This window comes from Micrasema longulum, unplaced genomic scaffold (genome assembly GCF_059751315.1).
Source record: "Micrasema longulum isolate JH-2025_06_02 unplaced genomic scaffold, ASM5975131v1 h1tg003036l, whole genome shotgun sequence".
Taxonomy (NCBI): domain Eukaryota; kingdom Metazoa; phylum Arthropoda; class Insecta; order Trichoptera; family Brachycentridae; genus Micrasema; species Micrasema longulum.
The window spans coordinates 1-72,089 of record NW_028280143.1 but is presented as its reverse complement, the minus strand read 5'-3'; the positions used below and the strand labels follow the sequence as shown (position 1 = coordinate 72,089).

Below are 72,089 nucleotides of genomic sequence, written 5' to 3'. Positions count from 1 at the left end.
GTTTTGTTATTTTGATCTCAACAAGAATCGAACCCGGAACACCCCTACACAGCCTTGACAGTTGAACTTTTATAATAGGTCGACCGTCTTATTCTTTCTTGTTTGAGGCGCAACTTTGATGGATATCGAAGTTACGCTATGTATGGCAGGTGGACAATAGAAAAACAGAATTGTTGAACTTTTTTGCACCTTATTATTGATAATGCGTCCATCCTCAGTTATGTGAACTCACAAGTATTTAAAGCTGTCAACTTTCTCAATCCTCTGCCCATTATTAGAGGTTGATCAGGGTCAGCACAGGATTTGTTGCACATAATCTGAGTCTTTTTTGAAAAAACATTTCAGAGAAGATAATATAGAAGTCTAGGCATCTACATGGCTTATGAACTGTCATTGGCTGGTTTAAGTGGACACTTTACTCACTGTATAACATTGACCATTCTGCCCATATTTGAACATCTATATCCCTTCAGTTCTTTCACCTGTTGATATTTGTAAAGTTAAAGAGCTGAAACCTTTATTTATGCGGGTGAGATTCGTGTAATTGAATTATTTCACCTACATACTAGGCAACGTCTGAAAATTGTATTTTTTAAATTTCTATACTTCTTCGTGGACCGGGTGGATTTATCAATATTATTTTGAGTTTGTCCAAATTTTTGTAGTCAAGGACTGAATTCAATTCCCTGGAAAGCTGTTTATATTAACATATAACAGAAACGAAGAACATGTCAGAGAAAGTAATATAGAAGTCAAGGTATCTACAGGGCTTATGACCTGTCATTGACTGGTTTAAGTGGCCATTTTACACACTGTGTAACATTCACCATTCTGCCCATATTTGAACACCTATATCCCTTCAATTCTTCTGACACTACTCTACTTGCCAATAATGAAAATGACATAAGCGAACTTCTCTGCTTACTATAAAATATTAACAATAATTTTAGCCTTGAAATCAACAGGAAAAATGCCAAAATGATAATAATTGACCGGAGAAATGAGAATAGACCGGAAAAAACTCAAATTGGAAATTGTGCGGTCGTTAATGAATATCTGGGCTTAATGATACGAACAAAGAAATGAGGGTGCGTTGCTGAAATCGAGAGACGAAATGCCATGGCTCGCTCTGCGATGGAGAAATTGAAAAAAGTTTGGCAACCACGCAGTATCACCAAGTCTACCAAAATTAAAACGGTCAAAACCCTAATTTTTACTATGTTCTTGTACGACGCATAATTTGGACCCTAAAAGAAAGAGAACGAAGAAAGAAGGACGCTTTTTTAATGTGGCACTGGCGTAGAATGCTGCGGACATTATGAATAGCCCATAGGACAAATGGCTTTATAATCCGAGTATCAAACAGCGTCTTTCTTCCACTGTACAGATCCGTGTTTTCAGGTACTTCGGCCACGTTACGAGACGAAGAGACAGTATCGAAAGGTTAGTGGTACAAGAACGAGTAGAGGAAACTCGATCTCGCGGAAGAAGTCCTACCACATGGAAAGACTTGGTAACAGAAGCGACTGGCGTCCCTCTTCAGGAGGCTCCCAGAAGCGCTGCAGATCGAAGCGGATGGAGGCGGATCGTAACGACGTGCTTCCCTTCTGCCAATGTGACCACGACTGCTCTGCCAAGAGCAAACGACTAAGAATAAGAAGCATTTTTCACGCCCATAAGACTTATACATTAATGTAAATAATATAAAACATGAGTAGGTAAATAAACAACGTAATTTTGAAAAAACAGAAAAAAGTACAGTATTAACTATGTGATTTGATAATTTCTAAACACAAAGGAACTTCTTTTTTTTTCCTTTTCAACTCATAGCTGGGGACAATTTAACTTCGATTCTGTCTTTTGGCGATTATTATTTTATTTTAAACCTATTTTTTAACATTTCTATGAAATTTTTTTAGGAAAGAAGAGCCATGGAATTGTTTTCCGTCAATATTAAGGCTGAACCGGAAACAATACATCTAGAAGGAGATATTCTTCATACTGGGAAAGGGGTACTATGTTCCCACAAAAGCAAAAAACCAGGTGTTCTTTCCGTGAAGGCTGAACCGGGAACTTGTGATGTTAATGGACATATTGTCTGTACTGTGGAAGAGACGCCATGTCTCCACATAAGCGATGATCCAGATGTTGCTACCGTGAAGACTGAACCGGAGACTGGCGATGTAAAAGAAGATATTTTCAATACTGAAGAAGGGGCGCCATGTTCCCACAGAAATGAGAAACCAGGTGTTCCTTCCGTGAAGGCTGAACCGGGGACTTACAATGTAAAAGGAGATATCGTCTTTACTGGAGAAGGGATGCCAACTCTCCACAGAGGCGCGGATTCAAGTGTTGCTGCCGTGAAGGCCGAACCGGGGACTGGCGATGTAAAAAGATATGTTAGTACTAAAGAAGGGGCGCCATATCCCCACAGAAGCGAGGAGTCTAGTGTTGCTACCGTGAAGGCTGAACCGGTGACCAGTACTGACCAGCCTTGGGAAACCAGTGATATAATGATGTACGCTGAGGTGGATATTGTTTATCCTGACATCAAACAACAGTGTTTGGATTTAGAAATAGCCTCAAGTAAGTAATCTTCCTTCCACATTATCTACTCTGAGATTTTGCAAAATTAAACATTTCGCAAGTTCCATGTCAATACGACATAACATAAACAACCACATTTCTTCAACTCTTCCATCTGTTGACTTTTGTGAAGTAAAGGTTTTAGCTTTTTGGTGGATGTTCAAACATGGCCAGAATGGTGAATGTTTCACAGTGTGTAAAGTGGCCACTTAAACCAGCCAATGACAGGTCATAAGCCCTGTAAATGCTAGACTTTCACATTCGTTTCTCAAAAATGTTTTCCCTCTATTGCAACAAATGACAGGTCATAAGCCCTGTAAATGCTAGACTTTCACATTCGTTTCTCAAAAATGTTTTCCCTCTACTGCAAAAAATGCAGATCTATATAATCCAGCCTGTCGGCTACACATTGTTATTTTATTAGCATACGAGCATATATTATATTGTACCTAAACTTGCAGCTATTTTATTTTATTTTCAGCTTTCTTTCTATCGTCTTATACAAATAAATCTTCTGCTTGGTTTTTCCGCTTTTACCCGCTTTGGGAGAGTATAACTAGCTTTATTATGGCGTTTTTTGCTTTAGAATCCCATCTGACAATTCGTATTTTTTCCCTCGCAATGATTTTTCTCGAAGCACCGGTGATTTATTATAATTTTGAACACCTGTAAGGGTTATTAAGCAACATCATGTTATGTCTTTCTGGTTTGTATATTTATAGTATCCGTTTCAATGTTGATATTGTCTCTGACCCCATTTATAAATGTTATTTTATTGTTTCAGGTTTAAGAACACGTCAGAAAGATTTAAACAGTTCAAAAACTCACAAGTTGACTCATACTGGTGAAAAACGATTCTCATGCTCAGAGTGCAAATATAAATGTTCACAAAAAAGTACTTTAAAAACTCACAAGTTGACTCATACTGGTGAAAAACCATTCTCGTGCTCAGAGTGCAAATTTAAATGTTCACAAAGAAGTACTTTAAAAACTCACATGTTGACTCATACTGGTGAAAAACCATTCTCATGCTCAGAGTGCAAGTTTAAATGTACAATGAAAGGTAATCTTAAATCACACCTGTTGACTCATACTGGTGAGAAATCTTTCTCATGCTCAGAGTGCCAATATAAATGCTCACGGAGTGATAATTTAAAAACTCACATCTTGACGCATAGTGGAGAAAAACTATTTTCATGCACAAAGTGCAAATTTAAATGTTCACAGAAAAACTATCTAAAATCACACCTGTTTACTCATACTGGTGAGAAACGATTCTCATGCACAGAATGCAACTTTACATGTTCACGAAGAAATTATCTTGAATTACACCTGTTTACTCATGCTGGGGAGAAACCACTCTAATGCTTTGAATGAATCAAGACGTGATACTTTAAAAAATCACCTGTTGCCTCATTCTGGTGAGGAACCACACTTATGCTTTTGCTATGAGATGGAAAACTTTATAGAAAAGGAAATATGCAGGTTAAGGAATGGCATAGAGTATTTGATCTACTAAATTTTTCGTCAAACTCAAAATATTGTTCACAAAGAAGTTTTCTAAAATTTATTTAAATATTCTCCTTCTCCGATTGTGAATATGCCTTGTAAAAGTTAAAATCTATATATATAAAAGGCAATGTTCGTATGCGTGTCCCCGACAGACTTAAAAACTACTGGACCGATTTACTTGCGGTTTTTTTGCATGAGCATTTTATAGTTCTTAATATCTTTAATTGAATAAGTAGAAAAAAGTTAGGAACCTAATTAATTTATTCCTTCATCGCCAGGGTTGCATTCGATGAGAACGCATGTACCAAAAAGTTAGGACGATGCTATTTTTTAGTGTAGAATGTTTACAAACAACATTTGTTTTTTGTGGATCCCAATCAGACTCATTCCTTAAATTCCGTATAATTTCTGCACATTTTTTTGTTTTGTTGAATTAACAAAACCGCATTCGTTTTTTAAACAGTTTTATACATCATTTGACGCTTAATCATCTGTGTGGCCATTACACGAAACAAAGTGTGGTCGTATTAAAAAAATTAAAATCCCCAAATTAACCACTCAAGGGGGTAAAGAAGATTCAGCATACCACCAATAGTGGGATTTTTGTATTTACTAGTAGTATTTATTTTTGGATAGCATTATCTTATATCATATGTACTCATATTATTTCAATAAAAAATATAATTTTAAAAAATATATCTTAGGAAGTTCTTGGTCATTCTCCCTCTCTTTTCTTCGGCAATTTCTTTTGTTCACACACACACCCTGTTTCACTCTTTTTCTGCATTCATTGCATACATTTTTTAATTTAGCATACTTACCAGATTTTGGTTACTGAGCATTAAAATATATTTTTTTAAATTAGGATTAGTCTGTCGTTCAAGATAAGAAATGTAGTTTTTTTTAACCTATAATACCATTTGGTACTACTTTACACTTTTTTTTACAAGAAATATATCGTCTTCCCTAACTTGTAAAACTCCTAAGTTCACAAATAGTAAAAAAATCTAGTTTGGCGTTTTCTGTTTGGACTTCTAATAGATATGTGTATGAAACTCGTATATTCGTAGTGTTCCATTATTGAAAAAAAGTAATCTAAAAAAAACTTCGCTACAATCGGGTTGTGGTCCTGTGGCTAGTGTCTCGGACTCACGGACCAAAGGTCCGTGGTTCGAATCCCGCTCTACCCCAACTCGATTCCATTTTCTAATAGTGAGTTATTTACAACTCGTTGAAAATGGCCCTCAGAATTAAATATTTGGTAAATCATAAGAACACAAATATTTCTTTTTCTAAAAAAAAAAAAAAAAATATTATAGTAAATACACAACTAAAGTAAAAACTATTTTTACTCCCCCTTGAACAGAAATAAGTTTGAGAATTACGAGTTTTACTAGTTAGGCCAATATTTCAATTCCCGTTTTCAGCTTGTTGTAAATATAAATTATTATGAAAGTAAAACTTTGTTATCAGTGTTACACAATTTTATTATTTTACAAGAACACAACTATAGTTTCGGGAGAGCACTCCTCCCATCGACGGGTGATATAAAACTATCATTTATAATGAAGTGTTACGAAGTGAATGCCGATTCAATTAAAAATATTATGTTGTAAATATTCTTATTTTTTTAAAGTTTTATTTATTTGAAAAAATAAATAACATACATAATTGTATTTTTATTCCCGCAAAGCCGAAGCTTGTCTGCGGAATACATTACACTTTTTTATTTTATTTATAAAAGGTAAATATATAGTTGAATAATATAATATATTTATGCGCACACCTACGAGTAAGTTTTTGACTATTTTAAAAAATGTATTTAGGTTTTTTTCTCACGATTTTCAACATGTATTAAATTAGACAATTTTGGTACAACACTCCCCATTGTTCTATCTCCATAGTAGTTCTTCTGCAGTCGCGTGCACAGAGTTTTCAACTAGGGTAGGCAGTAGAAAAAAAGTACGTTTTATATAGTATAAGTACCTAATCAATCTTACCAAACAGTTTCCTTCACTAGTCACATTAGTTTGAATCGCTATGCCGAAGGTAGTTAATATTGAAATTACCTAAACTACATCAAATATTCAAATAAATGCTAAATTTATATAATATATTTCTTATTTTTAATATAATTTATATAACATATTACTACGAAATCCTTTTTTTAAATATTTTTATATTTTCATTTATTACGGCTGCTACACTCGAAATTAAATAATTTTGGGCTCTATTTGATATTCTCGTAAATGCACTACTAGGTTATTGCAAGTGATTTTCCAAGATACCGACATATTTAGCTAGCAAATCAATAAGTTCCAAAAAATTATCTTTTTTATTCTTTTTTTAAAATAAACGCGAAACAAAAATACTCTCGATTGTATAATTATAACAGAAACCAATTTGAGGTTATTTATTCGACACAACTGTCTTTTATTAAATAATAATCGAAAAAAACGATAGATGTCAGTAACGTATTCGTTTGTTCTTTTTAAAACAATGTACCTACCAACGTTCGAAAAGCACTGCCTACTAGCTTACACATACACGCGTAATTACAACTAAAACCCACACATACACATTTCGTTACCGCATCGCGTTATGTTCCTTTGGAAGAAAAAGGCATTTGTAGTTCGTGCTTCTCCCGACCCAGGCCGATAGCGGCGCGCTGATCGGTACAATATATTACTTTAACCGAATTATCTCTGGCGCGTTTTTCAAATTTTAAAAATAGTTACTAATATTTTTGATATAATTTTTTGCTATTATTTTAATGAAATTCTAGTAGGGTAGGCACTGCTTGTGTGCCTTTATGGAACGCGCGCCACTGTTCTTCTGTCGTGGCACCGTCAGCTGATGTGCCGATACTTGTCGGGTCACAATCTGGTGGGTTACTTTGGATTTAAAACTGCAATCGAGGAAATGATCTGTCACTATCTTATACGTGACACTGTTTGTTAATCGGTCAAATAACTCACTTTTAGAAAAGAGGAATCAGTGGTACAGTAAAGTTCGAATCTCAGACATCTGATCCGTGAGTCCGCGACTCTAGCCATGGGACCACGGCCCGATTCATTTGTCATGTTTTTACATATTCTGGGTTTTTCAGAATAATATTCCGTCTTTCAATCTTTTGGTTCACGCCCGCAATTAAGAGAAACCTGCATTTTAATTTAAATAAATCCATTAAATATTTAGGTGGCCACAGTGGTGTAGTAGTTAAGACGCTTGACTCGCGCACAGAACATTCCGGGTTTGATTTTCGGTAAGAAGACAAAAACTAGGTGTGATTTTATTCAATTGTATTGTAATTGGGTCTCCTGGCCTGCCGCGGTGCAAAAATTAAATAAACTTATAATATAAAATATATGTTTGAAGCAATTACTTTGTGGTTATCCATTATAATTAAATAAATATTGAAAAACTTTGTTTTTAACCAATTAAATTTTTTTTGTACCGACCGGCATCGGATCATAATTCTGAAACATTTAACTAAATGGATGAATTTTTTAAAAATTGATTTATTTTATCTTAAAATAGTACACGAATAATTTAATTTCCTTATATAAACTTAAATCTAGTTATCTCTTAATTTTACATTAATAAATAAGACATTTTAATAACTTATACAATACATATTACAACAGAGATGAAGATCATTTTAGAGAAGATAATATAGAAGTCTAGGCATCTACACGGCTATTGTGTAAAGTGGCCACTTAAACCAGCCAATGACAGGTCATAAGCCCTGTACTTCTATATTACTTTCTCTAAAATATTCTTCATCTCTGTTATAATATGTTAATGTTAACAGCTCCCCAGGGAGTTGAATCCAGTCCTTGTCTATAAAAATTTGGACAAACTTAAAATATTGTTGTTGTACAATACACTTTTTAAAAACTAATTTATTTGGCATATAAATATTTTATAACTTGGTTATATTAAAAAAAAATCCTTCTATTATTTCTCCTGGTATTTCTTCATATAAATATGCAACTCGTTTTGTTTTTGTTTAGTTTTGTGATTTTGCCTTTTTACGTATGGCATCCACTTGCAGATTTTTTGCAGAAATCTTGTGCTTAACTGAGCGGAGCTTCTCAGACTATCATCGAACACACTCGAACTATTGTGAATTAAGAAAACATTTTTTGTTAACTATTGTGAATAATTTTACGTAATTTCACAGTTACAACTTTCTCACCAATGTGAGTTAATGAATGAATAATTAAGTCACGTTTTTTGGAAAAGGTGTTTTCACAATCGGAGCAGGAGAATATTATTTTGTTGCCAGTATGAGTCAACTTGTGAGTTTTTAAGGTATCTCGACGTGAACATTTATATTGGCAATCAGAGCATGAGAATGGTTTCTTACCACTATGAGTTAACAAGTGTGATTTCAAATTCCTTTTGAAGAAACATTTATATTTGCATTCTGAGCATGATAATGGTTTCTCATTACTATGAGTAATTATGTGTGATTTTAAATTACTTTTTTTTAAACATGTATATGTGCACTCCGAGCACGAGAATGGTTTCACACCAGAATGAGTCAACATATGTGAGTTTAAAATACTTCTTTGGAGACATTTATATTGGCAGACTGAGCATGAGAATGGTTTCTCACCACTATGAGTAAACATGTGATTTTTCAAATTTCTTTTATTAATAGATTTATATTGGCATTCTGAGCATGAGAATGGTTTCTCACTAGTATGAGTCAACATATGTGTTTTCAAGTCACTTGTATTTGTACATTTATATTGACAATCTGAGCAAGAGAATGGTTTTTCACCAGTGTGAATACACATGTGTAATTTCAAACGCGTTTTTTGCGAACATTTATACTGGCACTCTGAGCATGAGAAAGGTTTTTCACCAGTGTGGGTCAACATGTGTGATTTCAAACGCGAGTTTTGTGAACACCTATACTGGCACTCTGAGCATGAGAATGGTTTCTCACCAGTATGAGTGAGCATATGTGATTTTAAATGACCTATCTGTGAACATTTATACTGGCATTTTGAGCACAAGAACAGTTTCTCACCAGTATGAGTTAACATGTGTGCCTTCAAATTACATTTACGTAAAGATTTATACTGGCAGTCTGAGCATGAGAATGGTTTTTCAATAGTTTGAGTCAACTCGTCAGTTTTTAAAAGGTAAAAGTCTTTCGGCCTTGATTGTAAACCTGAAACAACAACAGAAAATATGAAAAAATACGTCGAATGCAAATTTTAAATCAACAAAAGCACATGATCTTAACGACATTGAACCTCAATTATGCCTCAGCGTCATTGAAAATATGGACCATCAGATAGAGGTATGCCACAGAAGCCGTGGCGAGCATTTGGCCGATATTTTGTCTCACACATAATTGTGATAAATCTTTTTATCATAATAAAAAAAATTAAGATAATTATCTGAAAACCGTTTGTTTTATTTACAATTAACATCGTGCGTTATGGTTGGACCACCCTTTAGATAGCAAAACGGTGAGACGGTAAGAACGTTTATTGTCGCAGTCATATAGGTGAGTCATAAGTCATGACCGCGAACCTCTTAAAAACCCACGGCTATTACGTACACAAACTTCTATTGTTGTAATATTTCCGAAACACGTCATGAATAATACAACTCTGCTCAACTCAATTATGTGTAAGCAATTTTATAATAGGATTAAATGTCTTCTGCGTACCATCATCCGTGGTCTACAGACGTAATTTCAGAGCAGATAATATGTAACGAAGTTTTACTTACTTAAGGCAATTTCATTGTTACGAGACGAATCCAAACATTCTTGTTTGATGTCAGGATAATCAATTTCCATCTTAGTGAAAAGGATTATATCACTGGTTACCCTAGGCCGGCCAGAGCTGGTCCCCGGTTCAACCTTTACAGTAGCAACGTCTGGCTCCTCTTTTCTGTGGGAACATGACACCTCATCTTCAGTGTTAAGAATATATTCTTTTACATTGCCAGTCCCCGGTTCAGTCTTAACGGTAGCAACACCTGGCTCCTCGCTCCCGAGGAGACGAAGCGTCCCTTCCCCAGTAAAGACAATATCTCCTTTTACATCACAAGTCCCCAGCTCAGCCTTCACGGAAAGGACACCTGGTTTTACACTTCTGCGGGAACATAGTACCCCTTCTCTAGTATGGAGAATATCTCCTTTTATATCGCCAGTCCCAGGTTCAGTCTTAACGGTAGCAACACTAGGGTCCTCGCTTCTATGGGGATATGGCACCCGTTCCCCAGTATGGAGAATATCTCCTTCTACATCACAAAGTCCCGGTTCAGCCGTAATATTCACTGAAGCTATTTCCATCGTTTTTTTTTCGACTAATACAAAGTAAATAATATTTGTATTATCTGAAAGAAAATATCCTGTAAATTATACAAAATATGTTGAAAATTAAACAATAAATGCCAAAAGACAAAACCAAAGTTTTGATGTGTTTAGAAATTATCTGATTACATAATACCGTCAGGTTTCTGGAACAAGTTGGTAAATAACATTTTACTAGTTATAAGATATTGCATTTCCAAAGTTAAACGCTCACCCCAAATCAATGATTCAATTAAAACCGCAAGATAAATCAGCAATTTTTTTTACCAAGAACTTCAGAACTTTTTCACCATCAGCAAACAAAAAACAATTGATATTTAAATCACACATTTTTGCTCCTATTTTTAAACCTTTCAGTTCAATCATACAAATATTGGTATATACGTTAAACGGTGACACCACATAACCCAGTTTTACTCTTAAGGGAATGTCAAACCAATGGATCATACACATACACACGTTGTGTTATCCTTATACAGAGAAGCATTAGCCCATTTCATTTTGCCATTCACTACATTCCCCGATAAACCTTCCATGATTTATTTTTGTCAACTTTACAAAACGCATTTTGCTGATCGACAATGCGCCGAAAAGCTTTTGGTTTTTTTATTTTTTATTTCTGTCCTGTTTCGTAATAATATATATGAATGAAATAGTGATTGTCATCAATGGAATACTCAACAAAGCCTTTGGTCTCGGGCGATGGTTTGTGGGAATATATTTACTCGTTATACCTATACGAGACCCTAAACTGGCTCCTGGAAGACTGAGTCACCTTCTCAGTTCTCAGTGGAGTAATTCGCATTCAGCGCGTCCACGTCGCGGGGGTGGGCACCTTTCACTTCAGTAGACCGAAGTGTTTTGGTGACTCAGTTTGAGTGAGGACGTAGTATTGCGGGGTAGAACGCGATCCCTTTGCCCAGGGCTATGGCGGAGATGAAGTACATCAGTACGGCGGAACAGGCGGAAGAAGCGCAAATCTTCATCATCCGGACATAATTCGGGCTATGGGCTGTTGGAAGACAGCGGCGTCAGGCAGGGCGTTGTGTTGAGAATGGCAGCGGAGGAACAATAATCAACAGTGGCATCCTAAGCCCCAGTTAGCAATGGGGGTTACTGTCTCGGTGTCAGGTAGCAACCGGCCGTAAAACAGAAACCAAACAACAAATCTCTTAGTCCGACGTGTAGACTGGGGACTAGGAGGGCTGATTCTAAATAAATGGGACATACAGCCAGGAGGAAGAAGAATGGATAAACCAACGAAAAATTGGGCTTAAGTATAGCCTGTGAGCTCGCCAATACATGACAGATGACAGTAAACATAACCATAGAAAAACACAACAGTTCAACATAGAAATACAACGTGAATGCAGCAATGCTTGAAATACATGTCAATAATATTCTATTAATAAATAATATTATTTGGTCATACGGAACTTTACAGCACACATTAGTTAAATTACTACTAGCATTTTATCGGCTGGGAGGTGGAAAAGCCAAAAAAAGTACTAAGAAGAACTATTAGCATAATTTGCATTTTGCCACGGGTCGATTACGATTTTTCATAGGTTTTAAATGTTTTGATCGACAAAATAAGAACGACGCTTTGCTTAATTAAATTAAAGACGTTGCGAAAACAAAAGTGCTCGCTAGGTATTAGTTTGAGCACACAAAATGCGTAATTTATTTAACGTAATAGATTTGCGAGCGATTTTTTGCACGTTTTATTTTCATGGTATAAAGGTTAAATACAAAAACTAAAACGCTAACAACAGTGGTTATCGTAAACTATGAAATAATAATTAATTTCAATATTTTGCGAGTCCATTAAGTATATCTCGTTTAAAATTCGTGCGCTAATGACACGCTTTACTGTGATTGGTGACTATACTGCCAAGCATATTGGCCAACATTACAGTAGTGAATTGGCAAAAATAAAAAGTACCTACCTTATTCTTTTCATTAGTAGACTACCAGTCTTTAAATAAATGTAATTTCATATTTAAACGCATGACAATATTTTTTTGTTGATTGTTACGAGAAATTATTGAAGATTGTTGTATTCATTACAAGAAATTTGTAAAATAAAATTCACATTTTTGAAATTCGTTCTTAGGTGTGATCGGGTGTGGTTGGTCACATTGTTTTCCAAATGTCAGTTTGACCACCACAACACTAGTTAACATTTACAATAGACAAGAAGTTACTGAATTTAATGACCATAAATTGTGCAGAGTACGTTTCAAAGATAATCATTGAATTATAAACTATTTAATTATTTCATTCAAAAGGTTTGATATGAGAACTATTAAAATAGGTTTGGTTGCTGGAGCGCTGTATTTTTAAAAGTTTGTTGTGTATCTGAAAAAAGCTAAAATAATTATGTTTTTGTTGATGATGTCAGCAGACGATTCAAAAAGTGACACGACATTTTTTATGAGAAATTCATGGCGTAGCCGAAATACTGCAATAATTCGAGAATGTTTGTTGAGTGACGTGAGCAGGCGCTACCCAGGGGCGACTTTGTGACGTACGAAATTATTTAAAAAGAAATTCATGGCGTAGCCGAAATATTGTAATAAAAACGAGGATGTTTTTGTTAAGTGACGTTAGCAGGCGCTACCCAGGGGTGACTTTGTGACGTACGAAATTATTTAAAAAGAAATTCATGGCGTAGCCGAAATATTGTAATAAAAACGAGGATATTTTTGTTAAGTGACGTTAGCAGGCGCTACCCAGGGGAGAGTTTGTGACGTGAGAAATTATTTAATAAGAAATTCATGGCGTAGCCGAGATACAAATTTGCGTGGTGTTTCGAAATTTAACAGTGTTGGTAGCTGCCGAGTTTTTTTTTTGTATATCTGTAATTTTCCTATTTTAAAATGAAAATAAAATTATCAGTATTTTTTATTTTTAATCGCTACCCGTTTTTTACATTTGTGTTATTTTTGCATTTTAATTAATATTGTTATTATAAAGCATATTATGATTTATTCTAATTTACTGTACTGTTTTTATTACAATAAATAAAAATGCGTATTTCGCGATGTATTTTTTCCGTAATAGACAATCTATTAAAATAATACTCATCAAATTTCAATTGTCTGTTGCTTTGATTTCCAATCTTCTTTTTTTTCGATGGTTAAAACTCTAGGAAATTCAAAGACAATATTTTTTTTACTGTCATGTATTGGCGAGCTCACACGCTATACATAGCCCAAAAATTGTATAATGAATGTAATCGACCTATGGCAAAATACACTTAATGATAAAAAAAATAGCGGCCGGATACATCTTAACCTACAAGACGTGTCCGGAAAGCCAAATAATATAATTTATTAGTGGTCAAGGAAGAAGAAGACGGTCGATCTATACAAATTCAACTGTCATGGTTGTGTATGGGGTTACCTGTCATCTGTCATATCGAGCGGGGAACCTCTATTTAGGAGTGTTCCTAGTGTTGTAGTGTTAAAATAAAAAATGTATCGTTCTACTTTACATACTGGAATTGTCACTTACTGTTGTTTGTAAAAACATAGTTTAATCGTCAAATTACATTGTAATTTATATCTTTTATATCCTCGGTATGTCTCGTGCGCCGCTTTGTGCTTGACACTTGACAGGAGAACCACAGATAAATACTGCACGTAGATATTGCCGTAGATCAGGATCGTAGAAAAACCAAAGAGTAAAAATTTAAGGCGGGACCTACCTGAGTAATATATAGTTGCATTTAATAGCCATATAATATGAAACCTTTATTTATGATAAGTTTTCGCATTTAATATGTGGTTCTCCCGGTTCTCCTGGGTACGTATTCTGATGGAAAGTTAAAATTTATCTTCAATTTTATCTACAAAGTAAAATTAAGTTTTCAGCATAAAAAATAGAGTACTTATGTCTACATTTTTTTTTCTAAACATGTTCAATTACCGGTTTCCAACGAAGATACTTTCGTACAAATATACACACTGTCGTACATAAATATCGATATTATTTTTACAGTATATACCAGTATGTACCGATGAAGATAGCCGTTCATAATCGCGACTCTGGGGTGCTATCGACTGGTATTCTGAATAACTCTCGCGGCACGAAAAAATAGTTTTTCTCGTGTATTTTGTACGTAAATACACAAAATAATACGGCTGCAAAGGCGTTTATAATACCAGCCCTGTCAAGCATTTAAGCAGCGCGCGCAGCATATCGAGAATTTAAAATATATTGAAATATTTATGATTCGTAGAGCACTTTAATCATTTTCGAACTTCAAACTCTTATAAATATGTTATTTATCTATAGGCAAATTGAAATGAATAAATTTTAAATAAGACAATATGATGTGTGAGCGAGAAAAAAATAAAAACACGATTATTAAAATCAACCTTCTGAGTGGGGTCGCTATAGTACATCATTATTTCACTCGTTTATTTTGGAGACTGTCCAATTAAGAAAAAAATACATACGTTTTTTTAAATCTAATTTCTCTTCACATTCTCTTTGAATTATAAATCAAATATAAAATATTATGGTGATTAAAAAATATGTAATATAATATAAATATCTTAATAAATAAATAAAGAGGACATAATAACCATGTTTTCTCATCCCATTAAATTATCGGTTAATTAATAATGTGTATTGTGTTAACAAATTTGTTCTATAGATGACATTTTTATCGGATCAAAAAAATAAATTATTATTTCCATTATGTTTTTTTGGCACAAATTGATTTTTCTCTTTCTTGCGCACTTAAAAAATTTTTTTGATGTTATTTTGTCAAATTTTATTATTATCATAATATATTATATCCTCTCATACCAGAATTTTTGCTGATTGGGAATTTTTTGTACAAATAAAATGTTATGTAATATGTCGAGTAAAATTATATATTTTATCATAAAGAAATAAATAATCTTTATTCTTAGCTAAATATTAAATACATTCAGCGTTATGGGTTACGGTTTCATAAATTATATTACCGTTGTATCCAACACCCCCTCTCACAATACATTCGTTTTTTCATCTTACAATACATTATCATGATGTATTATAATCGGTAGGAACTTGTCGAAAACGTGAGTGCATGTTTGTGGCTTTATTTTTCAATTTTCGATATTCTCTATGGTTTTATTCGTTAACCCACTGGGGTGACAGTCCCTATTGCGAAGTGTTTTACCCCCCTTGTGTTGGTAGTCATGGAGTTTTACCCCCCTTGTGTTGGTAGTAATGGAATTGGTAGTATCGCATCGCTATTTCGAGTAAGCGCTACGCACTTGCTACGTACGAGCGCTGATGTCGCATCATGACGTCACACAGTTAGAAAAAGCAAATGGCGCATGTGTGAAAAACGGTTTAAATTTAAAACCTGTGTTAATCTTAAATCTACGGCGTGCGTGTCCTGTTTTCGTTATTTTTTCGGTTTGTGTCAGTCTTCTCACCTTTTCTCTTCTATTAAAAGCAAAAAGCGCGTGTGAAAAATGGTTTAAATTTAAAACGTGTGTTAACCTTAAATCTACGGCGTGCGTGTGTCTTCTCACCTTTTCTCTTCTATTTTTCTCGCCTGTGATAATTATAACAATGTCAAAAAAGTGTTGTATGCTTTCTTGCCATGTATCCGGGGACATCGTCAAACTATATCGCTTTGCCAAAATTAGACACATCACATAGTAGAATTCGCTATGCATTTCGCGTATGTCAAAGACATTTTCAGGCAAAGTTCATTGAGGGAAACTGTAGGCTACTTCCTGAAGCAGCACCGGCTTTATTTACTGAAGAACATATAGCCAAGGAAGCAAAAATAAAAATTTTAAATACCACAAAACTGCGCTAATTTTGTCCCTTGCTTTGTTGAAAAACTCTCCCAAGGGTTACATACTCGTGCAGAAAATTTTTGCATCGCCTTCAAGACGAACCTTAAATAGACTATTTGGAGGATTGAGTTTCCGAACAGGAATAAATGCAAACACAAGAGCATTTTTAAAAAATATTAATTAATAATTTCGCTGTCACCATAACTATCTTTTGGTGTGAAAAATGAAGGACTCCAAAGGCTTCTCGATTTTGGAATTGAGAAAAAGCCAGGTTTGTTTTTAAAAAAAAAATTAGTATTGCAAACAAATTATTTAGTTCCATTTGTAATGTCATAATTTTGAGAATATATATTTTTTTCTTATTTCAGATTTGCGGACCATGCCCTGGTTTTTATGATAAGGGAGATTTTTTATGATATTGCTTACTATTTCTGTGAAGGGACAACTCCTGCCATTCAGTTAAATGTATTCGGGAAGTGTACGCTGCTGTTTCAGACACTGGTTTTATTATTAAGGCCAGTATATGTGACCAAGGTGCAACGAATGTTGGAGCACTTAAATATTTAAGAGAAGAAACACGAAGAATGTATTTGATTAATGGGAAAGATTATGGTAATAATTATTTTTAATATTTTATTAATAAAAACCTTTGCATTTATACGTCAATCATGAAATTAATATTAGTTAGAAAACAAGGTTCTGGTATTCAAAATTACCCATCATCAAATGTTAACATAAACTTGCAAAGGTTTGTATTTACACCTAATGATGGGTGATGAATTCTGAATACCCAAGACTTGTGTACTAACTAATATTAAACTCGTATGTGGTGTATAAATACAAAGTGTTTTTTATTTAAAATTAATTCTACAAATTAATTTCTAAAACGGTAGATAGAATTATTTTTATTTCCTTAGTTTATAAATGCAAAATTACATTCAGATTTTCTTTACAAATATTTTAAATAATACTACTTCAGTTTTATATTATGTTTAATGTTTTATTGAAATTTGTTTGCAGATGAAACATTTTTTGAAATATGTAGTCATAAGGTTTTTATAATTTATGACCTCCCCCATTTGATAAAGGGGTTAAAAAATAATTTTCTCAATAAAAATACATCAACGGAGGCTAAAATTTCAAGTTGTAATGATTTAATTTTTGTGTATGAACGGGACGCAAGGATTGGAGATGTGAGGTTATTGAAATCAATACACGATGCACACATTATACCTGATAAAATCCGAAAAATGAAAGTAAGCAACTGAGTGTTCAATGAAAGGACGGTTGCTGCTCTTCGTTTTGCTGCAGAATTTAGTATGTATCTAAATGTGCCGGATGAGATCAAAATATGAATTAAAAATATTTAGTCTTTAATAAATACTTGTTTTTTTCTATTTCAGAGTCATCACCCAAAAAATTAAGTTTGTTAGCCACCAGTGATGTCGTCTTATTCTTCGACAAACTCTCCGACAGTACAAATGGTGCTACCAACTTTTCCAAGGGTAAAATGAGATACATTACTACACCGCAGTCTACACACCATGCATTTTGGATTGATGCTATTAACAAATTGAAGAAAATGAAATTTGAATTCAGGAAGAGAGACGATTGTACCATCTCTAAAAAACTATATTTTGACCATCAAAGGTGTTCAAGGGCTCTGGGCAGACTTGCATCAGGCTGGTAATAAAAAACTAGTTCTGCGACGTCTCAACCAAGATCCATTGGAAAACTTTTTTGGTACAATAAGAATGTACAATGGAAAGAATGTGAATCCAACATGCAGAGACTTTGTCAACACTTTTAAGTCTGCACTTATTAGTAATTTTTTGTCGTCACACTCTCCGACACTTAACTGTGAAGACGATAGAGGGCGCATGATACTAAACCTGAAAGAGTTTTTAAGTTTCTCTCGTGATGGTCCCACATTACTTTCAGAACCTGAGCTCAATAATGAATCTAGGATGTCATTATCTAGTTTGTTAATAGCAGAATGCAATAGCATTACTGTGCATGATGTATCTATTTTACGCTCTCAACAGGAGAGAAGTAAAGTTGGAGCCCATGGATATTCTGCTGGTTGGATTTGTCGTAGATTGTTAAGTGACAATATTTGTGAGGCCTGCAAACAATCCCTTACTCAGTCAGAAGCTTCAATTCATCACAAATATGTATTGTTGAGAGAGAGAACTGGTTATTATTTAAAATAGCATATAATAGCCTTCTGAATTTATTTACAAGGTGGATTGAAATTATTAATGGGTATTTAAATAATCCAAATAATCTTATTCAATCAAATATCCATAAAAACTTGCAGTATATAATAGAGGAAAATTTAAATTTTGAGTGGTTATAAATGTAATAAAAGTAAAATTTGTAAAGCTGATTTTTAAATTACAACTATTCAATTAGACACAGGAAATAAATAAAATATTGTCAGGGAAATATGATTCTATTTAGAATGTAAGTAATTTTAGAAGTAATTTTACTTGATTCGAATCTAAATGTTTTACAAAAATTGGCTGTTGTAAAAAGCAAAAAATATTAATCATTAATTTGTATTTTAAAATCATTAATTTGTATTTAAGTAACTGTTATTTATTTACTCTTGCATATAAATACAGATGGTTTTTATCACATATTTTTAAATAAACAATTCTTATTGACCTATTTATTTATTTATTGTTGCAAAATGAATATGTTATGTATTTGTATAGCTAAAATACAGTATTTCTTTTAAATATGGACCTTTATTGTTCACATCATTATTGCAAATTAAATATGTTATGTCTTTTTTTAGCTAACATACAGTATTTCTTTTAAATATGGACTTCACTTTATTTGTTCAGTACACAAAATATGACATTTTTGCTTTTAATGTGCAATAAGTAGATATTATTTAATAAGTAGCATTAAGCTGTTGCAATTATATTCTGAGATAAGAGCTATTCTAGCATTTTTAAATTTTTCTGTAATCATAACTTCCAGAAAGAAATTTTGATGTGAAAAGGGGCTAATTATTTCGAAAGTTTTTGTATTATATAAAGTTGATGTATTCTGAACTGGGAGTATGTGCACATTCCGTTATACTAGGATCCCTATTGATTTTCTGATCCCACTTGGAGCAAGATCCCACGGTATTGGTTGATATAGATTTTTATCCACATCTGTCAACAGTCATATATCTTTTAACAAGATATTATTATGGTATCAATAAAATAAATAGTCCAGAGATCGATTCTCAAAGTGTATTCCTTGTTCATTGATAGGAATAAGTCTAGTGTTCTCCTTAAAAATATTGTTTTTGTTGGTTACAATATTTTTGCGATTATGTCTCGATAATACAATACACTAAATACAAAATATAACAACCGTTTACAAGTGAACAATACAACACTGTTCTTTCCCAGGATCCAAGTGGAATTATTGTATTGTCCCAGAATATTGTCTTTTGTGGTTGATGCTGTTTATTAGACAATATTTTCATATCTTTTATATTGTACTCCTGTAAATGGAACTTTAAGCTATGCATTAAAACATGCAGGATCCCGCTAATACGAGGATTTCACTGGATTGAATTTTTTTCATTCTGCAAAAACCTAGATTGAAAATCAGCTGCAGGGTTGGAAGCCCTAATCTGAACCACGACACATTATTTTTCTTTTATGCGTTTTAAAGTTGTATCAAATTTAATTTAAATGTAATGTTTTATTCTGAATAAAGACTAAAATATATACATTAAAACTATAAACATGTTATATAAGTATATATATATAGAATTCAAATAAGTTTAGCTCTTCAGAAAGTATTGTATTCCAATGTTATCTTTTTTTGTTGCATAAATCTGTATTATATCAACTTAAATATATCCATATATGTATTGAAGCGTTCAATTGGCATGTTTTTCTTTCCAGAACTTAAAATAAAAATTGTCATGTTTAAGTATGTGTTCCATGTTGGCGTTTTTTTATTCAACTTAACACTGAATCAAAGTTAACAACGTAAACTAAATTATTAAAAAAATCATGTTCCATATAAAGTGTCTTTTTTTTCATCTCCTCTGTCTTCAAAGCCTCTTTACCATTAATGATCAGTGTTAGGGCAAGTTTGCTTTATAAAAGTTTGTTGTTAAATGTGGTGAATTCACTTTTAAATCACAAAAAAGGAAACTAAGATTTTTTATTAAATTTTATGGGTTGGCAATCAATTCCCAAAACTCATTATTTTCGAAATGCAGAATCATTAATGATAGAGAAGCTTTAATTCCTTCATAATATAAACTTGTAGTTTGATCAGTAGTAATAATTAAAAATCCGTGGTAAAAGTAACAATTTGGAAAAAAAGTGAATACTTCTGATTTTTAACTATTACTCATGATCAAGCTATGAGCTGTAAAAACTTTTAGGGAAAGTTTTGAATTTCCCGCGGATTTTTTTTTCGATGGATATAAGCGCCAACGTGAAATAGCGCAAATACAAAATTTGACCAATAGGAATGTGTTATTATACCTAAACGTCAATTAGTTGTTACGGCGCCGTAGTACTAAGTGGCAGATCTGAACTAGTAATAGTTCTACATTATCTCTGCGTTAACCGCGAGGCGCGAAACTCCTTTTCGGCTGTCATTTCTTGTTTTCCTTATTTAACTAATTTTTGCGTATTGGTTTTACTCTAATTTGCGTTTATAAACAATTTTAAAAAAAGATTATCGAGAAGATTGACTTATAGAATAATCAAATTTATTTTGTTTGGTCTTCCGGTGTCAATTACACACATTCTACCAACTTAATTGAACTCAACATGTATGAAAACAGTGGAGATCATCAAATAAAACTCGCTCGGAAATACTTGAAAATGAAGATAATGGAGGACGACATCACGTTTCGCGGACACGAACAGCAGAAGGCTCATGTTTTGGACCTTTTGAGGAGGACTGTGGAGGATGGAGAGTCTAATTCTGCGCTCATTATCGGCCCAAGAGGGTCCGGAAAGACGACGGTTAGAACTCATAACAAATTTATTTATTTAATGCACAAAATATACAATTTTATCATAGAGCACAGTTATAATTTTTTATGTCCCGACTTGTTGGAAAATTTCGTTCTATATATAAATCAAAAACATTTATAAACACATTAAACAATATACAAAATAATCACAACAATATTCAAAATAATAATAGAAAAATATAAATAGTAAAAATTTATACATGTCCAAAAATGGAATGCAGAAAAGTTATATAATAACACATGGCAATATGTTATTGATAATTTATAGTAATTTTAATTTAATAAACATAATAATAAAGTTAAAATATATATTTACAAATAATTATGCAACACTATTCAGTTTATTCAAAGATGATACACATATATACGTATCAACAATATTTTGAGTTTGTCCAAATTTTTGTAGACAAGGACTGGATTCAACTCCCTGGGGAGCTGTTTATATTAATATATCACAACAGAGATGAAGAACATTTAAGAGAAGGTAATATAGAAGTCTAGGCATCTACAGGGCTTATGACCTGTCAATGGCTGGTTTAAGTGGCCACTTTACACACTGTGTAACATTCACCATTCTGCCTATATTTGAACATCTATATTCCTTCAATTCTTCCATCTGTTGATGTTTGTGAAGTTAAAGAGCTGAAACCTTTATTTATTTTAGCCTAGTATGTAGGTGAAATAATTCAATTAGATGAATCTCACCAGCATAATTTTTTTTTGGTGGGACTTTTTCAGTGTACAATACAAAATTTAAAAATAAAGATTACACAAACATCACTCTGTCAGATTTAAAATTTACACTAAAAATGCATTATGTAACTTAGTAGACATTATAATAATAAATATGTACATCTCCCTTCCCCTCCTTATCCTCTCTTCAAGCATTCTTGTCCTAATCCCGCCCAATTTACAGTAACTTAATGTTCTTAAAATAAATATAAAAAAATTCTTTGATTATTGAAAAATATTTACGAGTACATGAAAATAACATTTTTTATATGTATAAATTTATATGTATTTATTTAATATGTAATATATTTTCTTTACTAACTTTGTATACTTTGTGGAAATCTGTTATTAGTTCTGAGTTTATACACTATATATGTTTGTTTACTATAAATATGTATGTAGAACTGTTGATTTCCAAAATAAAATAAATAAATGTTCTATATACAGTAGTTGGTATCTATAATAATCTATACATACGCAGATATTTTATTTATTTTATAAATTTATTGCATAAAATTAGTATACATATTTAATAACAGGGGATCTATATAAAACTAATGAATAGAAAATGAAAACGGAGTGTTCTCTGTTTAGGATAGTCTGCATCTAACATGGCTCAGCCTGTTCTAAGATAGAGATTTTTTTCTTTTAGAGCATAAATAGTTTTATACTAATATAACAATAATAATAAAACATGATATGTCAATGATAAATATATAATAATTTAACTACTGCTGTTTTGATTTAATAAACAAAAGGTTTTTTTTTTTGATTCCTTTTTTCATTTTTATATTTTATTTCAGCTAGTGAATTCAGTTCTTCATACCTTGAAGCGAAGGCCCGGCTTCCACGAAGATTCCATTGTCGTGAAACTCAATGGATTACTCCACACAGATGACAAACTTGCATTTAAAGCCATCACATCACAGGTAGATCAATGCTTTATTAATGTCTCCTAACCAAGTATAGTTTCTGTTAAAAAAAAAATTTCACTTATTTATTTACGGACTTCAGTCCACTTAACGACGGTAAATACATTTCTTTAGAATATAAATATGCAGGTACAGTGAGGAACTTCAGTCCTACGGGAAATTGTATACCAAAAACGTGTTCTTAAGTGTGGTAAAAATTGAACATGAAATTTTAACAATATTTTGAGATTGTCCAAATGTTTGTAGACAAATGACTGGATTTCACCCTCCAGGGAGTCATTCAGATCAACAAATTACAACAGAGATGGAGAACGATTTACAAAGTCTAGGCATTTACAGAGCTTATGACCTGTCGTTGGTTGATCAAATGAATCTCTTCACAAAAATAAAGGTTTCAGCTCTTTAACTGCACTAAAATCAACAGATGGAAACATTTATGAAATATGGATGTTCAAACATAGGCAAAATTGTGAATGTTACACAGTGTGTAAAGCGGGCACTTAAACCAGCCAACGACAAGTCATAAGCCTTCTCTAAAATGTTCTCCATCTCTGTTATAATTTGTTTATTAAATTGTGAGGCAAAGTTTCTTGAAAATGTACGAAAAAATATTTAAAAATATTTTAACAAAAATAAACTACTTTGAACGACGGCACTAGTTCATATGAATCAACCAATGATAAGAGAGTTGTGAAAGATTTCCGATTTACTTATATTTACCAATGAAAAGTAACACCACTGGTTGCGGAAAAGGATATGATGATGATGATTTTCTATAAGTACACATGTGTACAACTTTTTTTGTACAAAAAATATATTTATAAATAAAATAAAAAAACTGTTAAATGTAATATAATTCTATCTATTTTGTATAATTCTCTAATTGAATATATCACCTCCCCTCCCCTATAAATATATAAAACTAGATTGTAATAGAAAAACAAAATTATTATCATTTTATGTAACCATATTAATTAATTAAAAAACAAACTGTATTAAACCATCTGAAATTATAATGTTGCTTTTTTGACTTGTAATTAATCTAATGATTTGACATAATGTAGGCGACTTCCTAATATTATTGTTGCAATTTTTCACTTTATTAGTTCTAGAATATGCTTCTTTTTAAATTTACAAAATCCAATTCATTCTATCAAAGTAAGTTCTTAGAGGCAGTTGTGTTTGTGAAACTTTTTTTTTAGCTAAATTTACTGGATTTATTTAACAATAATATTAAACAATACAATAAATGTGTAATGATGGAAGTTTCTGGATTTATTCTATGCATTCAAATGCATCTTTTCTGTGAGTAATTAAAGGTTTTATTCTTTGTTTTTTGCATTAATTTATCATAAAAAAATATTTGCTTGTTATTAAAAAAACGTGTAATTTTTTCACAAAAATCATTCTTTTCTTTTTTCTCTTTTGACAAACTTTTAATTTGTGAAGATTGGCGTTGCGCAACATGCCTCGTGTCCGTGTGTATTTAAAGAATTTATCATTGTACTATAATAAGCATTTTTAGTACAATATTTAATCCTTTTTAAATAATTGAATACAGTTTTTCAAAACTAGACATTCGCTTGAATCATAATTTTTCAGAAGTGAGTTTTTCGTGATTCGCGTCAAATCGTATGAACAATCGTCGTTTTAAAAAATTACTCATTACAACTAAGCTTGAAGGTAATCTTATTTATACGTATTTTATAATTTTTTAAAATTTATTTATTCATATTTTTCTCTTACAAACTACAATTAATAATAAAAATAATGTGACCTCACTGGGGTTACCCGTGCCGAGGACACTTAACAATATACTTTTTTGAAATGTTTTTACATTTGAGAATAAACAAAGAAGACTAACTTAATAAACAGAGATAAATAACAAAATATTCAGACAGTTTTAAAAACAACGTATTTATGTACATCTATATTATTTATAATACAAAACACAGAATGAAAATAACAAAAACCTAACATAAGCTATACACTTGTGGAGCAGTTGATTCAATATTGGTTTGGGCGAATGAGACAATCCATTTTACTTTACCTAGCTCCACTATCCTTTTTTTATAGCCTTTTTAAACATTTTCTCGTTACTAATTGTTTTAATAGATAGTGGAAGTAGGTTATAGATTTTTATTGAATAATACTCAAAATCCCTTTGTCCGAAAGTGGTGTTAGTTTGTATTTGTTTAAGTTGTCTTTGCGTTGAGGATCTAGATCTTATATTTCATTAGCACGCAATTAAATTATTGAAATTAGAAATTGATTTAAATATCATGACAATTTTTTTTTACCGGTTTTTAGCGTTTTTTTATGAGTTTTTTTTCAGGTAATCGGTGCGCCTCGATACTGGCTTAATTTTTTTTTTTTAAAACCAAATTGCCATCATGTTTTGAAAAAACGATCCTCAATTATAAATATTTGGTATTAATAAGAAATAAAAACATTTTAAATCACACAAAACTTTGTTGTTTTTTTCAGGTTAATAATCATTTGAAAATAGTTAAACATTTACAATAGTTAAGTTCAGATACTTTTTTGTGGAATTATGTAATCATATAGGTGCGAAGGTTTTCACGGTCACTGTTATCAATATGTTTCTTTTTTGGGTGATACCGTGTGTGTTGGATTTGTTTCAACGTTTCGACTACCATTGCATGTGGTGTAATTCCCTGACGGCCTCATAGTATAGTGGTCAGCGCATTTACCTACCATGCAAAAGGTCTCGGGTTCGATTCCCGACATGGTTGATTTAAAATATTTATTTAAAAAGGTGTTTTTACACCAGAATGTGTCATAGTCCCTGGACTGGTATTTGAAGCGTAAGACTGATGATCTTACCTTCATGTAGCAAAAATGATCAAGATACACTGCGATTGCAGTGCTCTATGCACCATTAGGTGCGGAAAAGGAATGGTGATGAATTCACTTGGCTTCTATGGTAATACCGCCACTGCTTGTTAGGTCGAAAGCAAACCTTTGCGAGTACCTGACTACAGCTTAGTTTATGCTTTGTTTCACCAGATGTCCCTGGAGAACGCCGTCGGAGACCGCGTCTTCGGATCCTTTTCGGAAAACCTGGCCTTCCTCCTCTCCTGCCTGAAGTCAGGCCAGGACAAGCACTGCAAGAGCGTGCTTTTTCTCCTGGATGAGTTCGACATGTTCTGCCACACCCACGGCTCCCAGACATTGCTCTATAACCTCTTCGACATAGCGCAGAGTAGGCAGGCGCCTATATGTGTCTTGGGTAAGATAATTTATTTATTTATTTTCAGAACTCCAATAAATCTTTCTTTCGCCTCGCGGTCTAATGGTCAGCGCATTTGCCTACCACGCGATAGGTCTCAGGTTTGATTCCTGACAAGATTGACACGAAATATTGATTTAAAATTCTGTTTTTACACTTTGAAATTTCTCTGTCGGGACTGATCATCTTACCTTCATTTAACAAAAAAATAGTCAAGATACACTGCAGTTGGTGTATAATAAGTTGGATACCATCACTAATAAGGCGATGAAATGTCTTGGATATTTGCAGCAAACTGTAAAGGGTTTTAATTCCATCACTACCCTCAAAGTGCTATTAACTGCCTTAGTTAGAAGTAATTTAGAATTTATTTCAACAATTTGGTCACCTTATTACAATGTTCATATTTTAAAGTTAGAAAGAGTACAACGTAAATTCCTTAGATTCATCAATTTCAAACTTAATATACCCACTGAAAATATTGATTACGATCATTTATTATGTTACACTAAATATACTCGTATCAACTCTTTGTAAAAGAAGAATTATAAATGCTTTATTAAATTTATATAAAATAGCAAATGGCGTATTGGACGTCCCGGAATTAACTAGTGTTATCAGCTTAAAAGTACCTGTTCGAAATACTCGGCAGCTAACATTATTTTTTTAATCTCCTGGCAGTCACAATTATGATTACAATTCACCAATACGTAGACTACACTGGCCAGCGGCCAGGTAACGAGTATGGTGAAGTTGATATATTTCGTCTGTATTTATATAAATATAGGTTAAGTATTCAAAAGGTTATAAATTAATTTGTATAAAATTTCTTAATATTGTTCTTTATTTACTTTTTTTTATGTGTGTATGTTTTCATATGTAAATTTATTAAATATTTTTCTATGAACCCATATACCTTTGTTGGTACATTTCCTTATTTTTACTTATTATTGTATCTTTTAGTTTTTCTTATGTTATCTTTAATTTTAACTAAATTTACATAATTATGTTTCACTGCTGCACTTGAATGTAATTTCTAATATATGTAAAAGCCCGTAGGGCATGTAAATTAATAAATAAATAAATACAGTGCCCTAAGCACTATTAGGTGGGTGGTTTCCAAATGTTTGTACATAATGCTGGATTTCACTCCCTGATAGAGATGAGCGTTTCGGTTATTTAAAAGAAGTAGCAATAACTGTTACCATTTCATAAATTAAATTTAAAAAACAGTTTTGAACAGTGATGGCAAAAATCTGGCACATGCAATTACTGGAACAGTTTCATAAATTAAACCGTTACTTATAATTAAAAAACTAGGCAGGATATTATTATTATTAGTAATTTTAAGTGAGCAGCTTAAAGCTGATATGCTTAAATCTATTGAAACGAAAGTTAGCTGTTGGCGCAGTTTATCTTTTCCCAAACAAATCTAGTCCATTTTTGAACCCATTGAGACTACACATTGAGAGCAGCTCCTGTGGCAGCTTATTCCAACCATCAACAACCCTATCGCTCAGGAAATGCTTCCGTGGATTTAGATTGAATCTCTTTTCTCCAGCCTGAGACTGGCCTCGAAGACGAGCATCTTGTTTATGTGAAACTGTTTATAAAATAACAGTTTAGAGCGGCCATAAGCAAACAGCTAGCCATCCTAGGGGAGGAGGGGTTTGGGAAGCCACGGATTTTGCCCACCCTGTTCTAAACTGTTATTTTAGAAGCAGATTCACATAATAATAAATGTTACTTTTTTTTTAACCACATCTATTCCCCAGGAAGTTCTAAGATTGTAATTTGTTGCAATGAGGAATTCCAGCCCAACCCGGAATTAAATTTTAAAAATGTTTTCGTGTACATGTGAATATTTAAAAATTTTGGAGTAGGATTAAATATCTCAAAAACGCACGCAAAAATAAATAAAAAATGTTAAAAATAGTATTCATTTTAAAATCGTAAATAATGACGTCACTCCTTAATCTACGTGTAGTATTTCCGGTTTCCGCTTTAAAGCCCTTGCAACGTTTTGACCACAGAAAAAAAGAGTATAATTTGTATAATTTGACATTTCAACCAGAGATTGTCAACTTTCTAGGTTTTTCTAAATCGAAACGTTCGTAAAAACAACCATAACATAAAAATGAGCAAATTACTATCAACTAAATGAAGTAATCAAAGCAATATTCCATAGATTCTTGTTAGTTTTGTTATTGGCTGGAGAAATACAACTTACCGCGGTCAGTGAAAGTAAGAACGCCGACCGTTTCATGACGTCACTACTGAAAAGTGACACACTGATTACAGTCATTTGGCGCGGTATTTGATAAATGTAGCTTTAAAAAATCATATCTTTGTAAATAACGCAGAAAAAAAAAAAAAAAGTTTTTGCTTAGTTAAATAGTACGCTAATAGAAAAAAAAAATTAGAAAACAGTGGAATTCCTCATTGTGAAAGAAAACTCGGAAATGTCATAGACAATTTATTTTTTTTCCAGGTATAACTTGTCGCCTAGATGTAATAGAACTATTAGAAAAACGAGTAAAAAGCCGATTTTCGCATCGTCAGATATTCATTTTCCCGAACAGTTCAGCCGGCGACAATAAAGGAAACCCATTTGAGATACGAATGGCGCTCTTCAAGGAACTTCTCAGTCTCCCCTGCGAAATATCTAAACCCGGGTCCCTAAAAACAACTCGCAATAGTGTTGACAGTGACAGCGTATCGAGCGAATGCGATGGCCATAAAAATTCTAATACAAATAGAAGGAAAACAAAAGAAGCCGATTCTACTCCGATGAAAAACAAACGAAAATCGATGACGCGGAAATTAAGTTTAAAAAAAAACTACGATTCTGACTCGGATGTACCAGAAAAGGCTGATGAAGTCTCATTGAATGAATTTGAATTGGATTTTAGTGTTTTGTCAAAGTGTCGCACTAGTTGGAAGGAGTTTCAGAATCTGGATCCGATCTTCGTGTCTTTTTGGAACGAAAATGTGAAAAGTATCTGCGACGATAACAGCGTTCGTAGCGCCGTGGAAAGAATGTACGATTTGGACGTGAACGAACAAACATTCAGAAATGTATTGGTAAGTTATTTTATTTCATTAAATTACTAGCCTTTATCCTCGGCTTCGCTCACGTGCTTTTAGGGAGAAATTAGTTGGGTAAATAATTTGTTTTTTGTCGTTTATCAATAGGAATTTTCCCGAGAAAATAGCTTGTATCGATTGCCTGTCTTCTAACTATCGCTATGAAAAAAATATGACGGTCCGTTAGTCTATGGTGATGCAGCATCATTATTTTGTTCACAAATCGAAAATCTTACTGCAAAACTAAAAGCAAACCAAACTAACCATAGATAAAGTATCTTATTTTACTTCTTACCTCTTTGGCTATCTCTATGCAAAAAAAATTGTCAATTGGTCTCTCCGTTGAGACGTGAACACAAACAAACAAGCACAAATAAATAAATTAAATCGGGTTGTGGTCCTGTGGCTAGTGTCTCGGACTCACGGACCAATGGTGTGGTTCGAATCCCATTCTACTCCAACTTTATTTCCATTTTCTAATAGTGAGTTATTTACAACTCGTTGAAAATGGCCTTAAAAATGTAATATTTTGGTAAATCATAAGAACGCAAATATTTCTTTTTTTTTAAAAAAAAAACTTTTTCGTATTTATAATATTAGTATGGATTGATGAAAACGGTGTCTGGAACTCTTTTTTTAAATAGAAATAATTCTTATGAGTTATTCAAATATTTAATTTTTGCCGGCCATTTTTAACGAGTTGTAAATAACTCACTTGCCAAATTATTGTTAACCGCGACGTAGAAAATATTTGTGTAAAATGTAAATTCAGTGTTTCTTTTATTAATTTTATTGTATTTAATTTTAGCTGAAATAAATATTTATTTATTCATTCAAAATTACACTTGTTTAAATATTAATGAACCTGTTAAGGCTTTTTAGGCTGTGCCCGTGTTAAACCATAATAATTAACAAAAAAAATACATAGTAAAATTAATTACATGAAATATTATAATGACATCCGATGCAATAGAATAACAATCCAGAAAAACAAGGTATAAGTAAAAAATAATAAAATTCCAAAGAATACAATGTAAAAAAGATAGTCTGACGGCGATAGGGTATGTTAGTTCATTAGCTTGTTAGTAAGTAGTAAACCGGAAGAAACGGTTCTGGTTCTCCCGATCAGACTTGTTTCTACACTGCTTTCGAATGCTTATATGTATGTTTTTTTTTTCTAGTTTCAGTTAATATGCAAGCTGTCCGCCAGCCATCCCCAGCTGGAGGTGCCAGACGTGGTAAATGCTTTCCAGTCTGCCGTGAGCCAGGATGACAAGGTCCTCGTTTTGCTGTCGTTGTCCATCCTGGAGCTGTCCCTCGTCATCGCCATGAACCACCAGGCTCAGATATTCGACAACCAGCCCATGACCTTTGAAATGGTGCTGAATCGGTAAGCTCTAAAACCATCTTTGCTAACCCTTTGAACTAACACGCACTGCTTGCTCGATTGAGGAACTTCATCCTACGGTAAATTGGATACAAAAAATTACGCCGCTTAATCCAGACGATGACATGTTATAAGCCCTGTAAATGCCTAGACTTCCATATTCTCTTCTCTAAAATGTTCTCCATCTCTCTTTATCCTTTATTAGTTGTTTACCTGCCTGAATTCTTGGATTGCGGCACCATTTTTACGGCATATTCTGGGCTTTTTTGACACATCAAATTTTTAAACGTAGAACCGGGGTGATAACCTCAATGAGGAATTCCGGCCCAACCCGGAATTAAATTTTAAAAATGTTTTCGTGTACACGTGAATATTAAAAAATTTTGGAGTAGGATGAAATATCTCAAAAACGCACGCAAAAATAAATAAAAAATGTTAAAAATAGTATTCATTTTAAAATCGTAAATAATGACGTCACTCCTTATATCTACGTTTAGTATTTCCGGTTTCTGCTTTAAAGCCCCCGCACCTTGTAAGGAACGTTTTGACCATAGAAAAAAAAAAAGAGTATAATTTGTGATTGGTGATTTGGCGGCGGACGATCTACGACCTGAAATCCAGCAAATAACACTTTATTGACATTTCAACCAGAGATTATGTCGACTTTCTAGGTTTTTCTAAATCGAAACGTTCGTAAAAACAACCATAATATAGAAATGAGCAAATTGCGATCAACTAAATGAAGTAATCAAAGCAGTATTCCATAGATTCTTGTCAGTTTTGTTATTGGCTGGAGAAATACAACTCACCGCGGTCAGTGAAAGTAAGAACGCCAACCGTTTCATGACGTCACTACTGAAAAATGACACACTGATTACAGTCATTTGGCGCGGTATTTGATAAATGTAACTTTAAAAAATCATATCTTTGTAAATAACGCACAAAAAAATATTTTTGCTTAGTTAAATAGAACGCTAATAGAAAAAAAAAATTTGAAAACAGTTGAATTCCTCATTGGGGGAAAATTTGTCTGATCATTTATGAAGAATAATGGGACCTGAACATTTTGGCTGAACAAGTGGGAAAACAAGATTGAAGAACTTAAAAACGAGGTTTTACTGTATTTAAAAAATACCGTTGACTAGTATGTTTAAAAACAACCCCTAAAACTGAATTACTTTGATTTATTTCTAGGTACACCAAGTTTGTAAACTGCCACTCCTCGTCGCAGATCGTCCCCCGGGCCGTAGTGCTCAAGGCCCTGGGCCACCTGGCCGCCATGGAGCTCGTCCTCCCGGGCCGGGGAGAGGCCCAGCGTCTCTACCGGGCTCTCCTGACTCCGGCCCAGCTGGCCGAGGCCGTGCGCCGCTACCGGGCCCTGCCCACAGACATAGCCCAGTGGGCCGCCAGCGAACTATAAACGAGAAACAGTGTTAGCACAATACCCCTTATGTCTGTGAATGGGCGAATTCTTCTAATGTTAACATATTACAACAGAGATGAAGAACATTTAAGAGAAAGTAATATGGAAGTCTAGGCATCTACAGGGCTTATGACCTGTCAAAGGCTGGTTTAAGTGGCCACTTTACACATTGTGTAACATTCACCATTCTGCCCATATTTGAACATCTATATTCCTTCAATACTTTCATCTGTTGATGTTAAAGAGCTAAAACCTTTATTTATGCGGGTGAGATTCGTCTAACCTACATACTAGGCAACGCCTGAAAATTTGTTTTCAATTTCTATACTTCTTCATGGACCAGGTGGATTTATCAACAATAGTTTGCGTTTGTCTAATTTTTTTTAGACAAGGACTGGATTCAACTCCCTGGGGAGCTGTTTATATCAACATATTACAACAGTGATGAAGAACATTTAAGAGAAGGTCTTCCAGAAGGAATCCAGTCGTTGTCTACAAAAATTTGGACAAACTCAAAATATTGTCTTCTAATGTTTCCTACACGTGTAAGAGTTCATACGTTCTTAGACTATGTTCGAAGTGGAGCTGGGTCTTCAACCTTTTTGAAGTCAAGGGCCGAGAATACTTTGGTTTTTGTTCAACAGGCCGAAATACTGGGGAATTATATCACTCTATCACTTTTAGAATAATAATATATAAGATAATGGAATATTAATACGTATCACAACAGAGATGAAGAACATTTCAGAGAAGGTAATATGGAAGTCTAGGCATCTACAGGTTCAGTGAATAGTACGTCATTATTTTCCATAAGCGCTGCTTCCTCATTTTGTCTAATCAAAAGTTGCTCGGCTGATTCTTGCGACAAAGAGTCATCGGGAAAGAAATGTCGAAGAAGCTCGGCAGCCAACTCCTGCGCTGAGTCGTCTGTTTATTTTGGAACTCAAGAGTTTCTGGGGGGCGATATTGCGTTGATTTGAGAATTCTTTGCACTGTTGACCACGCCGTTTCTTTCGATTGTGCTGAACAGAAGTTTTTCCAGCTTTAGGTTTTGGTTGTCGCGATCAAATTTTTATATTCTTGTCTTAACTCCAGATAGTCTGGTAATGTGACATTTACTCTCCGGCCAGCGGCTGACTTTACAAGTTTTCGTTTAGCTATAATTACATCTTTTTTCAATTAAGTTAATTCCGTGGTCCACCGTGGACATTTTTTGTGAGGCTCTGTTTTCATCGTGGGTATTGACGTGCGACAAGTTTCAGAGATTGGCTGACTTGTCTGTTTAGGACACTCTGTTCACTATTGGAGTCGATATCTGTTTGGTATAGACCCTTTTCCTTTAAAATTTTTGTAAGGGTTGTGCTGAATTTGTCCCAGATGGCTTTGCTGGTTTTACACAGAAATGTAATATCAGCATTGTCTTTAGTATTTAATTGAGTTTTCAATATCAGGCCGAATGTTATTCCATCGTGGTCTATTGCTGCTATTTATCTATTAACCATCCATTTGTCGACTAAGCCGATCATGTTGGAAGTGCAGACTATAATTTCTATGACGCTTTTCAATAGATCGCTGCCTCTTATAGTTTTGAAAGTGGGCAAGTTTCCTGTGTTAACGATATGAAGTTGTTTTTGCGACATGAAGTCTACGACTTTATCGCCTCTTTTGTCTGTTCTATCGCTCCCCCACCAGATGCTCATAGAATTAGCATCGGCACCGATTACAATTTTACATTGGACTTTGTCTTCCGTTACCGCATCGAATTTACTCGGCAAGAGTCAATGTTTTCACTCGGTGAAAAGTAAAGAGAGACAATTATCAGTAGTTGCGACTCCACCATTGCTTCGATATTTTTTTTTGCGTTATTGCTATATTTATCGAGTAATATGCAGTTTTTAGAAAATTCCTTGTTAAATATTATATGGCGCCTTGACTGGAGAATTTAAGCCACGTTTTTGGAAAAAAATTCCTCCATACGTAGACTTGTTAATTTTACCGGTGCTTCTAACATACGGTTCCTGTATTAAAGCAATGTCAAAATGTTGTTCAACCACCTCTTTGAGGAACGAAACAGTGGCAGACTCACATCTTTCAAGATTAGCCTGAACAACTTCAATGATATTAAATGGTATACTGGCCATAGTCAACCATGCTCTTGTGTCTATTTATTTGCCTCTGGTGCGCCGGGCACTCGAAAGACGTAGCTTTATGGTTCGTAGGGGTATTCGTTTTGTACAATTTGCTGACCAAGATGCAGTTATTGCACTCGGTCGTGCTACCCTTTCTGTGGGTTGAGCTGTGCGGTGTTCACCACACTTCTTTGTTTTTACAGTGAGCCACGGAATGTCCGTAGCTCATGCATTTCTGACACGCTATGATAGAAATGTAATCTGCTACCCCAACTTTGGCTTAGCCGATATTAACTCTACCCATCTCTAAGAGACTGGACCAAAATTCCGGTTGGACCGCAAGGACAGCACATTTACGGCTGTTGTCTTTTTTAAATGGCAGAGTAAAGAGCACTGCTGTCTTACTTTCTGCCGTTTGGTGTGAAGAGCTGTCAATATTGTTTTGATTATAAAGGGCCTCAATAATTTGCTCTTTCGTGAGATCCACGTCCACACCTTTAATTATAACTTTCGGCCTAATTTTTGCGCTATTTTGATTATTTGCAATTTCACTTTTTGAGCTTTTGACATTGGCCTTCGGTATCGCATTATTGAATAATGAATTTATTGTTGGCAGTTTTTTTTTTTTTTATTTGATTTTTTCCAAAGTAAATATAATCTTTTTATGTAATGTATTAATATGCGTACGAAAGTAATCTAATTGTGTCAGTATCTACAAAAATACAGAAAACGTCGTCCACATACCTAAACCATTTTAATATACAAGATTTTGCAAGAGGATGATAAGATTTTGGTAATTTTGACTCAAGATCGTTTAAAAACATGTTTGATAAGATAGGTGATAAATAATAATAATGTTTGGATAATTTATATAGCGCCATTTTTGTGAAAATCACCTCAAGGGCGATGATGATAGTGGAGAACCCGTTGCGAGTCCGTCACTTTGTTTATATAATTTAATATTAAATTCAAAATAGTTCGAGATGTGCAGACATTAGAAACTCCACCTCTAAGTAATAACACCTGTGATTTATCAACTTTCATTTATTTTGCAAACATTTCTGATTTGACTGAATTTTCTATTGTCAATGTTTAATACATTTTTATAAATTTAAGAGATTCTCAAGAAATATTTCTTTTCTTTTCTTGTGATTATTTTGCACCGATTATAAAAACATCTACTAAATTTGCATCTAGTCTAGTTTTAAATTGACAATTTGAACTGAATCAATCTTATTTAGCGCGATAAAATTTATATCTTTCTTCGAAAGTCGAATAAATTTTTCCACAATGTTCCCCTAACAGCGTGATTAAGTTACCATAATTAATTCCCGGTATTTCCGGCTTCCGAACTCGTAAGATATAACAAAATTACGCGCTTGCATTGCAGTAACCTTAATGATGCAATAACTTATATTTACATATAAGTTATTAATTAAAAAATACTTGGTACACTTCCACTTATTTATTTGACCAATTAGCGCCTTCACCCTCTAATGGGCATCTTCAGACTGGTGAATATTATACAGTGTAAGGATAATTTATATAAAACTAAATGTGATCTCAAGTGTGGGTACATTTAAAAATAAGTTGAAAAAGATACAATACGCAATGTTTCAATGGAACAGAGTAGACTAATTATTGAAACATGTGTTGGCGGTGTACTTTAAGAGAAGATTCTATTCTATGAAAAACATTATTGTTTTATTACAACGTGCAGGGTCCAACTAAGGGGGCTAATAAGGGTGAGTTTTTTAATTCTATCTGCTGATTTATTAAAATTCTATCGCTATTATTTTTTATCCTATTTATTTCTAAAATTTCTAATCTGTCTAACTTTGGTTCTTTATGTCCTACATGTAAATTTTTTATGTTTTTTGATTTGTCAAAATTATTTTTTAATTCATTTAAATGTGATGCATACTTTGATATATCGTTATTTAATCTATGTGAAGCTAAATGTTCATTCAGTCTTTATTGAGTTGCTCTCCCGCTTTGTCCTATATTTGCCCTGGCAAGTACATGTTGATTAAAATATTCCGCTTTATTCAAATTTGTTGACCCGATCTTTACTATTAATTCGTGTTTGGCCCAAAGATTTTTTACTATAAAACGAAACTAAAAGATTATTTTTTTGTAATACTTAGATTGACTGTAGATGTGATAATAGGTCTCCGCCGGCCGGCCGGGCTGGGCGCATTAAGTGGTTGCTCCGTCTATTAAATTTTAAAAAAGGGGTAAAGTGAAATTTTATGCAACTTCTTACGTAGCAATATATATGTCAAAGTGTGGTGCATCAAGTGTGTGGTATTAACTAAGTGTGTTTATCAACTAAGTGCTTTTTAATATTGAAATAAATATAAGTGTTTCTTGCGATCGAACGCTATAATAGCCGCACGTACCTACTTAGAACTATAGTTTGTGTTACATATGATCGAATAAAACTGTGTCTTTTATAAATAGTATAGCCAGTTTAAAATTATTTATACATAAATATTCTGGGCTGTTGAAAATAATAAGACTAAGAAGCTACCCGGGTACCGCCGGTACCGGGTACACGAAATCAATATAGTATTTTCCTGGAATTCCCTTGTCCCCGTCTCAACATGTGGGTAAGTGCAGGCCAGCACTGCAGCCAGCCAGCAGAGCAGTCTCTGCACGTGGCGACCAGATGGCCTAGCGAGCAGCAACCAGCGCTAGCGGCCGCGACCCGGCGGTCAGCGGCCAGCCTCCTCGCATCCCCTGCATCCCCCGCGCCTGCACCCCTACCGGCGCCCACCGCGCCCCTGCAGCCGAGTGACGCCCCGCACCCCGCCACCGCACCACCGCGCGACAAGCCGACAGCAAGAGAGTGAAAGTGAAGTAAAAGGACAAAACAGTATAGGCTAGATTATAAAGGACTTTTAAATAATATTATAGTACATAATATTATAAAATGAGGTGTAGGTACTTGTACCGTATATTGCTTAACTGTGAACAATCTGTGTAGGATACTAAGTTAGTTTATATATATAATGTTGATAATTAATTAAGTGTATATTTTTAGTATTATGTGGGAAGAATGTTAAGTTATAAGTTAGTCTTAATGTCATGGTAGAATGGGAGAATGCCGCTAGCTGACCGCGATGAGGCTCGCAACCCATCAGGTCGCCTCTCTCGGGGGGCGCAAAGAGGAGGAATTCTCAGGAATGTAGAATTGCCACTTGGAATGTAAGAGGACGTATGACTGATAAGATGAATGAACTGTGTGATATAATGAAGAATAAATGTATAGATTTATTGTGTGTCTGAGACTTGGAAGAAAGGGAGTGGTTCGATGGAGCACGGTGATACTCTGGTTCTCTGGTCCGGTCTCCCTGAGACGGACAGAGCTTGCCGGGGTGTTGCTGCGTTTCTATCGCCAAGAATGATAGAGGGCATGAATGAATATGAATTTGTAAGTGAGAGACTCATGTTTGTCAGATTTAAGGTCGGACTGACAAGACTGCTTGTTATCATAGGATACGCTCCTGTCAACTCCAACTGTGAATCTGAGAAGGACGAGTTTTGGACGAGTCTAATGAATGTGATGAATGGGAAAAAAGATAGCGAAAGGATAGTTTTGGCTGGAGATCTTAATGGTTGGGTGGGAACAAGGAGAGATGGGCTGGAGTCAGCTCTAGGTATGTTTGGGGATGCAAGAGTGAATGACAATGGGAAAAGACTGCTAGAGGTATGCCTGGAATGGAACCTTTTTGTATCAAATATATTTTTCGAGCATAAAGGAATCCACCAATACACATGGGAGAAAGGAAATGAAAGGTCGATTATCGATTATGTCATCATTGACTCTAGATTGAAGCCTGTAACTGTCGACACACGTGTGTACAGAGGGGCCGAGATGGAATCAGACCATTTTTTAGTGGTCTCAAGGGTGATTCTGTTTAAAGGATGGCGGTCCCAAACAAACAAAGTGCAGGCTCCTTCTAGAGTCAAAGTTGAAAAACTGCAAAATGCTGACATAAAAGATAATTTTGAAAGATCTGTGAGTCACAGACTGAACGAAAAAGATGTAGAATGTATGGGTATAAATGATATGTGGGAGTGTTTGAAAATAAGTATGTGCGAGGCGGCGAAAGAAGTGTGCGGTGTGACAACGCTAGGGAGAAAGAAAGGTGATGCGTGGTGGGACGACGAAGTCAAAAAACTCGTTAAAGAAAAGAAGGATGCGTGGATAAATTTGCTTGCTGTAAAAAAGAATACAATTGAATATGAATCGGCTAAACGCGTGTATGGTGAAAGTAAGAAAAAGGTTAAGCAGGGTGTATGTGAACGGAAGAAAAAATTGAAGGATGAAGAAGGAATGAAAATGACACACAATTTCCATGAAAACATTAAAGTTTTCTGGAAAGCTGTGAAAAACTCCAGGAGTAGCAGTGAAAGCGGAGGCATGACAGTTGTTAAAGATAAGGATGGAAAAATGGTGACTAGTGAGAGTGGAATAAAAGAGAGATGGAAGGAATACTTTGAGGAAGTTTATGAATCGCACACTGGTAACTCGGGCGGTGCCGATGTATCGACATTATCCGAGGTGTGTTTGAACGCAAATGATGAGGTAAGTCAGATTAGTATGAAAGAAATTATCAGTGTTGTCAAATGTATGCGGAATGGTAAAGCGCAAGGGTATGACTGTATTGCAGCAGAGTTTATTAAGTCGGGTGGCAAATTAATTCTCACATGGCTACATAAACTTTTTAACTTGTGTCTCAAGGAGGAAAGGACTCCACCTGATTGGAGGAGGGCAGTTGTTATGCCGTTATACAAGGGAAAGGGTTCTAAGGTGGAGTGTGGGAATTACAGAGCTATCAGTCTTCTGAGCGCTGTCGGCAAAATGTATGGAAGAATACTGATAGAAAGAGTAAGAAACGTGACCAAGGAGAAAGTATGGGATGTACAGAGTGGATTTATGAATGGTAGAGGATGTATGGATCAAATATTTGCATTACGCAATATGACAGAAAAGTTTTTGGTGAAAAACCAGAAGCTTTTTTGCGCTTTTGTTGATTTGCAAAAAGCATTTGATAAAGTTGATAGGAAAAAATTATGGATGGTTCTATCGGAGTATGGAGTGAGTGACAACCTTGTCCGCGCTATTGCTTCCTTGTACAAAGATAGTGTAGCGTGTGTAAGGGTAAATGGGTCATTAACTTCCTGGTTTGACATCCCTAAAAGAGTCAAACAGGGTTGTGTAATGTCACCGTGGTTATTCAACATATACATGGATAAATGTATGAAAGAATTGAAAAGTATGGATGTGGGAGCGAAAATGAGTAATCTAATTGTCAGTTGCCTTCTGTACGCCGATGACGCAGTCCCCCTAGCTGACAGCGAAGAGGAACTGCAATCCTTGGTTACAAAGGTTTACGAAGTGTGCAAGGAGAGTGATTTGCTAATGAATGTGCAAAAGTCGAACGTCATGGTCTTTGAAAGAAATGTAACTATGACTGAATGTAAGATTGTAGTAAATGGAGATAGTTTGAAACAGGTCGAAGAATTTGTATATCTGGGTAGTATGTTTACTAGAGATGGAAATATGGACAAGGATATTGAAAGGAGGGTTAGTGCCGGTAACAGAGTTAATGGTGCCTTAAAGTCTGTCGTAGCAAATAAGTGTCTATCGCAAGAGGCTAAATTAGCAGTTCATAATGGAGTTCTGGTACCAACCCTAATGTATGGAAGCGAAGCATGGAGTTGGAAAAAAAGGGACGAAAGTAGACTGAATGCTGTTGAAATGCGATCCCTCAGGCGAATGTGCGGAAAAACAATGTATGATAGGTGCCCTAATGTCAAAATTAGAGCAGAATGCAAGGCTGAGTTAAGCATTATCGACAAAATTAAGAAAGGTCTTTTGCGATGGTTCGGTCATGTGGAGCGAATGAATGATGAAAGAACGGCTAAAAAGATTTATGATGCGAATGTGTCTGGTTGTAGAAGTCGAGGAAGGCCGAGAAAGACATGGCACGACCAAGTACAACAAATTCTTGAAAGTGGTCATGTGAAAAGTCGGAATAATCGACGTGCGTGCATGAGAAGATGTATGAATGTGAAGGAAGCAAAGGAAGTGTGCCAGGACAGAGTGGTGTGGCGTTCTATCCTCTCTGCCTACCCCTCCGGAGAAATGGCGTGATGGTTAGTTAGTTAGTTAGTTAGACTGTAGATTGTGTTTTGCTGCATCTACATTACTAAGAAAAAAATTATTTGTTTTTGAATTCAAGCACTTAATTTTTTTTTTTGTATATTTTCTATTATTTTTGTATGGCAATCATAAATAGGATTCCATTTAATTGAACCGAATTCAAGTAGACAATATTAATACAACATTCATGTCATTTAATAATGGCTTTGACGCTCGAATTACAAATCCCAGCATTTTAAATATTCATGGATATGTTATTATGGGCAACCTATATAGCGCCGTTCTCGTGGTATAATACCTCGAGGGCGCTTTAAAGTGATTCCTTAGATAAATGAATTTAATTGAAACTTTTAAATTTGTAATTTAAGCAAAACAATCTACTTTTATTTAGAGAACAAGTGGGTTTTAAGTTTTTTCTGAAACATCACTTCACTCTCACAGCCTCGCACCTCTGCTGGGAGAGCATTCCATGCTGTAGGACCTGCGACCCCAAAGCCAACGTTCACCGAATTTAGTGCGCTGTTTGCGAGAAGTATAATAACTTTTCCTCTCGCCGCAGACGTAGCTGATCTAAGCACAAGACGCCTGTTAGCTAGTTCATCTGGAATGCATAGTTCCCTCGGATACTACGAAGCATAAGCCAACAGAGTTTGTATTCCACCCTCTGTGGAAAACGTAGCCAGTGTAATTTCCAAAGTACTGGAGTGATAAAGCTGAACTTAGAGATTCCGAACTTGGAAGTCTCGCTGCGGCATTCAATACAGACTGTAGGCGAGTAATTTTGTTCATCGGTAGACCTGCGCAGATACCATTACAATAATCGACTCCACAGTACTGTTGATTAACAATTTTCCCGTATTTAAATTATTATAGAATGCAATAGAACATTATTACCAAAGTGGAATTCATCATTACATTACACTCATCTCTGTTAGATTCAAGTATTCAAGTATTTACTGGTAATCAGAATTATTATCAAAATTGATGCCAATGATGAGACACAATCTCCGAGGTATGATAGCTTAACCCGTTTTTAAATAACTGCTCGACTTAGTCGTGATGCACCTTGTTTTTGTTTTTTTTTTTTCTCTAATGAATTCATTGATAAGATCACTGTGGGATTTTATTTATTTTATTTTATTAACATAAACGGCAAATCTGCCTTTTACAAATATTTATAATATTAACATATTTTTTCAAAAACATGAATATTAAAAACAAGATTTATAAAAAAATAAAAAAAATCACACTAAAAATTATACAGCATATTTAGTAGAAAGTTTAAATAATAAAACATTCTACAGTAAAACAACAAGAAAATCATAAGTACTGTTTCACACAGCTAGGCAAAGTGAACAAAAAATTGTATATGAAATGTATAATAAATAAATATAATTACCATTCACCATCTTTGAAAAAGCTCAAAGGGTTTGTTCTATAGGAACAATACCCTACACTAAATATATCAGATACGTGGGAATAACTATTGCCGAGTTCATGAAGTCTATTTAATACGGCATTACAAGTATACACTGTCCGTGAATTGTTGCTACAAAACGGTGGCACCTGTCTAGTCATTCTTCCAGGCACCCTGAAGTTGATGAGAGATAACGGTGATTTTATGGATGCTAATGATTTTATTATATATAATTCAATATTTAAGTTATCTTTATTTTAAGGTACATGTAAAAGTCTGGAATAAACTGTGAAATACAGCGAGAATGAGAAAATCTCCTCAAGGGCGCTGAAATGTGTTTGTGCACAGCAAATCTCCAGCACCTGAAAAAAAAATGGAAAAAACTGTATTTTCGACATTTTTTTAAGTCTACTTTCAAATGTTTTCATTCGGCGTTAATCTTGAAATTATAATAGTGTTTGTAAAAGTTGTGGCTTTGGAAATTGTTTGAAGTTTACGAAACAAATTCACTGCGTACTATAAAAATTACAGGTAAAATGTTGAACGTCGTATTTTTATCACTTTATAAATATGTGTCAAAAATAGTTAGGTTATCAATATCGTAACATAAAAAATAAATGTTTTGCTCAGAATAAATCAAATACCTTGTCAATCCAGGCTCTCTGACATGCGGATCATCGAGTTTTTCCGAAGGTACGTTGGCTTTGATAAAGGTTTCAGTCGCGTCTTTAGCCAATTCCGTAACAGCGTCCTGTCTTCTGGTTACTTTTTTTATTTATAAGATTGCTTTGAAGTGCAAGCTGAATTCTTCTCGTCATTTTTCCTGTTTCACACCATGAATATGTTTTTCACAAGAATCCTTTCATTCCCAAGATATCGTCATATTCATCAGAATCGGCACATAACAACACAAATTTGACAGTTAGCCAAGATTCCATAGAATGACGCAGATAAACTAGTGTGAAGTTAGCAACTTAAAATATTCTTCGAAATATTTTATGGCTGTTCAAAGCTTGTTATTTTACAAAAACACCGAATTTCGCGTTATTTTCAAAAACACCGAATTTCGCGTTATTTTCAAAAAACACAAATTTTCGTGTTATTCGCGTAAAAATGCCGAATTTCGCGTTATTTTTCGTTTTATCGCGAAATTTTCCGGTCTCTATTAATAGAGGCTGCACTATATGCAACGTAAAAAGGCTGAAATATGCATGAAAAATGCTCAAAATATGCAACCTAAAATTACAGTTATTATTTATTTTTTATCCATATCCATGTGTTGGTTTAATTTGCGTCCTGACAAAACCGGTAGACATAAAAAAGTCGGTAAGTATTTATATACAAATATTTAATAACATTCAGTAAAACTATTCATTTGACGTAATGTTTTGATGGCCGGGTTGTTTTGTAAAATGTTTTCAAGCTTTTCTCTGAGTTTATGCGGGATTATTTCTTAAAAGGTTGAATAGCTTATTTGCGACATAACTTTTTTTAGTCTCGTCAGTTGTACTGTACTAGCACTTTTTAATAGATTGAGTTTCTCCGATTTTTCCGACATGTAGTTCGTTGTCGCTGCATTAGTCCGCTCTGGGATAAGTTCTTACATCAAGCGTTTTCCTTCTGCGTATCTTAAAAATAGTATAAAGTGTCGTGCAACAATCCAGTGAAAATTGAAATAACCAGTGTCCTGTTTCATCGCTTTCGTGCATCTTTGAGACTGGTATCTTTATTATAGAGACAAGAACAGTACGGATAATAAATTCTAAATTATATTATAATATTTAGTTGGAATTTGAGACGCCCATTTATTATTTTACAACTTATGCACAAGAACGTGGTATCTTTGTAAAACGTCTCGCACTCTTCCAGCATGTCAATGTCCTTCCATACTTGGAAAGTGTATTCAATTAAAGGCCTTAAATGTGATAGAATATGTAAGATTTTCCCTTTTTGTGCGTTCGTTTCTGCACAATCACTCGGTCAAATAATCTGCTAGTATGAGACACCTTAAGCCTTTTCTTCTGGTGCCAATCTCTTTCTTACAACTTTCATAGATTTTACTGATTGTTCTCTAATATTGTGTGTGATATGTGATAGAATATGTGAGATTTTTCCTTTTTGTGCGTTCGTTTCTGCACAATCACTCGATTAAATAATCTGCTAGTATGAGACACCTTAAGCCTTTTCTTCTGGTGCCAATCTCTTTCTTACAACTTTCATAGATTTTACTGATTGTTCTCTAATATTGTGTGTGATATGTGATAGAATATGTGAGATTTTCCTTTTTTGTGCGTTTGTTTCTGCACAATCACTCGGTCAAATAATCTGTTAGTATGAGACACCTTAAGCCTTTTCTTCTGGTGCCAACCTCTTTCTTACAACTTTCATAGATTTTACTGATTGTTCTCTAATATTGTTTGTGATATGTGATAGAATATGTGAGATTTTTCCTTTTTGTGCGTTCGTTTCTGCACAATCACTCGATCAAATAATCTGCTAGTATGAGACACCTTATCCTTTTCTTCTGGTACCAATATCTTTCTTATAACTTTCATAGTTTTTACTGATTGTTTTCTAATATTGTGAGTGATATGTGATAGAATATGTGAGATTTTTCCCTTTTGTGCGTTCGTTTCTGCACTATCACTCGATCAAATAATCTGCTAGTATGAGACACCTTAAGCCTTTTCTTCTGGTGCCAATATCTTTCTTACAACTTTCATAGTTTTTACTGATTGTTCTCTAATATTTATTGTAAGTGATATGTGAGATTTTTCCTTTTTGTGCGTTCGTCTCTGCACAATCAGTCAATCAAATAATCTGATAGTATGAGACACCTTAAGCCTTTTCTTCTTTCCTATAACTTTCATAGATTTTACTGATTGTTCTCTAATATTGTTCTCGATCGAATAATTTAAGAGTGTAATCCTCCCTATGAAGTTTTCAGAATTTATTAATTTGATGAAAACCTCCATCTTTAAATTTTAAAAAATGAATGCCATATTTCTTCTTAGTACCAGCTTAAATATTACGTTCATAAAATTTGACTAATATTTAATCTGATATGGTGTTACTCTTCTCTCCAAGAATATGACCGATTTTTACTTTTTGCGAGTTTGTTTCTAGTAGAATCACTCGGAACAATTAATTTGCAAATGTGAGACATCTTAATGTCTTCTCGAAAACATTTAAGATTATAATTTTTCATAAACCAATGTTTTGTTGAAAATTCACCTAAATCAATAACACTGTTAAGTCTTCTCGGCATGGAGTCAACTAAACTACTTAATTTATTTTAAATGGCTTCAATAAGCTTTTGTTTAGTTTAAGGTTTTTGGCTGACCCACAAATTTTCCAGTCCAATCTATCACTTACTTTGTGATCTTAAAACCTTTTTTTGAAGGAACTGTCTTCTGACGTTGAACTGACCAAAAAGGAATTTTCGATCAGTTCAATGCCTCTCAGGTGTTGAGCACTGATAACAGCGGGTTTTAGAGTTTAGTGGACTGTATGGAAATTGTTACTCGCTTTTAAAGTTCTTCCGATTGTTTCTTATATGGAGCACTTCACTATTGCTGCAGCACGGATACCGATATCGTGTAGATGTTGATTAACTGTATAATTTAGGCTGTTTATATAACACTAAACTTCACTTTGTACGAAATATGCTGACGCAGTATATGATAAAGATTTATCAAAGGGACAACTTTTCACATGTGACTTGCTCACAGGACGGTATGACGGTATTAGAAATGCGTTTTAAAATAAGAGTGTTAACGTCGAGTATCAGAGTTTGCGATATTAGTGGTTTAATAACACAATGAACGATGCCGCTGGAAGGCTGGGCTGAGTTTTCACCGATGCCAGATATTGAGACAAGATTACGTTTTCGTTTCAATCGTAATTGTTGAACACAAGATTCAGTAATAAATGAACATTGAGAACCATTGTCAATAAGGACATGTACATTATGATAATATCCATAGTCGTCACATATGTGTACTATGGCGGTCGCCAGTAACACAGATTTTTGTGTAATTGCATTCAAAGTCTCATCTATGATATTTCAACGTTGTTGTGTAAAAAATAAGGTTCTCAATTTTTTTTCAGGTTTAAGGCATTTTTTATTTGAACTGAAAAATACATCATTGGAAAGCTTCATTTCTTAACTATTTTTCAACATAATCACCAGATTTTTCAACGCATTTTAGTTGACGACTAATCCACTTTTGGAATCCAGCTTCAAAGAAGTCCGCCGCTAGTCCGTGGAAGAATTTGGTGACCGCTTCCTGCACTCTTTCATCAGTCTCGAAACGTTGTCCACCCAAGTGTTGCTTTAATTTTGGAAACAAGTGGAAGTCACTCGGTGCAAGATCAGGGCTGTAGGGAGCCGGTTCAACGAGATCCCAGCCAAAATTTTCGATTAAATCCTTGGTTTGGCGAGAGACGTGCGGGCGCGCATTGTCGTGGTGCAGTCTAACGCCTTTCGTCAGTCTTCCTCTCTGGCAATTTTAGATGGCTCTTCTGAGTTTTTTCAAGGAACCCTGGTAGCCAGTTCCCGAATCGTTATCCTCCGATCTTCCAACAGAATTCGCCCAATCTTCGGCACAACTTCGTCCGAGATCGATGGCCTTCCGCCTCTTTGCTCATCGTGGATGTCTGTGCGTCCATCGGAAAACTCCCTACACCATTTGCGGACATGTTGAACGCTGATACAAGCTTCCCCATAAACTTCACACAACTGCCTATGAATATCAACCGGTGGTAACTATTTAGCGTGCAAAAATCGGATTACTGCACGAACTTCGCACTGGCGGTGACGGCAATCAGGGGTTCCATCGCGGATGGCTGTCAGGCCGGCGCTGAACGTCGCAGCGAGTTTTACTAAGGCGGGATCTAGAGTGGAGGAACCAGCGCACACAGTGGTGTTGCCGGATTTCGTCTAGCATTTCGCGAGGCGAGTTTACAGCGCTGGGAACCTTATTTTTTACACAACCCTCGTACTAATAAGCTTCCCGGAGAGCTTTATTGAGCATAGTTGTTACATCTCCAGAAGATGGACTCTTTCTAGAGAACTCTAGTAAAATGACACTTGGTAGACAAAAACTGTCACTTCCTTATAATTTGACAGTTTTTTTTAGAGAATTTTCATTCATAAAGTTCCCACAAGTATACATACGTATATCTTTACAAAAGGTCCACTAATTGGTAAGGCTATTTAGTACCCGAGGTCGCCCGGTATCAATTAACCCCAGTTTGTTGAGGAGTGGACGAGGTGTAAAGAAATACCTCGTCCTGCTGATGATGAGGCATGACGTGTGCTGGAACCTGGTGGAGAAGCTGGCTGTCTAGACGGGCGCTGGCACAGCTCGCTCGTTGAGTGTCGTTTGTCGAGAGCACTCGACCAGTTAGATGTTAAGTTGGTACTGATTCAATGTTTTTTCCAGCACTCACATGCAGAGCTATTGTAATGTGGAGTGCACTGGGAAATAGAAAGTGGGACGGATATGGAAAGGTATAAATACGGTTGAGGGTCGGTCCGAACTCCGTTCTCGACTGCACTTCTCTGCAGCCGTGTGTCAGAATTTTGATTTACCGGAGTTTTTGTTATAAGGTTGCGTGTATTAAATAAAAAGATTTCCATTACATATTTATCTGGAGTTTTATTATTACTATATTTTGCGGACGATAAGATGCATCGGACCATAAGACGCACCCCAATTTTTGTTTTTTTTTTTTTTTTTTTATATGGGAGTTGCATTATTTTTTACCTTGCTTAAGAGGTTTATATTTCAAAAGGAGAATTTTTCTGCTATTTTATTTATTTATTTTAGCTAAACTGTTGGGATCAGGAATGATATTGTAATGTGGGCCAATCAGGAACTTCTCAGCATTTGCTCACGTGGAGAGGAAACCACCTAAAACTCTTAAGGAGAAGCCGGCCTGCCGTTCCACTAGAAGAGTGTTCGGCATTTTGTTCCCAACTTTGATTTATTTTACCAATTTCCTGCACTATATTGACCATGTATGATACTACCTCTCGTGTGAGTTCTTTATTGCCTATCACCAATTGGATGTCGCAAAGATCTTCACCCAGCTTCTGCATCGCACCTCCAGCTGTTGTCTTTGAAAGCTGAAAAAGGGGCAATGCATCAACAGGTGAGGGACATCTTGAGGAGTTGCATCATCGCATGGGCAGCTGTCGATCTCGGAGAGCTTATAGCGATGCAGGTAGCTCATGAACCCACCATGGCCCGTGAGAATCTGGACGATCTCGTAGCCAGCTTTCTGCATTCTCCTGAAATCAAAGGCATGGAAAATTGTAGGGAAAAACATTTTAGTAATACCGGTAAGTTCACTCAAATAACAATCGTTCCAGAGTTTCCTGCTTCTTATTTTTCTTTTGGCAAAGCTAAGCAGGAAATCGTCGAAATTGGGGGCTGTCTTTTTGAGCGTAGCCTCCTGAGTCTTTTCGTCAGACTTTTCGTTGCCAAGGATTCCGCAGTGCCCCCGTATCCATCCGATGTACACGTCCTGGTGTCTGTTGGTTGCATCTTATGGTTTAAATAATATGTGACTTCAACAATAGTACCATATTTAATAAATATACAATGAAATGAATACCGAACAATACTGGCTGAACCGAACCGTGATAATTGAAATTAATTTACGTTAAACGTTGATAGTAATTAACAAGGTTGTGGCCACTTTACACACTGAACTTAAACCAGCCAATGACAGGTCATAAGCATAAGCCCTGTAAATGCGTAGACTTCCATATTCCCTTCTCAAAGATGTTTTCCCTCTCTGTTGAAATAAATTTAAATATGAATAACTCCCTAGGGAGGAAATCCAGCCAGTCTGCAGGCATTTGGACATATACAAACATTGTTGGATTATTTATAATGTTTTAATTTTATTTGACGGCTTTTTTTATTTCGAGGATTTCCAAATTATTTAATTATTCAGTTTTATTATTTAAATGTAATATTTCTTTCCATCTTCAAAATTAGACGAATTGCTCACCAAAACGAAATAAAACTATAATTTTATTGGTTGGTTGGAAGAAATTGCTATTTGGTAACAAGCCCGCCAATGTACAAATAACATTATGTACAAAAAGTTAAATGAATAAATTATTACAATTTTTTGTATGAAAGCGTTCTTCACAGCCAATGTTCACACTGTTCTTCATCTCTGTTGTAATATGTTAATATTAACAGCTCCCCGGGGAGTTGAATCCAGTCCTTGTCTTCAAAAATTTTGACAAACTCATAATATTGTTAATGTATTTCAGTTTTATAATATAAATAAAATTAAAAGCTGTGTCTGTTGAGTAAATTTTTATTGTTTTCATATAAAAATAGTTCATTCACAATGCGAAATATTTTAGTACAAGCAAATGTATATTTTAGTACAAAATAAATCTATAGAGTAGTATCATTATTGTCCATTGACTTCCTATTATAGTACTATATAACTAGGGTAGCTTTAGCTGCCTTTAGGGCGTGTTCTATTGTAACATCAATATTCTTATCTATTAAGTTAATTTCTTAACAATAATTAAATGTTTATTTTCAAGGCATTTTTTGTTAGAAAAATATATGTATATATCCGAGTATTCGGACTGATGCAGTCGCAAACTTGTTAATCTATCGAGAAAGAAGATTTACTGTTGCTGGTGTAAATATACAGCTTAAACAAAGTACGGCCGTTTTCACCACAATAAAATAACTATAAAACTTTAATATACATATATATAATATTTCTCGGAATTCACGCGATCACAATAAGAAAATCCTCTAAGAGAAGACATAAATCTTTAAAAGTATATCAATGGTAAAGAAGCTAAATGACCGAGCAGTCATAACCTGAGATTTTATGAGTCGATAAGAAAATATTTTAAAACGAAAAATGAGTGTTGAGACTGTACGCATGTTAAAATGGACACTTACTTTGCGATTTTATGTTTCCCTGTGTATGTATTCATCAAATAATAATTTCGGGTTTTTGTTCTCCAATTCCTATAGTCCTTAAAAGGTATCATGATTAGAATGACAGTTGTCAAAAAAAGTGACGACATAACTTTGTAGTAACGTCAAAGGAGTTATTTATATTGACACACGAAAATTCATTTGTATCTGGCGTGTTAATTTATTTTTTTATTACAATGCTTGAAACATAAATCAACATTAATCTATGATTGAATAAAAAAAATATTCGTTTGACGTTGTTCATGAAAAAAGTATAAATGTCTAATTTTTTGGTGAACAATTGTGTTAAACACACTATAATGGGCTTGTTTTTTCGTTTTTTATATCAATTTTCGTAAACAGAGTTTCGATTGCATAAAATAACTGATAAAATCGATTTAATCAGTGATCAGTAATTTCCCATCACTCATGAAATTATTAGTTTGACAGCTGTCATTCTAATCAAGGTATATTTTAAGGACTATAGAAATTTTCTTTACGATGTCTATTTTTGTCCGGTAGGTTGCAATGCGTAATCCCGCGTAATATGCATCTAATTCCTCCCGTTATTATTTGCATTATTTAAGGTGAAATGACAACTAATGTGTTTAAATTTGTTTTTAAAAATGTTATTTTTTATTTAATAAAATGGATTTCAGAAACTGGAATTTATTTCCCATACTGATAAAAAAAACACCCTTGAAACTCGATGTATGTTCAAACTAGAATTTTCAATTCATTCTCTTATATCAAATATGTTTTTCGACGGCTAGATTTAATTCAGGTGAAATCAGTTCTAAAACCATGTAGGTAAGACAAGTTTTATGTAAAACGATTATATTATTGTTGTCAAAACATTTTTGACTTTGTGGTATGACATTTTACACTTATATGTTTATAAATTTGTATGAACCACTTTAATTTTGAGTTACACTTCGACCGGTTTCGAGGTTAAACTCTAATTAAACTTTAATCAAGTAAAATTATTATGGCTACGAATAATAAATAAGGAAAACAGATTTTAATTTAATGACAATTTATCATGAGAAGTCTAATTTTATGAACATCGTACAAGAGGGTTTTTGACGTAAACAACATTCTGAAATAAGTAGTATACGTGGGTATACTGGCAAAAAACGTGAACTCGAAAATATGCGTTTTTGACTTAATGATGCAGTTTTGTAAATTTTTTAACGCTCTACAAACTGGCAAAATACACTAAGTCATATTCAATTTCATATATCTGTAGTTTTCAAAATAAATTTAAGGTTAAGTCGCGTATACTGGGTATTTTATTCGGGCTAAAAGCTTTAAGTAGCTTAATATAAAATTGAGAAACGGAAAAATTAGAAACATGTTTTTAAATGAGCACTTAGCATCTTACTTTATTTAAATAAGATATAAAAGAGTAAAATTGGAACAAAACTTAAATGCTTGATTTCTCAAAACAGGGGTTTGAGAGTTAAAGCTTTTTTACAGTATACCCACGATATATTATATAACTTAATTCAACTCAAGCAAACGATCACTTCTTTTTACCTATTTACCATCGATACATACACGATATTGACAATAGCACCATTTTTACATGTTTTATCATGTTATACATACACATTCGTCGGATTTCTGGCACAAATTGCTAACTACATTTTACTAGTTGTGTGATATTGCACTTTTCAAAATAAAGGTCGTCCCAAATCAACAATTTAAATCAAACCGCAAGTTGAATATGATAAAATATATTTTTGTATTTATAAAATAGATTATTTGATGCCATTTATAAAGACATCTCATTTTTCGAAAATTTGTAGTTACCAACTTGTGCCAAAAACCCGACAATCCACTAGAATCAAATGAGTAAAGTCACATAGAATTAACATTTTCTGAATTAAAATCATCTTTATAAACATAATGGAATCCTTACATCATATAAGTAACCCATAAACAAGTAAATACGCATATAATTGTCTTTTTTTTAACAGTGCATTTTGCATGGCAACTTTTGCAGACTGCCTCGCATTAAAAAAATTAATAAAAAATTATAATCACAAAATTCCACTGGTTAATGCAGCAGGTATATGAATATAAATCAATTAATTAAAAATAATAAAAAATAAAAAATAAAAAAACATTATTTTATAATTGACTATGTAGGAAAATTTCAATTTATTGTAAAATCTAAGATTTAATGGACGGATAATTCTTCTGGTCTTATGTTAATAAAATATATAATAAATACAGTAGTGTACAGTCTGATATTCAATGGAATTCATAATAATTAATGGTGGCCATTAAAAAATTGTTACAAATCTTATTCGTTTGTGAATGAAGGAATGGTTTTCATATCGATTAAGATTTTTAAAATCTACACGTAGATAAATTATTTTCATGCTGATTTTTCAACAATAATTTATGAAAAAAGTAAAATTATCGTCTTATTTTGCCTTTAAAAGAAAAAATTAGAAAAACTATAAATAGTTTTTGATTAATAGATAAAAACTATCCTGAAATAAATTTTCAGTGCATAAATATATAAATACTTTCATCATATTTCCTTAGAGGAACTTTCTAAATAATTAATTTAGTATTCTATGAATACACAAACAAAGTATTGCAATTTTCAAGTGTGTAAAAAGTTTTTTGTCTAGCACCACTGTGATCATTTTTTCTCTACAGTATATCTATATAGCAAATATATTGATTTTTATCGGCTTAAATATTAAGGGACATGGTTTGTATCTTGAAAATGTTTGGCACATGTAAATCGATATTATAAAATAATTAAAACTAATTTTAAAGACGAAAGCTCATAGCCGAGGTTAATATCTTGTTAAAAGCGTTGAAGCGAAAATTACAATTCACTTGTAAAAGGTAATATGAATTGTAAATTAAATTATTCACTTTTCTAAAAGCATAAATAGTATTCGATTTGAATAAATATTTTGTTCTTTTAAACTTAGTAATCAAAGCTGAGATAGCCCCAATAGGCCCAAAGCCCTTCTGTGGGTTGCCCAAATGTGCTTCTCGTAATGAACTTGTTGGTACGCCCAGAAGCAAAAAGCTCCTGGTAAGCACCATGCGAAGAAACTACTCGAGGGATAATCACAAATCTTTGCTTTTGACTTAATGTAACTTGGCCGAAATCAAGTGAGCATTGTCACTAGAGCCTTTAAAGGGAATGCAGATCGAATAAACACCTTGCTAGAATGAACCTTTATGAAACTTCTCTGCGTAGGTTCTGTAGTGCAGATGATATGTGAACGTGATTCTTTATGTCACAAAAGAAGCCATATCCTCGGGGGACCACTGGTTAAACCTGAGGATGTTGGAGCGCTCGCCCTCTGCCTGATAGCCTGATACTTCAGACCTGGACTTGGAGGGGAAGATTTAGCAATATTCCAGCACTTCCCTCCGCTCGGTAGCCAGGCTCTTTAAAGACCTGGGCTTGGAGGGCGAGAACTAATTTACAGGGACCTGCCGCAATAAATGTCTACAGGTCGCAATGACGTCGAAGCTTATATAGCACTGACCCCCATTTTCAGAATAAGGTTATGAATGTGTGAATGAATCAATTCTTCAACTAAAACAAGTGAATTGTATTTTGTTTAAAATATAAAAAACTGTTAGAAATATACAATAGCAAAAAGGAAGAAAAAAACCTCCACAATTGAAAATCATCGTTCGTCCATAAAATGACATCCGTCGACAGTTTTGCGAAACGTCACCCAGCGCCATCTTACAGACGAACAAGTACGCTATTCAGTAGTATTAAATCTATCCCGAAACAAGAGAAAAATGGACATTGGATGTCGCATGGTGTACGGTGAATTTTATATTAATTTTGCTAGTATTTATATTAAGTACACCGCAAGATTAAAGTGAAGAAAGATTAATTTATGTAAGTTAATTTACAATACATAACTACTACAAAACTAATCGCTCAAATTGTGGTTCCGATTCCGTGTTTTACACTATAGTCAACAGTCAATTTAGTAACTTGTTCTGTTTCTTTAGTAGGCACATTATTTGAGATGGCACCCAAGCAGAGCTGGGTCTAACGGGATCCAGCGCCCTGTCACTCGGAAAGGGATGGGAATATACACGTTTGCCAATTGATATGAGCAAAAGTGTCACACCATTTATTCACACTTGAATCCAACCAATTGTAAAAAAGTAAAACACATCTAAGTTGACTGTTGACATGTGCTAACTTGAAATCACCACCTACAAATTCTAAACAAACCTAGTTTAAACTCACCACAGGCGCACCGAGCATAATGCCATTCATAGTCAAAATATACTTGCGATATTTTATTACACAATCGCAGACACATTTATTTTTTGTAAATTTACAGAGAATAGAGTGACAGACAAAATTTCATACACTTTAGGCAGTAAAATAATGCTAATTATTTATTTCATTCATCATTCCCTTTCCGCACCTAATGGTGCATAGGGCACTGCATCGGTACACCAATCGCAGCGTTTCTTGATCATTTTTGTTACATGAAGGTAAGGTGATCAGTCTTACGCTTCAGTTACCAGTCCAGGGACTATGAAATACTCTAGTGCGAAAACACCCTTTTAAAATAAATATTATATATTTATTATTAATATTTCGTATCGACCATGTCCGGAATCGAACCCGAGACCTCTCGCATGGCAGGCTAACGCGCTGACCATTACACCACGAGGCCGACAACATTATTATTTATTTAGCTTGCATTAATTTTTATTCTCAAATAGTAAATAAAGGCTTTTGAATATTCACTTCTCACTTAACTGTTTATATATTTGGGGGTTTAGGATTACAAAAAATACAAAAAAAGTTTTGCATCCCTGTGTCGATAAACCCCGAAATATGATTACGACATTGCTGAAGCTGACTCGACTCACAATACATATTTTTGTAGATACCTCCTGTGATAACTAAACCCCCGTATTGTGGTATGTGCTATAAACATACACTACAATGGCTAATTATTTCCTACTAACTTTATAATAGTCATGATTTATGAATAACTATGATTGAAGTTACAACTATACACATTTATTTATGTAACAATTATAGTCAGCGTTATTTTAAGGCTATTAGACTGATGTGAATCTCGAGAAGAATTTATATTCAACAAATGCATTTTATAATGGTATATAATAATCAGTGACAGCCTGCTATTACATATTTATCTTATTAGAGAAATGTGTCCACAAATGTGTGATATAAAAAGCTATGTCTCGGCATTATGCTTGTTCCCTGCAGCGAATATTATGGCAGTTAGTCGGGTCTCAGGGCCCGGCCCGGAGTGAGAAGCCTAAGGCCGCGGCCAGCCCTTGGTGGCTTGGAAGGTCCTCACTTCGGTGGACGTGAACGTGGAGAGATGTTGGTGATCAGCTGCAACGAAACATTTCGATTAATGTAAGTTAAGAGCGTACAAACAACAAACAGCAGCAAGGAAACAAAGATTTGTAAAGGTAAGTGCTGCAATGGCGAGCCGTGTTTTATTTTATAGGTAATCTACAAAAAATGATCATTAATTTATATCTACATATAAGTGATGAATATAAAAAAAATTTAAAATAATGTATTTTTATAGAATGAAAAAACCTATCTCCTTTGATAACAAAATAGACGATATTAATTTCGATGTAGTCAAGTCTATTAAGGACCTCGGAGTTATCATGGACTGTAAACATACCTTTAATGAACATATTGATACTATGATTAACAAGTCACTAAAACTCTTGGGTTTTGTTAGCGGGACATCTAGTGACTTTGCAAATATGTTCATGGTTAAAACACTATATTGCTCACTTGTTCGTCCTCTTTTAGAATATGCATCCGTGGTCTGGTCTCCCTTCTATGTAGGCCGGATAAATCATATGGAATCGGTGCAACATCGTTTGCTAAGAAAATTAGCATGGATGATTGGCCTCGAGAGGGGAGACTACACTTACGGAGAAAGGAGTCAATGTTAAAAATCTCAAGTCTACAAAAACGTAGAAATAACATTGACTCCATATTTATGTTTAATTTACTGAATGGCTTAATTGATGTACCATCGTTACTGGAGCAAGTGGCATTCAATGTTCTGATCCGCCAGTTGCGAAACAATAATGTGCTGTTCCTCGATCAACACAGCACAAACTATGGCTTGCATGCACCAATGTCCAGATTGTGTCGTATTATAAACTCGAGACAAGATCTGGACTTTTTTGATGCAAGTCTTAATAGATTTTAAAAATCACTAAGATAGACCGGATCCTGTCTTGAGGTAGTAATTTTATTTTTTTTTGTCCTAGCTTTAATTTTATTTTATTAGTGCCTATATTTATTATGGACTGCATAAGTCTGTCAAATAAATAAATATAATAATAAATGACTATTTTTTTGTGGTTCTGTGAAAATCCACTCAACCAAAAATTATTATTAACCATGCAATAAACGTAGCTTAATTCTACTTTGTTTTAATACAATACTTGTACAAAAGTTTATCAACAAATGCCAGAATAACATTCAGCAGTAACTCTGTCAACACTGAGCACTGGTCGATTCCTTTTAAAATGAATAATGCCAAAAACGGCCACAGCGAACTCCACATGTCCTATGTGATACATAATATGTCAACGGTATCCTGTCAAACAAAAATAGTCCTTCGGAAATAATGTTCGAAATACTAGTTTCCAAATAGAGAATCTTCAAATAATATTTGTAACCTGCAAGCTTGTTTTAGTATTAAAAAAGCTGACTTGTTTAAAAAAAGATGTAAAATATAGTGAACAAGCTGAAAATACTCAGCTGTGTATTATATGTACCTTGCTGCTGGCCTTGCCTCCGAATCGGTCTCGGAGTTTGCTCATCCTCGTCGTCTGTATTCTCACCATCATCCATCTCGTGGGTTGCCCACCGTTCCGTGAACTCGCTGGCAGAGCGAACCAGCGATGGCTGGCTCAAGGAGCGCTGCAAGGAGCGTTGACTCAGTGTCCTGCAATAAGTGGCATTGTTGGTCAAAGTTTTATAAATACCCCTATTCAAACCTTGTCAAGTTTTTTTCTTCAATAGAGTGATTCTGGGAATAGAGTGAGTTTAAGAACTATGATTTTCTTTTCGGCTTGATAGGTTTGAATTTTTTTGTATAGATGTCTGTATCAGGATGTTCTTAAAACATGCATAATACCGTGCAAAGAATGGCCGGTGGGCGGGTGGTAATGGCTCTGGTTTTCTCGATTAAACTTGTTTCTCCTGGTTTTATGCTAGTATTACTTTATATTTTGTAAAAAAGAAGTTCAAGTTTGTACCTGGGCATCCTGAAGTCGTGTTCGGCATCGCTGTCAGTATCGTAGAACCTCGCAGAGAGGGCCATCCCCATGGAGGCTTCGGACTGGCTGTCTGCATTGTCCATCCGAGCGTAGTCCACCATCATCTCCGACATGGATCTGAATACAAAACCAGCTGTCAACAACGAGAAAGGGCAAGAGCCTTTTGCAATTTAAACTCTAAATATTTTTAAATGTGGTGTTTGTGGCGAATGCTGCGGATTCCGTGAACAGCCAGACGTACGAATATATCTATACTCCAGGAACTAGGCATAAGAAAAAGACTTACATCCATATGTGAGACAAGAATCCTGCAGTATTTTTTCCAGTAGAAACTTCGATAGTTAGGAGAAAACTATCCTCCTGGGACATGTCAAAGGACATCAAGGTCGCTTGGACGTCAACTGACAAAATGGAGCGGCTTTACTAGTCACAAAATTATCACTGACAAATGCCTGCAGAAGAACACAAGACCGTTCCAGATGGAGGGGGACTGTCCCAAACCCTAGATAAAGCTATTCAATTATAGAAATTGAAAGAATACATTTTAAATTGATTCTTTTTGACATTCCACCTTTTTCTTATTCTCAGAGGTGGGGGTCAGTACAATGCAAGCTCCTGACATCACTGCGAGCTGTGAAGATCTATTGTGACGAGTTCCGTGAATGGTTCTCGCCACTCCAAGCCCATGAAGTCTATGAAGATCCTGGCTACTGTGTGAAAGGCGAGAGTTCTCATTTTGCTAAATCTCCCTCCATGCCCAGATCCATTAAGTATCGGGCTATTAGGTAGGGGCGAGCTCTTAAACATCCTCAGGTTTAACCAGAGGTCCTCCGAGGATGAGGCTCCTTTTATGATGTAAAGCATCACATTCACACATAATGTGTATAGGTATATATCTCATCTCACAGCAGAACCTACATCTAGAAGTTTCAGAAAGGTTCATTCTAGCGAGGTGTTTATTCAATCTGCAGTGCTCTGTGTAGGCTCTAATGATATCCCTCACTTGGTTTCAGCTTCATTAAGTTTCATTATGTCGAAAGCAAACTTTTGCGAGAACCCTTTTATTAGTTATTTTTTATTACACGTGAGTCCCGGTGTATTGTGAAATTAGCGAAAGAAACAACTTTACTAATTATGATAAAATTATAAATAAATTTATCAATGACACTTCTTGGTTTAGTTTGACTTTTTTATTATTCTGACCAACGAGCGCTTTCGCCTAAGTAGGCATCTTCAAGACTGGTGAATTGTTTACAACGTTTACAGATGTTATACTATTCTTAACATATTTTGGAGACAAGAAGATCAAATAAGTATTTTAACAGGGGACAGAAAACATAAATATTTACAACTTTAGTCCCTAAAATATAGCTTGACTAGAATGAATGACAGCTGTCAAACTAATTTCATTAGTGATGGGAAATTACTGATCACTGATCAAATCGATTTTATCAGTTATTTCATGCAATCATGAAACTCTGTTTCCGAAAATTAATATAAAAACGCAAAAACAAGCCTATTATAGTGTGTTTAACACAATTGTTCACCAAAAAATGAGACATTTATACTTTTTTCATGAACAACATCAAATGAACTATTTTTTTATTCGATCAATTTACATTGATCAATTTGTCCCATCTCTAACGTTTTTGCAAAATGATGTAACCTTGCAAAAACGTCGTTAATAATTAGGTTTATTTTAGTTTTCTTATAGTTTTAAAGCTGATTTTATAAATTAATGTTTATTTATGTTTCGAGAATTGTATTAAAAAAATAAATTAACACGCCAGATACAAATGATTTTTCGTGTGTCAATATAAATAACTCCTTTGAAGTTACTACAAAGTTATGTCGTCACTTTTTCTGACAACTGTCATTCTAATCATGTTACATTTTAAGGACTATATTTTGCTAAACAGTTCATTTTTGGACCGAAATTGGGATTAAGCATTTATTATTTAAAAGGTGGGAAAAGAACACAAAACAGAACGCAAAATACAACAGAGTAAACGTTGTAAACAATTCACCAGTCTTGAAGATGCCTACTTAGGCGAAAGCGCTCTTTAGTCAAAATAATTAAAAAGTAAAACTAAACCAAGAAGTTTCATTGATAACTTTATTTATAATGTTATCATAATCCATTAACTATGGAGTTTTAACAAGAAATATCAACGAAAAACATCAATATTACAACATAACTGTCGCTGTACTCGCACAGGGTCGGGAGAGAGCTGTGGCTGACTAGTTAGGATAACAGTTCGGGGTGCGTACCTCATGTCCTGGTGGTCGCTGGATCGCGATGGGCGAGAGAATCCGGTGCGCCCGCTGGCCGGGGGAGCCACAGAGGAAGCGGCGTCACTGTCGCTGTACTCGTACAGGGTCGGGAGGGAGCTGCGGCGGGAGCGAGTGTCCCAATCTGACTTCTTGCGATAACGACCGCCCTAGGAGGTAAAAACATATTTATTAATACATACTAAGTTATATTTACATTCTTCAATAGCATATTGAGGATTGATTGATACGCTTAATCTCTGACCTATTTTGAAGAGGGGGAGAAAAAGATTTTAAAAATTTTCTCTGAATAGTCCCCATAGACTTGTTTGCAATTTTGAGCAATGCTCCAACACTTTTATAACTTCCTGGTAGAATATCAATATCACACTCAAAAATGTTGACCGCTACATGAAAAAAAAATGTTCCCAAACTGTTCGTACCATTACGATGGCTGTCTGTTCTGCCCAATCAACGCTCTCTAGGAAACCTGCGCTGTCTAATAATAATAATAATATTTGTCTGATTTATATAGCGCCATTTTTGTAAAAAATCACCCCAAGGGCGCTTTACAATTGTATACCTAAACTTACATTCTAACTTAACTAAAGTGATATATTATATTTCCAGATTTAAAATTGAGGGTATGATAGTCTAAAGAAGTGGGATTTTAGTTGGGATCTGAACTGACCGGGACTGTCGATGATTCATAAGTTTGAAGGCAATTGGTTCCAGGCAGAGGGGCCGGCAGCGGCAAAAACACGATCTTCAAATCTAGTGTCCTCTTCCTGAATCAAATGCTGACCTAAGAATAGATTTTCTTTGACATGTATTTTCCCTAATACAAAGGTCCGATAGGTATTTTGGAGCAATTTCATGAAGGGATTTGAATACTGTCCAGCAAAGCTTGTATTTTATTCTCTCTGGGCTTTTTAACCAGTGCAAATCTCGAAGATGTTGTGAGATGAGAGAATATTTTTGTACTCCCGTAATAAGCTTTGCTGCTGCATTGAAAACAGATTGAAGTTTGTTAGTTTGATATTTTGGGAGATTTGCGTATATTCCATTACAGTAATCTAGACGCGAAACGACATAAGCATTTACAAAAGCTTTAGTTGCATCTATAGGAATATTTATCCGCACGGATTTGATCTGTCGGAGGACGGAGATGGAAGAAACCAGCACTATTGACCTGAGAATGAAGAGAAAGATCTGAATCTAAATGAACACCCAGTAGTTTAACATTTATACTAGGGGTAAGATCACAACCTGTGATTGAAATTGGAGATCGGTCTAAAAGGTGTTGTCGCTTTTTTGTCGCTGTCAATAGAAGCTCAGTTTTAGATGGATTGAGTTTGAGTCTGTTTGATGACATCCAGTTGTTGACGGTTTGGATGCATTGAGACACACGATTTTTTAAATTGTTTATATCTTGAGGAGAGCAGTAAAAATAGATTTGTTGGTCATCCGCATAACTAGTTTGTAGACAACGTTTTATATATTTATTAATGGACTTGGTCTTTTAAAAAAAATGGCAAACACAAATCTATATAAATACATCAGACACAATTGAAATAAAATTCAAATTAAGAAAATTAAAGCTAGGAAAAATTTATTTTAACAATAATTACTACCTCAAGACAAATCTGGTCTATCTTAGTGATTGTTTAAATCTAGAAAGACTTGCATCAAAAAAGTCCAGATCTTGTCTCGATCGGGACATTGGTGCATGGTTAATATCAATTAAAGGCGTCACCCGGCCACCAGGAGATAACAGACAGATCTCTCATAATATGGACTCCAGAAATCAATTCAGAACACATAGTATTGGAGTTTTACCTACCATTAAAACTCTTATTATGTTTCTATTAATTTCTGGAGTCCAGGTAACACCTACCTGGTGCATTATGAGCTTTATGAAAAAACAAAATCCACGGATGACCGGGATACCAAATTGGCGGAAACGGACAGAGCGACCATAGATTAAGACATTGACCCAGGAATAGACGATACGAAACCACAGACAACGGGAAAGAAAATGAACGCTTCTCTAAAAAAACTATGGTTTGTGCTGTGTTGATCAAGGAACAGCACATTATTATTTCACAACTGTTTTAATCAAGTCATCGCCCAATATATAACAGGGGTCAGACGATGACACCGCTCTCTTAGGAAACCATAGCTTGAGCGGTGTTTTTTCATTTGAATACTTATTTTCAAAAAATACAATAAAACAAATAATGCCAAGTGTTAGTTTACCTTGGGTTTGTCGTTGGGAGGCGCGAGGATTCGCAGTATGACCTCCCACTTGTGCTGGGGGAAGAGCCCGCTGTAGCGCCGGTCCTCACTGAGCCTCTGGAAGTCCTCACGCTGTGAGCACTGGGACAACTCGGTCCGCAGCTCTGAGCTGGTGGTGATGATCTGTCTCCAGCGCTTTTGCTCCTCAATAGTCAGGATCTCATGCTCCGAGTACTCGGTGCTCATCTGCTGAGGATGGGAAAGATTGAAAAAAGATATTTTATGGCATATCCAGACATTGTAAATAGAGATTTGATGGCGTATCCAGACATTGTAGATAGGGATTTGATGACATATCCAGACATAGTCTATAGAGATTTGATGGTGTATCCAGACAGTGTAAATAGAGATTCGTTGGCATATCCAGACATTGTAAGTAGAGATTTGATGGCGTATCCAGAAATTGTAAATAGAGATTTGATGACATATACAGACGTAGTAAAAAGAGATTTATGGTGTATCCAGACAATGAAAATAGAGATTTGATTATATATAGAGTCATTGAAAATACAGATTTAATGGCACATCTAAACATTGCAAAAAAGAGTCTCATATCTGGTTACCTCTTCGGGCCTCAGGACGCGAATGAGGACATCCCAGTTGGGCGGCACCTCGGCGGACATTGTGGAACGCCTGAGCTCCTGGTCCTCGGAGTACAGGTGGCTGGACTCTTCCTTGTACAGGGGATTGCTGGCGGGCGGCAGTTCTGGCAGTTGCGGCAGGACATTGCCAACAAGATTAGGAGAGTACAGCTGTGGACCCGTGGACCCTAGAAAAAAAAGAGAACATTCAGAGTTTTTATTTTCAACCAGCTAACTTGTTGAACGTTGAGCTATCTTAATTCATTCAACAAAAGGCCTAGCCATGCAGTTGAATGGCGGAATTTAATAACAAGCCTAGTTGCTCAATTGAGTGTCTCATTTAGCTATTTGGCGGCGACATCTATAAAGCATAATGTCATTTGATACTTTATTTTTATTGTTTATTAGATAGGCACCAACATATTAACTTACTATGCCATAAAACTCTTTTATTTTAATTTTATTCCTGTCGTTTAAAAGCCCACTGGAATAGATGATAAATTAATATCTTTAATCTTTGCAAATTTGACCACATAACTGAAGACCGCACACAACTACACTGGCTCAGCATCAGGCATAGAAGAAACATTCAAATTCTATCACCATTTCACAATATGTTATATTTATTTATACTTTTACAATGTTTGTTTTTTTTTATACACCAAACACCCCCTCACTGGGGTGTCCCGTGCGGGGGAAACATTTTACAACAAGTGAAACATGCTTTAAATTAGTTATTTGACATAATAAGAAAATAAAAACGTAATTAATCTAATTAAACTAATTATCATTAACATAAAAAGCAATTTAAACTAAAATAATCATAAAAAACACAACCAATTCATATAGACCTGTAGACCAAATTTCATAAACAGTACACAAATTTGACCTATTTGGCTTGATCCACTCATCGATCCGTGCGCAACCCACCTCCACTATCCATTTCTTAATAGCAATTTTATATTGTGAGTACTTACTAATTTTCCTTATGGACAATGGAAGTAGATTGTACACTTTAAGCGAGTAGTAGGCCAATCCTCTTTGACCGAAGGTTGTATTAATTTTTAATTGTTTTTGCAGCATCAGTGTGGAGTATCTAGCAGTGGCGAATGGTGATTTTATTTACAGGTAAGCCATAAAAAAATATCATATATTTATAATATAAGTAAATTATACTATAAATTGATATTTTTCTGTGGTTCTGTGTGATACAACAACTCTCATCCATGAAATCAACTCAAACTATGTAACTTCGTGATATATTATATTATATAGAAATATTATCCATCACTTTCATATATAATTCATCAAAAAATAAATCAAAAATACCACTATGAATCCAGTCGATATTACGTATTCAATTTAAATATCAACTGGGCGCATTGTTCTAGTAATTAATAGTGCTAAAAATGGCCGCGTGGAGCGCTTTATATCCTGCAATATGACGCATAAAAGTAATTATCGTCATATGTCAAAAGTACCATCTCAAAGAAAAATAGTCCTTAAGAAACAATGTTTGAAATACTGTTTTCCAAATCAAGAATCTTCAAAAAATTTGTGTAATCTGCAAGTTTAATCTAGGAGAAAAAACCTGCACTGGGGTTAATACATTCAAAATATAGTATACTTATTTGTATAAAAAAATAAGCTGGAATAATCGGCTAGTTTCTTAGCTCACCGCAGGCGCTGGGCGCACTTCATTAAAACTTATATTTATATTAGGATAAAAATACAAATGGTGGAAATGATTTAAAATAAATGTTAATTATTTGTTTGTTTTTCTGTAAATAAAGTTGCAATAAAACAATATTATGATTAGTCAAATAAAGTGGTAAGCTGCGCATAATCGCTTCTATACACGGTTCGCCCCTGGTATCTAGTAACTATTGTATTTGTGTAATGAGTTATGGAAGGTAGATAATAATGTCTGTGTGCGTACAGTAACAGAGCTTTTACATAAAGTTGTTTTACAGATGTTACATTAAGATTTACGAATATACCGAGGGAGCTAGTTCTGTCTGATTGCTCTTTATCTGATAGAGCTCTTCTAACCTCTATCACAACATGAGCTATCTCTTAATACAAGTAACGAGAGAATACCCATTCATCGCTCTAATTTTTTTGCCTCCTTATTCACAGTAGTAGCTGCTTAATTGTGGAATTATCTACCCACTAATGTCACAGACACCTTCTTTATTCAAATTTAAATCACAATTGAAATGTCACTTCCTGAATACTTAAGTTATTCTTTTCTCTTTCCTCCCTCTTTTCTCCCTCTTTACACCCCCTCTCTTCACAGTGTGGTGTAGATATTTAGTCGATTCCCATTTCTAAAAAATATATGCACAGGCACTGACCGATATAGTTGAGCGGCGGCAGCGGCGCGTCGGATCGCGAGGCCACGGTCATGGCCGAGGCGCTGGACACGTCGGAGAAGTCCTCCCAGCGCGGGTCCTCCTGCGGGAAGTGGCGGATGGTGACGTCCCAGTTGGCGGGCGGCGGCGCGGGCGCGCTGCGGTACTCCGTCACCAGGCGGCGGTGGCGCTCCACGTCCGCCACGGTGCGCCGCTCGGTGATGGTGCGCAGGAACACGTCGTCCACCATGTGGGCGGTGATCTCCGGCTTCCTGGATCGAGGAATCGACACTTTAGGAATTCCATAAATGACAACAGAGTAAGATGAACATGTCAAGAGTGGGAATAATCGGCGTGCGGGCATGAGAAGATGTATGAATGTAGAGGAAGCAAGGTATGTATGCAAAGGCAGAGTGATATGGCGTTCTATCCTCTCTGCCTACGCCTACGGAAAACGGCGTGATGGTTTGTTGTTGTTGACAACAGAAGGTGCTGTCAAAAAAGAGATCGTTCTCTTTTCCACGCCGACAGCCTCCAGAGTACCATGTGATGTTTAAAGCCTATGACACAAGCTAACAGGGCACTGACACTAGGTATTTTATGTACTTATACAGTCCAACACCTTCGCCTTATATTTTTCAAAAATTTTACAATGCAAACATACGTGCATCCAGCTTAAAGTATTTCTCCAAACTAACAAATAAATCATCATTCCCTTTTCGCATCTAATGGTGCATAGGGCTATGCGTTGGTACATCAATCGCAGCATATATTGATCATTTTTGTTGCATGAAGGTAAGGTGATCAGTCTTACGCTTCAGGTACCAACCAGGGACTATGAAATATTCTAGTGTAAAAACACCCTTTATAAATATTTCATATCAACCATGTCGGGAATCGAACCCGAGACCTCTTGCATGATAGGCAAATGTGCTGACCATTACACCATGAGGCCGACCAAAGACCACAGTTCTGTAAATTTACTTTTTTTGCATCTGTTTCCATTTCTGCTCCATTATGACAGTTTCGTTGCACCCCTTACTATCCAATCATCAGTAATATTTCATCTGTTGGAATGAAGCGAAGAACGTTTCTAATGTCGGACTCTCAAGTTAAAAATTAATTAAAGAAAGGTTACCTGGCCGGAAGGATAGGTGTTTCGGGCATGGCTTCCAGACTTTCCAGCTGGAGTTCTTCTTCCCGGATCTGCGCTGGAGGCAATGGGGCTGGACGCTACAATTTTTTTAATTTAAATTAGATTATTCAGCGTCGTAGCTAGGGGCTGCCAGGCGGGCGGCTGCCAGGGGCGCGACCCTCATAATGTAATGCTGATCTTTGGCTCTTTTGACTAATGAGTTTGCCGACCACTGCCCTAGGGGTTTAAATCGAGTCCTGCCTACAAAAATTAGGACTGACTCAAAATATTGTTGATCAAACAAACTGGTCAGAGAAGTCTTTTTTTTAATGCTTTCAGGCGTTGCCTAGTATGTAGGTGAAATAATTCAGTCAAATGAATCTCACCCGCATAAATAAAGGTTTCAGCCCTATATCTTACCAAAAATCAATAAATGGAAGAGTTGAAGAAGTATGCATGTTTAAATATAAGAAATGAATAAATAAATAACTCACCAATGTTTTGAGTATGTCCAAATGTTTGCAGACTGGCCGAATTTTCTCCCTAGGGAGTTATTTAGATCTAAATTTGTTGCAACAGAGAGCGAAAATATTTTTGATAAGGGAATATGGAAGTTTTTTCAGGCATTGGTGAATTGGTTCAGCCGGATGAATCTCACCCTCACGATAAAGGTTTCTGCTCTTTTTGTCAAGTCAATAGATATAAGAGTTGTGGATGTTTAAACATGGGCAGAGTGGTGCATGTTCTGTTTTTGTGCTGCAGAAGAGAGCTGTTCGAGCAATTTACAATATGAGTCCCCGAGAATCACTCAGAGATATGTTTTAAAAAAATCAATATATTGACAGTCACATGTCAATATATCTATAAAAACTTAATGTATGTGCATAAAAATATTGTTGATTTTAAAAGAAACAGAGATTTCCATAGCTTCAACACTAGAAATAAAGATAATTTATTAAACTAAGATTGGTGATTATTGCTTTTAATTTATTGATTTCAATTCGTTTGATATGTTTAATTTACTGATTATTGATTTATATTTTAGTGATTTATATTTTTTAGTTATAATTTATTTATTGACGATTATAAGAGATTCAATGAATCCTACATATAAAGAATAATAATAATAATAATGCAGTGTGTAAAGTGGCCATTTAAACCAGCCAATGACAGGTCATAAGCCCTGTAAATGCATAGACTCCCATATTCCCTTCTCAAAAATGTTTTCCTTCTCTGTTGCAACAAATTAAGATCTAAATAAATAACTTCTTCGTCTATAAACATTTGAACATACTGTAAATATTTCATATTGACGCGTTAGTAATAACTACATAGCTTTACCTTGACAGAGAATAATTTGCTGTGAGAGTCGTCAACCAGCTCAGTGATGGAGTGAGTATCGGTCATCTCTGTGTTGAGAGATGCTAAAGATCTTGGCCTCCTCACTGGTTCCATCTCCTCTGCGGCTTCCCATTCCTAAAATAAGTCATTTTATAACAATTGTTTCACAGAAATAAAATATTTATTTTAACCAAATACTTTATAGTCCTAACGCTCCTTTATACCTCTGTGAAAAATTAAAATACTAATCAGTTTACGGTTTACCTCTTTGATCTTATTCTCAAACCACCCTCCCAACTCACATCCACAATTCCTCAAATCTCTTTAACTCGTACATAAATATAATTTAAATATTTGCATAAATCAAAAACGCAAACCCTTCGTCTATACGTCCAGAGCAATAGGGTCGTCGATGGTTGGAATAAGCTCCCACAAGAGTTGATCTCAATGTGTAGTCTTGATGAGTTCAAAAATGGACTAGATTTGTTAGGGAAAAGTTCAAGTGGGCCAGCAACTAACTTTCATTAAAATAGGTGAAATCAGCTTTAAGCTGCGCGCTTAAAATTAATAATATCATAATACCTGAGCATTCTTTCTAACGATGCGAGAATATATAGGAGGTTGCTGGGCCACTCTCTTAATGGGGCCCATTGGCGGTGCGGGGGGTGGTGGGGGTGGCTCCTCTCTCTGTTCCTCAATTGTGGACAAATTCCTGTCAGACCTGAAACACAAAATCACTCCATATTAATGATACGATGGGCCACCATTAAATGCAATGTGTCCACTAGCGGATTCGGCACTTCGAATCCCGCAGTCTCTGGTGATGTGAGGATTGCTGCTTAAGTTTTGAGATAGACAAGTAAAAACGAATATTTATAAACGAAAATGGCTTTTTATTTTTCAAAATATTCTCCTTGAAGATCAATACACTTTTGCATGCGTTTGAACCAATTTCCGAAGCACTTTTTCCAGTCCGATTGAGGTACCTCCAAAACATGTGATTTGAACGTATCAACCGCTTCTTCAGGCGTCGAAAAACGTTGACATCGCAATTTATTTTTGATATGCTGGAATAAGAATGACCCATCAATTTTATGTTTTGAATGCTCAAAAATTCACTTGTTTGAGTTGATGTGTGACAGCTTGCATTGTCGTGGTGGAGAATGATTTGTCTTCTGCAATTGGCTTCCGTTATTTTTCCAAACATTTCTGGCAAACAAATGGTGGTGTACCATTCAAAATTGACCGTTATATTAATAATCATTTTTTTACCATGTCAGGAATCGAACCCGAGACCTCTTGCATGGTTGATAGGCAAACACGCTGACCATTACAACACGAAGCCGACCAATATATACACAAAATATATACAAATACGGTTACTTCTATTTTTGAATATCTTTAGATTTTTTATTTTCTATTGAATATTTTTGGTTGGTTAGAAAAAAATGCCATTTGGCAATGTACAATTTGCATTATGTATAAAAAATTTAAATAAATTAACGATATAACATCAAGTATATATTATATAAATATAACATAACAGGGTATGTCATCTCCAAGCACAAGAACTTACCTCTTTTTTTACAGAAGAAAATTTACTTTATTTCATATATAATATTATATTTTCTGAAGAACTCGAAGGGATCTAGAAGGAATAAAAAATTAACTCGAATTAAGTACGGAAATTGGGTCTGACCTAACACTCGTAGAATCGCTCATCCTGTCTGGCGGAGGAGGCGGTGCCTTGCGCACTCGCACCTGGACGTCGAAGGCGGGAGGTGGCGGCTGGCGCATCGGCATCACCATGGCATTGGACATGTGTACCTCGTGAGAATCTCCGTACCCTAAAGAAAAACATTCAACATTAATGTCTATTCCACAAGTAGTAATGAGGAAGTTCAGGGGTTTTTATCATTTGTTAATAGACTATCAGACTAAGCCAAAATCAAAAAAATAATGATTTTGGTATAGTATTGTAAGGTTCAAAGTTCATTGATTGATGACACACACACACATGCTAAATAAATTCATCTGTAGCTCCACAAATAACTACCGACGTGCTTTAAAACATGCTAAGCATTTGAGCGATCACAATGAACAATAATGAACATGTTTAAGTTATCACAGTCATAAGTCAACGCTCGTGTCGGTTTGTTTTTTGTTTTCCTCATAAATAAATACAGTTCACTGGCGAAAAATCGCCATTTACTGTAAAAAATAATACAATATATTGCATTTGCAAAATAGTAAGGAGTATCTAATACAAAAAAGTGAAAATTAAATTACAATTACTATGGCGACTGCTATTCTTCCATTTGGCTTGCCAACCGCTGGCTAAATGCGATGAATAGCATGATAAATAATAAATAAAAATAGCAGTTTTGGAATATTTTCCATATTTACACTGGTGAAATTCAAATATGTGATTGCGCAGCAGGATTATTTGCGAAATGTAAATGTTTTGACATTTAATATTCGGTGTTCACGGATGTTCCATTGTGATCGCGAATACAATAAACAACCATGGAGAGAAATTGTTATCACATCGATAGTTGTTTGTGATTGAGCTACTGAAATTACAGTGCAACGACCGATGAAGTGAACCACTCTCTACCCCCCAGAGAAGATTCAAAATAGCACCCAAGTGTAGTTACTGGGAACATAATAAACTTATTCCTTTTTTAGTATATTTGGATTCATTAACTTATTTCCTTATAAAAATGTTCAATATGACGAAATGTGATGAACGAAACATGGCAATAAGATTCGACAATTTTACATCTACCCGGCCGGGAATCATGGTAGGCGAACGTGCCAACCGCTGCACTACAACGCGGACTGATTTCCGCTCGAATCAAAAATACTCGCCGCGGATTCCGATTCAATATCACAAACAGAACTGTATTTTTCATCCGCCCAGACATGGACAAACATACACAAATCAACAGCCACCTAAAGGAGATAGTTACTAAACTGACCATATGCACAGACAAATATGTCTATTATGTGCTTAAGCCGTATTTATGTTATGTTACCTTCGCTGTGAGCACTATCGCTGACTTCCCTCATAGCCGACGGGAGTGACCTGGTGTCCACATCGATCTCCACCTCCGAATGTGACTCGCTGGGGTAGTCTGAGGGGATGGTGTCCGAGCTCGGTGGAGGACCTTCAGATCCTGAGGAGCTGGCATGCTGCAAGGGAGCATGAGCGCGGGGGATCTTTACTCCTTCGAACACAGACAGGTTTCCTGGAAATAAAATGCGTGGTATTATTTATATTGAGAGTGTTGACCTAGTGAAATTTGTGACCAAATGAGTTCCTGGGCCTCGATTGCAACGGGAAGTTAAGGACGTCATACCTTCACCAAGACGGTATCGTTAGAGACGAATTCTATTGAGCGATTACAAAGATACACTACCGACAGCCCACCTTGAAGTTTTGAGTCGGTATATCGATATGTACCAAGGGAACGTGTAAGCCACAGTACACATATTTACCCAATAAATTGACATACCTTCATTATGACCTCATAGTTGAAGATAAATTTTCCCGAGCGATTATAAAGATACATTACCGATCTCCCCACCATCAAATTGTGAAAAAAAAGGTATATTATAAATTTTTAATCTAGAAAAAAATTACATAAAATAGATGCTTACATAAACGAAGAATGACTAATTGAAATTGAACATGTTAAGTATTTAGGACTAACAATAGACAGACAATTGACATGGACAACTCACATCAATAATGTAATTAGCGAAATAGCAACATTATCAAGCCTTTTTTCAAAAATCAAAAACTTTGTTCCGAAAATGGAAAAATTCTTATGCATGAAGCCATTCTCAAATCTAAAATATGTATATGCAACAACTATGGGGAACAGGAAACCAAAATGACATAAATAGACTACAATGACAGCGAAATAAATTGTAACTCTTTAAAAAAACTAGACAATTCAATGTTAATGAACTTTTGTAACTAGAATCTTTAAAATTTATTCATAAGTTAGCAACGGATATTATTATTGAAAAAGAACTAAAACTTGAAAAAAATTGTAATAAACATGGACATAATACAAGAATATCAGAACAATTTCACATACAACATTCCACAACAAGACAAGGACAATCGAAACTAAAAAACCAGGGACTGAAATTATACAATAAACTACCAGACAAAACTAAACAAAAGACTCGGACAAACTTTTCAAAAGGCGTAAAATATGTAATTATTAACAACAGAGTCTAAATAGAAAATGACATAATTATTTTGTAAAATGAATGTAATAATCCGTTAGGGTAAATAAATAAATTTCAAATAAAATAAAAAAAAGTTTTGATGTCAGTCGGTTTGAATCGACGGGTCTAGTATCCCTTGATATGCATAGCTACGCATTAAAAGTGACAAAAAACTTGTTGCACTGACCAATATTTCCTTTAATTACAATTTATTTAAATTTGTAATCATTATGAGGTTGGCACATTTTTCTTAACACATTTTCATAAATGTCCAAAAAATGTTTTTACGTTTTTAGGTTTTTAATTTAATATTAGATCATAAAACAATTATTTGATTTGTTTTGAGGTATTTTTGAGGAGATGAGGGTGTCAGCTACCGGTGGCCGACACGGCCCAACTGGGATTCCTCGGTGTCGGCCAACAGTGGCTCAACGTGTTAAAAGCCTATTTAAAATATGAAAGAAATAATGTAAATAATAAAATAATAATAATAATAATAATAATAATAATAATCAAAATGTGTATCCGAATAAGTGTATATTTTGTTTGTCTGTGCTCTATATTAATTTGCTAAATATTATAATATATAAAAATGTAATTGCCTAGCTTGGAACGGGGTATGTACCCTTGTTAGCTGGGCAAAGTGAATATGGAATTGTATTTTGATAAAGAGTGTGAATAAATAAATAAATAAATAAATAAATAACTAAATTTTGAAGTCGAATTAAATTCTGACATAAATGTAAGTTTTGAATCCAAACTGCTAGAAGA

The 72,089-nt window shown here is 34.8% G+C and overlaps 3 protein-coding genes and 3 long non-coding RNA genes across 8 annotated transcripts; 3 read left to right on the top strand and 3 right to left on the bottom strand.

Moving 5' to 3' along the window:
• The first annotated feature begins 1,916 nt into the window (after positions 1-1,916).
• On the top strand, positions 1,917-5,140 carry LOC148271185 (uncharacterized). The gene is made up of 2 exons (XM_088241728.1): positions 1,917-2,586; positions 3,371-5,140. The coding sequence occupies exons 1-2, from the start codon at positions 1,932-1,934 to the stop codon at positions 3,949-3,951; spliced, it is 1,236 nt and encodes a 411-aa protein (XP_088097854.1). The 5' UTR covers positions 1,917-1,931; the 3' UTR covers positions 3,952-5,140.
• A 3,611-nt stretch (positions 5,141-8,751) lies between these two features.
• Positions 8,752-14,089, bottom strand: LOC148271184 (uncharacterized). 2 transcript variants are annotated; one of them, XR_015825174.1, is made up of 3 exons: positions 13,964-14,089; positions 9,856-10,467; positions 8,752-9,286 (listed from the first exon to the last, which is right to left on the bottom strand). It is a non-coding gene; the product is annotated as an uncharacterized LOC148271184 (long non-coding RNA). The 2 variants fall into 2 exon arrangements; XR_015825173.1 differs by having other exon boundaries at positions 9,856-10,482; positions 13,964-14,076.
• A 1,513-nt stretch (positions 14,090-15,602) lies between these two features.
• Positions 15,603-20,829, top strand: LOC148271183 (uncharacterized). 2 transcript variants are annotated; one of them, XR_015825181.1, is made up of 4 exons: positions 15,603-16,528; positions 16,626-16,869; positions 17,278-17,574; positions 17,661-20,829. It is a non-coding gene; the product is annotated as an uncharacterized LOC148271183 (long non-coding RNA). The 2 variants fall into 2 exon arrangements; XR_015825182.1 differs by lacking the exon at positions 17,278-17,574 and having other exon boundaries at positions 15,605-16,528.
• A 27-nt stretch (positions 20,830-20,856) lies between these two features.
• On the top strand, positions 20,857-32,327 carry Orc4 (origin recognition complex subunit 4). Its single transcript, XM_088241725.1, has 6 exons — positions 20,857-21,257; positions 22,804-22,929; positions 25,963-26,185; positions 28,677-29,269; positions 30,454-30,662; positions 31,854-32,327. The coding sequence occupies exons 1-6, from the start codon at positions 21,060-21,062 to the stop codon at positions 32,077-32,079; spliced, it is 1,575 nt and encodes a 524-aa protein (XP_088097851.1). The 5' UTR covers positions 20,857-21,059; the 3' UTR covers positions 32,080-32,327.
• A 9,181-nt stretch (positions 32,328-41,508) lies between these two features.
• Positions 41,509-42,746, bottom strand: LOC148271181 (uncharacterized). Its single transcript, XR_015825176.1, has 2 exons — positions 42,448-42,746; positions 41,509-42,165 (listed from the first exon to the last, which is right to left on the bottom strand). It is a non-coding gene; the product is annotated as an uncharacterized LOC148271181 (long non-coding RNA).
• An 11,363-nt stretch (positions 42,747-54,109) lies between these two features.
• Positions 54,110-70,324, bottom strand: pot (zona pellucida domain protein papillote; the record flags this gene model as incomplete). The annotated part of the gene is made up of 12 exons (XM_088241724.1): positions 54,110-55,168; positions 56,590-56,759; positions 57,073-57,210; positions 59,365-59,534; positions 61,624-61,851; positions 62,226-62,431; positions 64,601-64,869; positions 65,736-65,830; positions 67,074-67,208; positions 67,656-67,794; positions 68,773-68,920; positions 70,112-70,324. Coding segments are annotated over 12 exons (1,991 nt in total), but the record flags the coding sequence as incomplete, so codon positions are not given.
• Between the last annotated feature and the right edge of the window lie 1,765 nt (positions 70,325-72,089).

Coding starts and splice junctions, on each gene's coding strand:
- LOC148271185 (XM_088241728.1), top strand. CDS start 1,932: ATGGAATTGTTTTCCGTCAATATTAAGGCTGAACCGGAAACAATACAT. Junction 2,587..3,370: donor GGATTTAGAAATAGCCTCAA/GTAAGTAATCTT, acceptor TTATTGTTTCAG/GTTTAAGAACACGTCAGAAA.
- Orc4 (XM_088241725.1), top strand. CDS start 21,060: ATGTATGAAAACAGTGGAGATCATCAAATAAAACTCGCTCGGAAATAC. Junction 22,930..25,962: donor TTAAAGCCATCACATCACAG/GTAGATCAATGC, acceptor TTGTTTCACCAG/ATGTCCCTGGAGAACGCCGT. Junction 26,186..28,676: donor GGCGCCTATATGTGTCTTGG/GTAAGATAATTT, acceptor TTTTTTTTCCAG/GTATAACTTGTCGCCTAGAT.